This window comes from Phocoena sinus, chromosome 13, assembly GCF_008692025.1.
Source record: "Phocoena sinus isolate mPhoSin1 chromosome 13, mPhoSin1.pri, whole genome shotgun sequence".
NCBI lineage: Eukaryota > Metazoa > Chordata > Mammalia > Artiodactyla > Phocoenidae > Phocoena > Phocoena sinus.
Window position 1 is genome coordinate 88869656 of NC_045775.1, and position 71408 is coordinate 88941063.

Consider the following 71408-nt stretch of genomic DNA (forward strand, 5'->3'; position numbering starts at 1 on the left):
TGGTCTCTGTTTGCATTCCACTAAGGGCCAGATGTTAAACATCTTTTCACACGGTTCATTTGCTATCTGTACGTACCCCTGGTGAAATGTCTTTGAATGTCTTTTGCACGTTTTCCAACTTGTTTGTATATTTGGTTTTTACTATTGAATTTCTAGATTTCTTTATGTATTCTAGACGCAAGTCCCTTGTCAGATATGTGGTTTGAAAATACTTCTTTCACCTTCTTAACAGGGTCTTGACATAGCAAAAGATTTTAATTTTGGTGAAAATCAATTCAGAATTTTTAAATGGAGCATTCTTTTCGTATCGTGTCTGAGAATTCTTCACTAAGCCCTAGGTCCCAAAGCTTTTCTCCCATGTTATCTTATAGGAATTTTTTAGTTTTATAGGTTGATATTTCATATTTTAACCTATGATCCATTTTGAGTTAATTTCTATATAAAGACTAAAATGTATTGAAGTTCATTTTGGTGCTGTTGGAATTCCTCTGGCACCATTTGTTGAAAAGACTATCCTTCCTCTGTTGAACTGTGTTTTCACATCTGTCAAAACTCAGTTGACCATACTTGTGTGGGGCTATTTCTGGGTTCTCTCTTCTGTACCTTTGATCTGTGTGTCTATACCCTTCACTAATGTCACACAGTCTTGATGACTATGGCTTAGAGGAAGTCATGAAATTGAGGATACTTTCTTCTTATATCAAAATTGATTTAGTTGTTCTAGTTCCTTTGCCTTTCCATACAAATTTTAGAATAATTTCGTCTATATCTGCAGAAAGTTTTGCTGAGATTCTGATAGGAATTTCATCAAACCTATATATCATCTTGGGGAGAATTACCCTCCTTACTACATTGAATTTTCCAATCCACGAACATGGCTGGTCTTTCCAATTATTTAGATTTGGATTTCTAAATTACTAATGGATTTCTTTCATTAGTACCTTACAGCTTTCAGCATGCAAATCCTGTATGTGTTTGGGTAAGTATTTTTAAGTATTTCTGAGCAATAATAAGGTGTGTTGTATTTTAAAATTCCACATGTTCATTGCTAACATATAGAAATACAGCTGAGTTTTGCATATGCTGATCTTCTGCAAGACCTTGATGAACGCACTTACTAGTTCTATGAGTTTTTGTAGATTTCTTGGGCTTTTCTACACAGATCATGATGGCATCTGCAAATGGATATCTCTTATCTGTACACCTTTGTTTTATGTTTTCGCCATGTTTCCAGACCTATGTTGCGTGTGGAGAGCGGACACCCTTGCTTTGTCTTGTTTTGGTATCAGGGTCATACTCACTTCACAGAATGAATTGGGAAGTGTTCCCTTTTCTTCTGTTTGCTGGAATACATCATGTAAAACTGGTGTTAATTCTTCTTTAAACATTTGGTAGAATTCTTCATTGAAGCCATCTGGACCAGGAAATTTCTTTTTTAGTATCTTAAATTATGAATTCAATTTTCTTAATAAGGCTCTTCAAATTATTTCATATTGGGGAAGTCATTCTTTCCAAAAACTTGCCTCTTCCTCTGGCCTCTGTTGCTTCCAACAGGAGATTTGCTGTCATTTTAATAGCTTTTCTTCTATAGGTCAGGGGTCCTTTCTCTCTCACTGTTTTCTTTATCTTTAGTTTTCAGAAGTTTGACTATGATGTGTCTTGTGTGGATTTCCCTTAGTTTATCTTGCTTGGTAATTGCTAGTCTCCTTGAATCTATAGGATTTTGGCTTTTATTACATTTGAAAAAATTTCAGCAATTATTTTTTAAATGCTTTTCAGCCCCAACCTATTTCTCCTCTTCTTCTGGGACGTCAATGGCATGAATATGAGACTTCTGTTACCAATCTGCAGGTCTCTGAGGCTTTGTTCAGTTTTTTCAGTCTACTTACTCTGTGTTCTTCGGATTAGGTCATTCTTAGGTCTGAACAGACAGCAAGGGTCACCAGACATAGGCGGAGGTCTGCAAAATGAGAGAAAAGCGAACAGAAAGAGAAAAGCAGAAAACTAGTAAGAACTTAAGGAAATGAGTAATGAGTGAGGGAAATTCCAAAAGATGTTACGTCCATTCAGTAAGCACTGGGCGCTATAGAAAGAAAGGACAAGAGAAAACTCAGAGAACTTAAAAATATAATGGTCAGATAACCAAATTCAGTAAGAGCCTGGAAGGTGGATTTAAGGAACTCTCTCAGACCAGAAGATGAGAAGGTACAAAATCAGAGAAAGAAGATAAGACATCAACACCAAAGATCAAAAGTGTGATAGGATTTCTGGAAAGAGAACAGCAAAAAGGAGGAAAATATATTTTTTCCAAAAAAAAAATACAAACATTTTTATACAGTTGAAAGTAGCCCAGTTTCTCAACTGGAAGGAACCTACCATGTTTCAAATAGAACAAAAAAGCCACAGGCTTAGGCGCCTCAGAATTTGACTATCAGGATAAAGGCTTTTTCAGGAAAGAAGGTCACCTGAGAATCATTTCTGACAAGAGTTCTCATCAGGACATTAGGTGCTAAAAAAGGGAGGGCGCTTCCTTTTTGTTTATTTCAAGATTTTGCTGGTGTTGTTCACTGTTTTGTCTGTTGTTTCTGAACTCTGAGGAGGGTCCATGAGTACTTGCACGTCCTTTTAACAAACAAATGAATGCAGGAGTTGAGTGAGGGTGGGAGAAGTGTACACCTTCCAATCAGGAATGAGCTTCTTTGTCAAGCCAGCGTTCTTTAAGACATGTTGCTCCCATGGTTCCCCCTCCTGTAACAGGGTGTGGGTCTGGCTGGAGTTCGCTGCTGGGTGGCTTGATGGGACAGTGGTGCCGGTGTCCGTCCTGCTCTGAGTATAAAGTGAAGAACCTTTGTATCCTGTTACCAGTTAATCACTAAAGGGATGCTGCCTATAAGCTTAAATTCTCCATAACGGCCCATCTCTGGGACCCCTGCCTCCCAGGTAATGAGCATTCAGCGAAAATACCTGTGTTGAGCTCCCAGGAAACCTCCTGAGCAGGCCCACCTGTGAATGACAGCACGAGGGAGAAATTAACACCTCCCCTCCGGAGGCTGACGGGAACCAGGAAGTGCTTGGCTTTAGTCCCGCCCCTTTCAGTATAAAAGGAGCCTGAATGCTGACTCAGCAAGGCGGTTCTTTGGGCGTTCGGCCCCCCGTCTTGCTCTGCTGGCTTCCCAGGTAAAGTCACTCTTCTTTGCCCCAGCAGCTCGGCTCTCAATTTATCAGCCTGTCGTGTGGCGAGCAGGACAATCTTGGACTTGGGAACAAATTTTGATGAGGCCACCCAGGAGCCTTGCTGCTCGTGGCCTGCCAGCCCTGGTTGGGGAATTCTGGGATAAGACCCTAGCAGCTGCCGGGACCCCTTGTCCTGGGGATCTGCCTTCAAAGTTCTCTGAAGCAGCACCGGCCGCCCCAGCGCTTGGCAGTGGAAGGAAGGAATCGTCTGGGAGCCAACGGTCTCTGTACGGTAGGGTAAGTGGCTCCGGTGTGTACAGCCGGGAACTTTATTCCTCTCTGCTTGGGGCTTTTTGTTTTGTTTTGTTTTTGCGGCGTTTGGGGCTTTTTCTCTGAAATAAGCCAGTTTGTTTCGTATTGGAGTGGGGTGTACCCTGTTGGAGAGAGGAAAGAGTTGTTGGACTTTGACCCGATTTGTGATCTGGTTCGTTTGCTTCTCTGAAGGCTAGCACTTGTATGTGCTGTTTGTGTTTTATCTTGAATTTCTGTCTCCAAAAATGGGGAATGTTTACTACCAACTAAAGATTCTAAAGAATAGCCATCGCCCCCGTTCAGTAGGAAATAGCCCGGGCAGCCTTTGTGCCTCTTCCCACAAGACTGTGGACTGGACGTTGACAGTGGGTAACGGTAATCGGGAAGAACCTCTGTATCCTGTTACCAGTTAATCACTAAGGCGAGGCTGCGGATAAGCTTAAATTCTCCATAACGGCCCATCTCTGGGACCCCTGCCGCCCAGGTAATGAGCATTCAGCTAAAATACCTGTGTTGAGCTCCCAGGAAACCTCCTGAGCAGGCCCACCTGTGAATGACAGCAGGAGGGAGAAATTAACACCTCCCCTCCGGAGGCTGACGGGAACCAGGAAGTGCTTGGCTTTAGTCCCGCCCCTTTTAGTATAAAAGGAGCCTGAATGCTGACTCAGCAAGGCGGTTCTTTGGGGGTACGAGTCCGCCATCTTCTTGGTCTGCTGACTTTCTGGATAAAGTCAGTACTCCTTTCCCCAATAACTTGTCTCTCGATTTATTGGCCTGTCGTCCGGCGAGCAGTATGAGCTTGGACTCGGGAACATGAGGTCTGAGAAGAGCGTCTCACGGCAAAGGTGAGAACCGAGCTGAAAGGGGGCTCAGCAGAGAGGCACACCTTGGCCCCTGGTGCGGTTCCCACAGCTGGGCCAGTGAGCGGGAGCTGGCTCCAGGGAGAAGGCAGAAAGGACCCCAGGGGTTCTCCTTGGTGCGGGGAGGTGCTTGCGGGGCGCTTCCTTTCACGAGGCCCTTTGCATGTGAAGGGGATTGGAAGGCGGTTTTAGGGGGTCGTGTTTGTTCCACGTGTCCACCCGTCACACAAAGGGAAACGCTTCAGGAGAAGAGCGGGGATGCTCGGCTGAGGCTGCTGGAGAGGAGGAGCTGAATCCAGTGTCTCCCCGTCCAAGAGCCGTAACATCCAACCAACGAATGACAGGCACGGGGCTCTGATGCCCACGTCTAAGTCTTTCCAGTGAAGACCTAGTGAGGCCTCAGGAGATAGTGGTTCCTCTTCTACTTTGGTGCAGATTTCTTTTGTTACTGCGTAGTCTGGGTTTTGTTTTGTTTGTTTGTTTGTTTGCGGTACGCGGGCCTCTCACTGCTGTGGCCTCTCCCTTTGTGGAGCATAGGCTCCGGACGTGCAGGCTCAGCGGCCATGGCTCACGGGCCCAGCCGCTCCGCGGCATGTGGGATCTTCCCGGACCGGGGCGCGAACCCGCGTCCCCTGCATCGGCAGGCGGACTCTCAACCACTGCGCCACCAGGGAAGCCCCAACTTTGCATTTTTATGTAGGTCTGTGACCCACTTTGCACTAAATTTCGTGGAAGGTGTGAGGGCAGTGTCTAGATTCTTTTTAATAGTTGTTTGGTCCGTGGATATCCGGTTGTTCTGGTACATTTGTCGAGAAGACACCCCACCCCCCCTTCTCGTTCTGCTGCCTTTGCTTCTTCTCCAGGGTCAGTTCACTACTGCTTGTCACTGGGTCTGTGTCCGGGCTCTCTATCCTGTCCTGTCCATCTGTTCCGTTCACGAACACCTAACTGCTTTGATTAGGTGTAGCTTTACAGTACACCTTGAGGTCAGGTCCCACTGGTCCTCGTTAGAAGCTTTGGTTCCTTGTGTATAACTCTTATTTCATTCTTTAAAAACTCTGAGATGACCACAGGGTGCTTGGTGCAGCTTCTTTTTTCTTAGCTTATTTCCCACTTTTTATTCCATAGTTAAGTTCCTTGTAGATGTGTTGTTGAAATTTTAATTGTGGTGTCCACCGCTGCCTTTACTGCATGGTTATTTCTTCATGGTCAGTTAGGAAGGTAGGTGCATTTTCGGAGTGGACATGTCTGAGCATGGCTGTCGTGAATGATCTTGGACAACCTCAAACAATTTCCTGTGTTTGCAGAGGGCCAGCTTGAACGTGGCGCTTTAGCATAACCAAGTGTAAATCGGCAAACTTCTGCGGATGAGCTACAATATATCCTATTTCCTCTTTGATTTCATAATATATAATACTATTATTATTTAAATGACATCGTACATGTTCATCAAGTACTGTTGCATGCCTGATGTTAATATAGACAAAAATCAACGATGTATTCGAATTTGAAAGGGATGGAATATGAATGTAATTTCTGGGGCGGTGACAAGGTGGGTCAATAAAAAGTTCCAAAGATGGCATCACTTCATCGATATACTCCGTGTTACTCGAAATAGGTCCCGCAGTTTCTGAGACGCAGATGCTAGCAAAGCCTGCTGAGATTTGCATTTTAGTATTTCCTGAAGGTTCAAGTACATCCAGCTAGAATTTGCAGGAAGAGACTTTCATTCGAGCTGTGCTTTATCCGATGGTCCCTAGGCCTTCAGTGTTAGTAATTGCTTTGAACATCGCTGCTCTCCCCAGTTGCCTTTTTAATCACGGTCTGTACAGCTGCATCATCATAGCTATTTGTCTGTTGCTCTTTCAAGCTGGGACGTTTCAGGCCGTCTCTCTCTCTTTATTTTGTTTTTCAGAGTCAGCTTTGTGTTTGCAGTGTCAAGATTTACATTTGAAAGAGACAGGCAGGGAAAGGAGAGAAGATAAAAACCCTCTTTCCAGAGACCCCTCTTTTTTTTAATTGAAGTGTAGTTGATTTCCGACGTCGTGTGAATTTCTGTCGTACAGCAGAATGATTCAGTTATATATATATGTACGAATATTCTTTTTTGTCTTCTTTTCCACTATGGTTTATTTCAGGCTACGGAATATAGTTCCCTGTGCTCTACAGTAGGACCTTGTTGCCAAGGGGGAGGGCAGGTGGGGGAGGGACGGACTGGGATGGTTAGGGGTTAGCAGATGCAAACTATTGCGTAGAGAATGGATAAACGACCTCATTTTCTTTGCGACGAATTTCACAGTGACAAGGATGTTGGGCACTGCTCCTTTTCACTTCTGGAAGCTTTCAAGAGTGTGATTTTAACAAGGTCTCGTTTTTCTTATTGTCTTTTCCTCTTTTTATAAACATGAACGTAGCCGGGTTAACTATTTCATTCTGTCAAGTGAACATGCAGGACCAACGCCTGGCTAACATGCCGCGGAGCATTTTCACAGGGATGTCACCTGTCTTTCAGTCCGTCAGGTGACCAGGTGTGCTTTAGTGAGTGATGGTGCTGCTTCTAAAGGAGGCCGTTTATACCGCTGACAGCGTGGATTTTCCTATTTTTATAACAAGAGTTTTCCAGCCGGTGGAGGTAGTGTTTTATCCTAATAAAATTAATATATCATGGGAAGTTTCCAATTGTGGGAGTAAAGTGTCTCATGCAAGGGGCACCTCTTTTTAAATCTGTGCAACTAAGGGGATGATTCTGGTCATCAAGGTGAGGCTCACTGGAGGCAGAACAATTTTGGAAAAAAAGAAAGTTCTTGGGTTCAATTTTTTAAAAATAAATTTTATTTATTTTATTTTTGGCTGTATTGGGTCTTCGTCGCTGCACGCGGGTTTTCTCTAGTTGCGGCGAGCGAGGGCTACTCTTCGTTGCGGTGCGCAGACTTCTCATTGCGGTGGCTTCTCTTGTTGTGGAGCACGGACTCCAGGCACGCGGGCTTCAGTAGTTGTGGAGCGCAGACTCAGTAGTTGTGGCTCGTGGGCTCTAGAGCGCAGGCTCAGTAGTTGTGGCGCACGGGCTTAGTTGCAACGCGGCATGTGGGATCTTCCCGGACCAGGGCTCGAACCCGTGTCCCCTGCATTGGCAGGCAGATTCATAACCACTGCGCCACCAGGGAAGCCCGGGTTCAATTTTGATCTGTTAAAATTGTGCAGTGGCAAAGGCAAGAGGACAGTTGAATATATTCAACTCAAATTCGGTTAGAGATGAAGATACAGGAAGAAATAGCACCTAGACAGCGACGCTGATGTGGTAGTGGATGAAACCACCCAGGGGCAGAGTGTAGAGTCACAGGAGAGGTCCAGCATTGGAGGAAATCCAGAGTTTCATATGGGCCAGAGGAGAATCAGCCAGAAGACTGGCGGGTGGGGGGGGGGGGGGGGGCGGCGACCAGAGTCAGGAAGAAGGGTGCAGGTGTGTGATTTCAGGAAAGTCAGGGAAGAGCGAGCTTCCAGTGGGAAAGAGGCCTCCTAAGTGTGAAGGCTGCTGAGGGTCCAGGCTGAGAATGGCAAAGGGTCCCTGGCATTCAGGAGCCGCCGTGAAAGCCAAGATGCAATGTCCTGGGAAGTGCCTGAATGGTGGACAAGGGGAAACTCTCAGAGACAGTCACCTGGGGGGGAAGGAGAGTGAGGGGTGGTGACTGAGGGGGGAAGGGGGTCGGGGCGTGGGTTTTCTAAGCGATGAGAAAGATTGAAGTAGCTGTTGGGAGACAGCTCTTTACGGCTCTCTCAGATGTCTCTGTCTGCAGGCAGAGGCGTTGGCTGCCTTTGCTCTGAACTGAGAAGTGAGGAGCTTTGCAAGGTGCAGCATTTTCCTGGACAGATCTGTCCAGTGTTCACTGCAGAAGGTAATGTCTCCCTCTGGGGCAAAGCTCAGGCAGGCGTCATGCCCGTCATAAAATACCTGGGCTCCTGAAATGCACCCTGTGATGAATGCAGGTATTACTTGAGCCTCTTCCCCTGGCCCTGTGAGAATCGGGCTTCGGGGAACAAAGGCGAGTAGGCCAATGTTTATGTTGCCTGCTGTGCTCTCAGTGATAAAATCGTTTGTCTTGGACCCAGGCGTTTGTGTCTTCTTGCATCGTCTGTAAAACTGTGGTAAGCTCCTCGTTTGTTTGTAAGACGGTCCTAGTTATAGAAAGGGTTTGGCATTTACTACTTCAAAGAAATAATTTTCCCTCAAAGTCTTAGGTCAGTATGTGTGTGTGTGTGTGAAGTATGTATGTGTCCGGATTACTCTGGAGGAGGCTCTTTCATGTGTTGCACATCCGGCTCTTGAATTGACTCTTCAGCCGCTGTAGAAAACAGTATGGAGGTTCCTCGAAAAATTAAAAATAGAATTAACCACGTGATCAAGCATTTCCACTTCTGGGTTTGCATCTGAAATAAACAAAAGCACTAGCTCAAAAAGGTCTCTGCGCCCCCATGTTCATTGCAGCGTGATTCATAATAGTCAAAATGCAGAAACAATCTAAGTGTCTACCAGTGGCTGAAAACACACACACATATGTATAGATAGATATGTAACATTTTCTTTATATATATGAATATTATTCAACTATGAAAAGGAAAAAAACTTGCCATTTGTGACAACATGAATGGAACTTGAGGGAATTAGGCTAAGTGAAGTAAGTCAGAGAGAGAAAGGCAAATACTGTATGATCTCACTTATATGTGGAATAAAAAAGAAAGAAAGAGTTCATAGACACTGAGATTGGTGGTCGCCAGAGGCAGGGGCTGGGGGAAGGGAGTCAAAAGGTACAAAATTCCGGGGGCTTCCCTGGTGGTGCAGTGGTTGAGAGTCCGCCTGTCGATGCAGGGGACGCGGGTTCGTGCCCTGGTCCAGGAAGATCCCACATGCCGCGGAGCGGCTGGGCCCGTGAGCCATGGCCGCTGAGCCTGCGCGTCCGGAGCCTGTGCTCCGCAACGGGAGAGGCCGCAACAGTGAGAGGCCCGCGTACCACAAAAAAAAAAAGGTACAAAATTCCATTTACAAAATAAATGAGTCATGGGGATTTCATGTACATAGTGACTATAGTTAATACCATCTTACATATTTGATATGCTAAGAGAATAAGTTTTTGAAAGTTCCCATCACAGGAACAAAATGTCTAACTATTTATAGTGACAGCTGTTAACTGGGTCTGTTGTCGTGACCATTCTGTAATATATACAAATATCAAATCATTATGCTATGCATCTGAAACTAGGAATCCGGATCCTGCAAATCCATCCCCCACAAAATTCACCGTTTGCCTTGAACTGAGAAGTACTGTCGTAATTTTCAGAAAAATAAACTTTTTTGTTCATTTTCAGTCAGAAAAATAAACCATTAAAAAATTTTTTTGCTTTCAATTTGGAATTTATTTATTTAGTTATTTAGTTATCTTTTGCGGTACGCGGGCCTCTCACTGCTGTGGCCTCTCCCGCTGCGGGGCACAGGCTCCGGACGCGCAGGCTCAGCGGCCATGGCTCACGGGCCCAGCCGCTCCGCGGCATGTGGGATCTTACCGGACCGGGGCACGAACCCGTGTCCCCTGCATCGGCAGGTGGACTCTCAACCACTGCGCCACCAGGGAAGCCCATAAGTTGATTTTTCTTACTTGTGAAAAGTATATTCAGTCACTCAGTAATACTGATTTCTGTTCAAGAACCCTATAGTCGATTTGGAGAGAAAAGATGAACACACCGGAGGAGAGGCAAAGAATTTTCCTCTGAAAACTGCTTGGTATAGCGTGCTTTAGGATCTCAGAGGGAAAAGAATCAACAGAGGGTAGTCCTGGAGGGCTTTACGGAGGAGGTGGGAATTGAGCTTGTTCTTAACGGATGGTTAGTATTGGAGCAGCTGGAGAGAACAGAGGGAAGGGGTTGTAGATGTGGAACAAGACGGATAAAGTGTGGAGGTGAGTAGAGGGCTGCGTGCTTGTCCCAGCCAATCCTGACGAACTCAAGTGATAAGTTCAGAACCGCTCCCATGGGGGTGTCATCTCCGTCCTCAAGGACCCCAGGAGTGGAGGCATAGGACAGGTGGTGAGGAACGAGCGCAGCCCTGTGTCACGGGAAAGGTTCACCCACTGCACCCGGATGCCGAGGGGGAGGGGCTCCGTGGAGGGAGGGATGCTCAGGCGGGGACAGCGCTGCACAGGTGCAGGGAATGGGGGGCGGGGCTGGTGTGAAAGCTATTAGAGCTCAGCCCCGCGCGTGCCCGCACAGAGAGAGGCGGCCCCACCTGGGTCCCTGCGCAGGACGGGCAGGTGGAGAGGGCCAAGCCAGAGACGCACACCCAGTACTAGGGCGCGCCCCTGTATTTCATTAATCCTTTAGCACTTCCCTTAAACAGGTCAAATCCCTCTCCCCCAGTCTGCGGGGTTTACCGATTTTTGTGGTACAGAATTCTGCTGAGTTACTAAAAATCCACTTCCAATTTATAGGAGCGAGATACGAAACAGCTGTCACTCAGCGTTTCTTTATTGACCGAGGAAGTGGAAAAAAGGCTTCAGAAAACAGAGGAGAAGAGGAAGAAATTGCATGAATTCTTCAAACCGTGGCCCTACAGACTAAGCCTTTTTCCTGCTCCACTTTCCAAGTGTTTGGTGGAGGGTCAGGAGATGAGGTTTTGTCTGCTTCCATTTCGTTTTCCCTGAGTCTGTTTGACTCGGGTGCTAGAGGTGGGCTGAGCTGGTAATTTATGCTTTGGGAAGAACATCAAACATCAAGTAGCTCGTTCTCTTCCGTCTCTGAAAGGACCAGGCAGTTCATTAGGATGTGTGAAGCAGGGAAATCTTAAGGAACTCAGGACTTTTCAATACAGAGAATTTTCCAGAAGGAGATCTAGTTCAGTTGTGCTGTGAGTGATTCTAAATAGCAAAGACAGCTGGACCATCAAGGCCACTGGGTCTGAGAAGCGCAGCTTTAGATGTGGATGGCGGCCTGAGTGCTCATCCCTAAGGCTCCCTCCACCGCCAGACCCCTCCCTGTGCGAGCCTATGGTACTTTGTTATGTCGGTGTATCGGGCTGGTCGGGGCTGGTACTTATATCACAGGAGAACTGGACACCGAGACGCTTCCTTGGAGGCCCACAACTTGGGGAAACCGCTTGCCTATGGGCCGGCTTGTCCACTGCGGCCCGTACAGTGGAAATCGCCTAGCCTCCCAACACTGGCTGGTTTCTTGAGAGACGGTAACAGCCGAGACTATTAATTCAGGGCTACATCCAGCTGTGAGTAACAGAAATCTGATCTAGGGCGGCTTAAACCAATTAGGGGTTACATTTCCCCTGTAACGAGACGACCAGAGGCAGCATCCCAAAGCTAGTCCAGAGATTCACAATGTCATCAGAGACTCAGGCTCTTTCCGTTGCTCTGGTGACCTGCGCAGAGCAGGTGACGGGCTTTTTCCCTGTGCCTAGAATGTGGCTTCTCTGCCTGCAGCATCGGGTACCATTCCTGCTGGTAGAAAGAGTAGGGAGCCAGCACTCCCACTCTCACCCACCGGCCAGGACCGCGCCTTCCCTCCTGAGGCAGGCTGGGAAACTTGGTGCCTTGGGGGCACACACCAGTGCCCCCAACAAAACGAGGCGGACACAGGGAAGGCAACTAGCAGTGTCTAACCAAAAAAAAAAAAAAAAAAAAAAGAACTCACAGAGCCAAACGCAGGCAAGAGGGAAACAAAAAGCAAAAGCACAAAACCCTCACCAGCAGATGTGGCCATCAGAGGGGGGAGGCTGAGGGAAGCGCTTGGGCGGGGAGAGGGCTGCCACTGAAATTTAGCCGGTAAAGAAGTTACAGCTTTCGGGCAACAAGAAGGACCAGGAGCAATTCAGGGGGTTTGATTAGGTCAGAACAGAGGTTTCTCGAGCTAAGACACATGATTTTTAAAGGATTTATTTCATAAAATGCAGGAGAGGATGTTCACGTTACTCAAAAGAACTGGCTAGAATTTGAGTGTTGCAGAAGAGAAAAGAAGGACTTGGGGCGGCGTGTGGAAAGGGCTTATCAGCTCCCAGTAGGATAAACTTCTTTGGAAAATCCTGAATCACAAAGAAAATCTTATAAAAACCAAGATCTGGGCAGAAAAAGTTACTCACCAGGACAATGGCCTTGGGGAAGCATCTGCAGGACCGGAAGCCAAAAGGTAGTGGGTTCACACCTGCAGGCCTCACCCCCCTATCCTGGCGGGAGTGAAAAGGGCTTTTGCAGATGTGAAAGGATTCCAGGAGGAGGTCATGGAATATATTTAGGGAAGTACACTAATCAGATCAACTGCTTGTTTCATAATTAGGAGAAACTAAAAATTATGAAGATTGTGAGTTTAAACTAGCAATTACAGTAAAAGTAAATCGTTGAGGGACTTCCCTGGAGGTCCAGCAGTTAGGATTCCAATGCAGGGGGCACGGGTTTGAACTAAAATCCCACAAGCTGCCCAGAGTGGCAAAAAAAAAAGAAACAATAGAGAAAAGAAAATAGAAACTTCCGTTGATCATTAAAGGGGAAATAAAGTGAAAATTTCAGTATTGCTCTGAGATGTTTTTACAACCAATTCAGTCGAAGCTTCCCACCTAAATTAATGGGACCGTTTCTTCATGTGCTCAGATAAGAATTCTAGGGCTTCGCTGTGACAAACATTCAAACAGAGAAAAAGCCCTCAAAGTCAGCGTGAATGAAGAGCACTAGATTGCAGAGGTTCGTGGGAGAAAATGCAAATGCAGAATTTAAAGTAGGTAAAAGACGTAAGCGAGAAACATAAGGGGAAACAGTTTCATATTCATCTGCTGGTCTTTCCCGAAGACCTGGTCCATGTGAGGCAGGGAACGGGGGCAGGAAAGGAGAGGTTGAGGATCAGGGGAATTCAGGGGCTTGCTGATGGCTAGTCACCCTTGACGCGGGGTTCTGGAGATCCCAACTGGGGGGTTGCATCTGGGGAGCTGAGAATAGGAGCAGTGATGGCAGAAGATGCAGGAAGTGTAGGCTTGAACGCACAGACGATGAATGGCAAGTGTAGGGTACACCCGCCACCACAGCCCACACCAAGTCCAAACGGCGCTAAGAGATCACGGAGCTCTTTCCGCTGAGCACAGTCTTAGCCTCAAAGTCCTTTGAAACGTGTCTCCAGGCAGCCCCTACTAATTGGTCAGAATTGGCACAGAAGATGAAAGATTGACCACAGTTGCTATAAATAATGGGCAGCCACTGAAGATGAAAAGTGACACAAACATATCTTTGTCTTCACTACGTTGGTCCAAACTCATGGCATCCAACTTTCCCATCAAATGCAGAGGTGCTGGCCCTCTGCCTGCTCGCCCTGGGACTGGGCCTCCCCCTGCTTTGCTCTGCATCCCAGGGAATCATGTTCCCCAGGTGTCCCTGCCTCTGGCATTTATGCTGGTTCTGCCAGCGGGAGGCACCTACCCGAGACTGGAGGGCAGGTGGGGGGTTGGGCGTGATGCCGGGGTGTTTTCCCTCCTCCCCTCGGCTTTGTGGCGTTCCTGGCAGGACCAAGTCCCCTCGATGGGCCTGGGCGCCCCGGGAAGGCCCCAGCTCTGTGGGCTCAGCTCTCATCTGCTGGCCGGCTGCAGTTCTGGTCTCTGGATCCTGGACCCCATCCGTCATCCCTCTGGCCCAAGGAGGGACAAACCGCCTGGTTTGCCTGACCACCCACGCTTTGGGTCCTCAGCTCTTTTACTGCCCGCGTAACTGATTCACAAAGTTCAGTGCCTCTGTTTGAAACGTCTTCTCGATGACCCCTGGCTGATTCACCTGTGTCATTCCTCCCCTGTCTGGATCCACTTTCCTCTCTGCTCACCGGCAGGTGACCTCCCATCACGCGTCAATACTGAGTCTGTCAGTGTGTGCAGTTGTGGGCCCAGGAGAAGAGGGATGGATTAGGGACAAGAACAAGATGGAGGCTGGACTTGAGAGAAAAAGACTTTCCCATCCCCGTTGACATTCCAGGCAGTGGCTCTGGACAGCGTCCCTCAGTGGAAGTTTCCTTCTGAAGACACAACGCTGTCACCTTCCCCCCACTGGCCCAGGCAGGCTGGAACTGTGATTAGTGCTCTACGTGAGCAGAGAGAGCTAATGAAAATCTAGAATGTTCTGGGGAAAGGACTTTCCATTCCTCTACTTGATGCCCATTTCACAACTTCTTGGAGAAAGACAGAGTAGTGGGGACCATGGTGTCAGCTCAAAACTGAAAACTGTCTTTCTGTCCCTCTCCCTCCACCTCCACCCGCTTATTCCATCACAGCTGGAAAGGGTCCGAGGAAAAGGTAACAAAGACAACGGCCTAGACGTTCTTCAAGTCCACCTGGAAATTTTCCTTCTGGTTAAAAAAGCCCACAGGAAGGACGATGACCTTCTTCTGGTATCGCGTTTCCTTCTGCGTCTCTACGCGGCTCTGATTGTGTGAAGATAACTTTTTAGTGGGTTTTGAGGCACCTCGGATTTTATTCGGTAACATACAGAAATGTGGTTTCTGAAAATTCATTACCTCTAAAGGATGAAGTTGACAATGTCAGCTGACTTTGATTTTAGACAACAGTGAGTAATTCTGCCTCAGCTTCTGGAATGATCCTTCGTATCTGCAAATTCTCTTCGAAATCAGTTATTCTCCATACAAGAATACGTTTTTCTTTATTTTTCATTTTAGGAATAGCATTTCTCACTTAATAGAGCTTTCCTTTCCACACGCATTCTTCTCCCGCCCCCCCCCCCCCCAAATCAGAGAGAATAGGACCCTTGAAAGAAGAAAATCCCATTTGTCTGACTTGTCTCCTGAGGGCACTTCTAGCCAGTGTGGCTCAAGGACAAGGGAGCTCCTGCAAAAGGTCTTATTGGGCTGAGGAATCAAAGGTCAGAACTTGAATATTGGAAAAAATTCAGTTTATGTTTGCAAAATTGAATTTGAGATACTTAAAGCTATTAAATAACATGAATAGAAGTAACTTTGTATATGTTATGGTTAAAAAGGTCCCGAATTGTGTGTGTGTGTGTGTTTTGTTTCGTCATTGGGCTTTTTTTTTTTTAGTCAGACTGATCTGGTTTTGAACCCCAGTCATTCTGCCAACATCTCAAACATCACATATGTGCTCTTCACACTCATTCTGCTAAATTCTTCTGGGATATACAGCCAGGTGTCTGTGGGAATTTGAATCCAGGGGGAGGGGGGAGCAGCTTGTAGGAGCCCTTGTAACTTTATTAGTAAAGGTCTTTCTCCCTTCTGTTCTTTTATCCACTTACGGGACATTAAAATATTGACATATATCATCAGTTTCAAAACAGCTGATAGTTTCAAAACAGCCTTTCTAATGAATAATGTGACCCCAGGTGCTTGCCACAGGGCTTGATGGCGGCTGGTGGTGACATTGCAGGGTGCTGGGTGATGAGCCAGCCTGTACTGCTGCGAATATCTGGGGGGCTCTGATCCCCTGTCATACCTGGATCACATAAATGAATAAACACAAAGCAGGACATGCATTTCTTCTCTGCCCAGCCACTCTGTCAAAGCCCATCTCTTCCCACTAGAGCACAAGACCTCCTAAATATTTTTAAAATTTGCTTTTTGCAATTATATTCAATAGATCTTTTAAAAATGTGTAAAATTAAGTACAATTAAGATAAGTAAGGTAAGATCATAAGATATAAACCACCCATTTTCCCACCATGCAGAGATAGTCGCTTGTTCTAATTATTTTGGCATATTAAAATATTTTTAAGTCATCTGTGTATTTACGTATGGCTCATATATGTGCATATGTATATAAATGTGTAAGTAATATATGCGTATGTGTGTGTACATACATAAGAAAGAGATTTTAATTATACAGTTTGTATCCTGTTTGTTGACCTTAACGTTATACCATGAACTTTCTCCAATCTTATTACTTGTCTTTTTAGCCATGGTTTTCATAGCTGTGTGGAATTCCCTGAGGCTTTGTACTCGGTGGTGTGTCAGCAAAGTTGGGTTGTAGAAGAGTGAAGGACATTTCCTTGGAAATACTATGAATTCATGGTGGATGTCCCCATGTCTTCTGCATAGGGCAAGCCCCAGTGTTTTTCCTTGCAATTCATTTTGTTCCTCAGACAGAAAGGTTAGGTGAAACAGTTACAGATTTTGGGTTGAGAGGACCTGAACTCGAACCCTGCTCTGTCGCGACGAGCTTCGTCCAGTCAGAGTCCCCTGGGGCCTCAGTTTCCTTGTGTATCAAGTCGGGGTGAGGATCCCTCCCAAGGGTGTTGTTGAGGATCCATGGGATCACACTGGCCCAGAATCTGCTACACAACGGGTGCTCAGCGCCAGCTTCAGTGCTGATTCCTTTTTCCAGATTTCTTTTTCCTTGGGGAAGGGTGAGGGTGGCTGGTTTTCAGAGTCTGATTATTTGTCTCATGACGACCGTTAAGTATGGAGGTCCAGTGGGCCCGGCAGCTCAGTGGTGTCCTAGGGCCTCCTTCAAGCGGCCAGCGACACGGAAGCATCGCAGCAACACGAGTAAGGGCTGTGGAACCAGCTGCTTGGATTAGATCGCGCTCCCGTCATGGACCAGCTTTCTAATTCTTATTAAGTTATCCTGTCTTCCAGTCTCTCGGAACCACGAATACCCCTTCTATCTCAAATTTCATTTCAACGTATCAATATAACAAAATTATTGAGATATTTTACATTCATCTTTTCACGCTAAGTCTTAGAAATCCAGGGTGTATGTTACACTCCACGTCTCAGTTCTGATGAGACTCAGCTGTTCGGTATCCTCCTGAGGCTTGTGGCTGCTGTGTTCACAGCACACACCGAAGGGTCCACTAGTTTAATGACAGCATTTTTTTTTTTTTTTTTTTTTTTTTTTGCTGTATGCGGGCCTCTCACTGCTGTGGCCTCTCCCGTTGCGGAGCACAGGCTCCGGACGCGCAGGCTCAGCGGCCATGGCTCACGGGCCCAGCCGCTCCGCAGCATGTGGGATCTTCCCGGACGGGGACACGAACCCGCGTCCCCTGCCTCGGCAGGCGGACTCAACCGCTGCGCCACCAGGGAAGCCCTGATGAAAGCATTTTTGTTTGTAGTGGTTCACAAAAGACAGGGGCATCTCATGCTGAATGATGTCTTAGATTAGATGAAAAATGGTAGTTTTCACCTTGTGTTGAGAAGGGGATTCAAGACGGAAATTAGTTACGGAGAAAATAAAGTTACCTTTCTTTTTTTTGTAACCATTTTTAAATGGGAAGAATAGTTAGTTTGCAATGTTGTGTTAGTTCCAGGTGTAGAGCAAAGTGATTCAGTTATATGTATATATTCTTTTTCAGATGCTTTTCCATTATAGGTTATTACAAGATATTGAATATAGTTCCCTGTGCTCTCCAGTAGGTCCTTGTTGGTTATCTGTTTTACATGTAGTAGTATCTGTTAATCCCAAACTCCTAGCTGATCTCTCCCCTCCCCTCCCGAGTCGCATTTCTTCTACCTACCTGGGGTGTAGTTAGATGACAGCTGTCCAGATCCCCCTGCCTGCTCGTTATTCCGGATGAGCTCCGAGTCAGCCTCTCTGGTCCCTACAGAGAGGCAGCGGCTGTACCATCTCTGCTGGCTTTTCTTCTCCTGGGGTCCAGCGCGGCCGCCAAGGCTTCCGAATGTTTCCTCCGGGTTTGCCAGTGCCCTGCTGGGCTCCTTCAAACAGGCTTCGTAGATGAGAACAATCCCCCACCCCTTCGTGTCAGCATCACATTAAAGCAGACGAGGGCCACGCTGCTCTTCTAATCCTTTTTCCTCCACCCTCCTGTGTGCCAGCAAGGCAGCCGGGACAGAAGAGGATGTATTTTCAAAGCCATTGATTTTTCCGTCCCTTTGACTTTTGTGATCATTTCATACCTAGTGTCTCATTTTCCAAGTCTGCTTCTCCAGCATGACACTGTGTAGTTAGGACAGGAGCTGGGAGCGGAGTTTATGGATGCCAGTCCCCTGTGCTGGCTTTTTCTCTGTGCACAGCAGACCTCCTCCTTCCACCGGGCTGTGACAGACACAGAGACTGGCTTCTGACCACAAGATAGAAATTGCCCTTGACATGTGCTGCCCAGATACCTGTTAGTGTTCTGGGGATTTAGAGAACTGTTTGCTCCATAAATTTCAAAGCACAGTTTCTCAAAATATTCAAAGTATAATGAGCCTCCCAGAGCTGAGCCCTTGGAGTCTGTGGGGTATCTGAGAAGCAGAGCAGTACCTCGGGGAGAGGCTGCTTTAGGGAGCCTGCCCACAAGGACCTACTGGAGAGCGCAGGGAGTGCTAATCAAAACTCTGTAGTGACCTATACGGGAAAAGAATCCGGATGAGAATGGATAGACGTACATTTATAACCGAGTCTCTTTGCTGTACACCTGAGACTAACACAGCATTGTAAATCCACTATACTCTAGCATAAAATAAAAATAAAATAATTTTAAAAAGCCTGACATAAGGGTTCCAAGCAGGGGCCTTGAGTCAGACGGGGACTGCAAGCCGGGCTCTGTCATTTCCTGGCTGTGGGATTGCAGGCTGATGAATTAACCTCGCTGACCCCAGCTTTCCTGAAGCTAACATTATACCTACCTTAGAAGGTGGTTTGTGAGGACCACCTACCGGCCATCTACCACAAGCCTTGCCTAACTAGCCTCATACACTGTATTTACAATCGGAGCTCCGCAGATCCTTTCTGTAAAGGACCAGATAATAAATATTTTAGGCTTTGCTGCTACACGGTCTCTGTTGCAACTGCCCGACTCTTTGTATGGCACAGCCGTGGCCAGGATGTCAACACATGAGCATGGCTGCAGCCCAATAAAACTTTATTGACAGGAGGCTGTGGCCACAGTTTGCCAACCCCCGCTCGGATGAGGGGTCAGCGGAGGTTTGCTGCCGGAGGGCCTTCCTGCTGGGTTCTGTGCACCTGGGGTTTCGTGAGCACAGCACGGAGCGCCCAGGGCCATCACCCCGATGCGTCGCCAGCCTGAGGCAGAGGTACTCAGCCCCCCTGCTCCTCTGTTTGCTGCTACATCTCCTGTACACACACCTCAGTCCTGGGCTGCCGCATCCCGGCATCCTTCCAGGGCCCCATCTTCGGTCCTTGTGAATCCGGCCTGCATCTTAATTACCTGGAAGCAGGCATCTTGCGTCTTGCGGGGAAAGAAAAATGATGGAAAGCCAAGGTGTGGGTGTCCCCTCTGAGCCAGCACGTCCTGCAGAGGGGGTTTGGGGCCCCCGGCTCCCCAGCTGCTCACATCCTTCCTCACACAGAACCCTGGATGCTCCCCTTCAAGGATTCTTCACATTCTAACCGGAAACAACAAGCCTCTGGGATCTCCCTTCTAGGAGCCTAATTAACTGATTTCCCTTCACGTGGCAAGTGTGAAAATACCAGGGCTAATGTGACATGGTAGTGGGTGAGTCTTCCCTCTAATAACTTACTTATATTCTCTAAGACTAAGAGCTCTGCCTCGCTGGCAGCATCCCTCAAGGCGATAAGTTACTCAGAATGCTGGCCTACTAAGTCAACATCAGGACCTGTTAGCCTAACTTTGCCTTTTCTGCTGGATTTCGCTGTGGCCTTTCTCCTGGTCTGGCAGTGAACCCTTGGGTGAGGAACACTGACCCAACCTCTGTTTCAGGAAGGGCTGTGTCCACACTCAGTGTTTGAAGGCCTGCTGGTGTTTTTTATTTTTTTTGCGGTACGTGGGCCTCTCACTGTTGTGGCCTCTCCCGTTGTGGAGCACAGGCACCGGACGCGCAGGCTCAGCGGCCATGGCTCACGGGCCCAGCCGCTCCGCGGCATGTGGGATCCTCCCGGACCGGGGCACGAACCCGCATCCCCTGCATCGGCAGGCGGACTCCCAACCACTGTGCCACCAGGGAAGCCCTGGTGTTACTCCTTTTTACAGTCTTCCAATTAGGTCTCAACTTTGTGCCATTTTTTTTCTAGGGGTGGCTCATTATTTTGTGCAACTTCTACAAATTAAAACAGAAACTTCTAGACAAATGAAAACGTTTTATTTACAAGAAAGAAGTCTGTACACGTAAAAATATACAAAACCAAACTAGAAAATATCAAAGTGTTAAAATGTGTACAAACACTTTTAAAAGGTGACTCCTGGAAAACCTCAAGCCTTAATTCGTTTGAAGAGTACACATCTCAATTTTAAAAATGATACAAAAAAATTCCCTAAGCTGTTAAAAAAGTTCACTGGTTTCCACCGGAAAAGCCTCATAAGGGTTTTATCTAGAGTAAAACAGGCTGTGTGGTATCATAAATGTTAGGTTTTAACAGTTCCGATGCAGTTAATTTGCGTGAAACCTACCAAGTAAGAAGACTATTTTCCATAGAACCAAATAAGTGTTTCTTCCCCTAATCTTGCAAAAGCCATGAACTCTACATCAATTACTCATCAAAGGTCAGAGTTCAACTAGACTTCTGGCAATGATACAACCTTCAGGTCCTAGTTCTCCCCTCAGCACCTTTTAAATATTTCTGCCAGACCTTTAAATGTAGCTGGAATGTGTGAAATACGAGTGCGTGGGAAGACTGGATTTCTGTTTGACAGAAGGACGTGTAACATTTGCTTACTTCTCTTAAAAAATTGGTGTTTGCATAATTAAAACAAAATTTATTGTAAACGTTTCAGAAATAAAGTTTGATGAAAAAAGATAATATAAAAGCAACCATGTGTGTAGATATGTATATATACAATTATATAACTATATCTACATGCACGCTTTTTATAACAAGAGCAGGAACTATATCCGTGTCTTTAATTCTTTAAATTCCATTAGCCCGAAGCCTGTAGAGAAATTTGTTGGATTTCCTCTTACTAAAAAGGCTTCATTCACTTAATAAAGCAAGAATCAGAACTTAGTTTATTTCCTTGAAAGATAAATACCTTTCATTTACCAATTGTGTAAAATAATTTACCAATTGTGCAAAATAATGCCCGAGAGATAGAAACATGCAGAATAATTTCACAAAGGAAATACCTGGAGTACAAAGCACGAGCCTGAACTCAGGTACACTTTCCCTAAGCACTGAGTTTCTACATTCAGCTGCCCTCATCAGCTGTGGAACCACTTGGGCAAGAGTCCTAAAGGATCAGAAAGTGAGAAGTCGACACAGACAACCTGAGTGAATGTGTTCAGACCCTATCTGGCCCGTGCGTTCAGTCACGTGCTCCTCGATAGTCACCCCACCTCCCGGCTCCGTTTCTTCCCACAGCTAAGCAGCAATGAGACCAGGGCGCTTTGGCTACCAGTCTCAGCCACGCACGGTGCCTTGATCTCTAAGAGAAAGGCTGGAGAGAGAGAGCTTTCATTATGTCATTTGTGCACACGAAATCCCTCCATCATCTACCATTACTCACGTGAGCCCGATCCCTCTTCCGCAGCCAGATGGGACCTAATTAATTCAGTGATTGTAAGTGGTCCTGCCCGGATGGGTCAGCCCACAACATCAGGTATTAATCTGTTCCACCAGAATGAACCGGCTCACGATCATGTAACAGAGTGCCCCGGGGCGGCTTTAAACCCTTGACTTCATTTCCCAATTTGGAAAAGGCTAACGCTCTTTTCAGCATTGCCTTGTGTAGATGCTACGGCTACCATGACAGAGGGGAGCCCAGGGGGGATTAAAGGTCGGGCTGCCGGCCGAGGGCGAGGGACGCGTGGGGAGGAGGGGGCCGAGGTTCCTTGAGCCCTGCGTCCCGCAGACGAGGGTAGACCCTGGGACCGAAAGATGAGCCTAAGCCCCGCGCGGGCCCTGAGGGGAGAGGATGCTTCCTTGCAACTCCTACCTGCCAACCCGCGGGCCCTGTGCCCTGTAAGGTGACACACAGGACCAGCACTGGTGTCTCCGGGGACAGTGAGGGTGCCACATCTGTTAGACCTTCCGCTTGTACCTGGGGAAGGACCTGGATGCAGGCGAGTTATTCTTGGTCCATGTTTGTTTCATTGTGACAATAGCAGCAACAAAAGATCAAGTGAAGTTGCCTCGAGATGTGAAGCAACGTGACCTCCTTCAGTCCTGAGAGTGAAGGGCCACCTAACGGCTTCGGCTTATCAAACATCCCTCCTCAGCAGAGGGTGAAGGGTCTTGGAAGAGGCGAAGCCTGGAAGAAACGCAGCCGGGCGCCGTTCCCTGTAACTGGTCCGCGGAAGGCCGGGCGTTTATTGCCGTCCGTGGCATTTGAGGGCTTCATCAATGTCTGGGAAAACACTGCCTCTTAGGGCCGATTTCATTCATACTAGAAGCAGCCGGCACATCAACTAAAACCTCCTAATACTTTTAAGGAGTTAAACAATTTAAACTTTTAAATAGAAGAATGCCCAGCCCGCGTTGTATTAATACGTGTACCCCATTTTCTCAATGTTTAGCAGATCTTGGTTCCCAAGGGTCTTTAAGGCCGTAATACATCCAAAACTTTTAATAAAATTTTCTTTACTCTCTTCAACCTTGTAACCTTGGTGACACTGAAAGTACGTTTTAAAAGTACATGTGTCACAATAAAGGGTATCAGTACTTAAAGATCTTTGCAGTGTTTTCTGGGGCCTTTGAACTTGAATATTTACATTGACCCCCAGTAAATTTTCTTCTACCCATGATCTCACACCACCAGAGGGGGCTGCCCTGGACATAAGGAGGCCGGTAGGGAAATCCAGTAGGAAGATTATTACAGAAACTTCAGCGTCATGGGCCTCTGAAGGCAGAACCTGGAGGGTCTGGGGGGGGAACAAGGGTGGCTGGACTGCTCACCCCGCATCAGCCACTTCCCAGTGCCCAGAGTCACTGAAATGTTACTCACCGGACATTGGACAGGAGAACGCTCTTTCAGGAAACCAGGAAGAAAAGTGGCCTGGCCACATCTCAGACGTAAGCCAATGCGCTGAACAGAATCACCATCCCTCCTCACAGATCCAGAAGCAAAGCTCGCAAAGTGGGCTTTTAGTGGATATAGTCATGGTTGAAGTTTTTCAGTGATGCCCTCCTTCACTGTAACAGTGAGCTGTAGGAGATGCTTGGGACCCAACCCGATTTCTGCTGAGTCCGCCAACCAAACACAGCGTCTGGTTTCTGTCAGCCACTGTTGCTCAGGAAAAAAACCGATCCTGGAACAAAAAACCCTGCGCAGTAAACTCTCCTGACGTTCACACAACTGCGAAAGACAACAGATTTAATTAAGCTGCTCTTGTCATGGCCGAGAAGTCTTAACCGTACCACTGAGATAGGTTTTAGTTGTAGATTGAAATCGCATGTTTAACTAAAAGGTATTCCAAAGTGTTTCTGTTTCACTACATTTACAGCCAAAAAAAAAATTTTTTTTTTTGATGTATCAGTGACAAAAGTTGAGATCACAACAAAAGCAACTGATCCAGCTAACACACTGGGACGACACTCTTCCCTCTCCCTGCCTCTCCCTCTGAAGCGTGTATTAATACTTATTTTCCTATTTGTTAAAGAGCGATGCTTTCACACAACTGTATTTAATTACATGGCTTTGTTATGTTGCTGACATAAAACAGGTGAAAACAAGGGTGGGATTCCTAAACATCTGTCTGTAGGAAGAATTAGTGAAAAATCGGTGTATCACCGTCAGGATCCCAATAGCTGATATTAACCTGCAAGAAAAAAGCATGAGAGAGACAGGTGTGCATCCCCAGAAGCACAGGGTGAAGCTAGAGGCTGGAAGCCACCCCCCACATCCCCCGGGGGTGTCCTAACCGTCAGCGCCTGTGGTTAGAAGGCTATGGGGAGGGCTGGCAGGTGAGGTGGCCAGAAAAGCGGCGGCCCGGGGGCCGTCCTGCCCTGGGCTACCTGCAGCCCCCGATTTTGCATTTACCTGCCAGGGATGTTCCTGTCCGCCTGGGGGCGTTCCTAGTCAAGTAAGGAAATACTGCAGGAAAACAAAGTGCTTCCCCTGTGCTGCTCTTCCGGGTTGGCTTTTTCTTGGACTGCTCAGGAGGAAGGCTTTATGGTTTTAGAAGTGTGTCTGATACACAAAGAGCAAAGCCTTCGGTGGCAGCTGGGAGCAGAGATGGGGATGCCGAGGGCTAGAAACCCCTCAAAGGATATACCGCGGATTCTGCTGTTAGTGCATGCCTGGGCGCTAATCCAGACGTTCGTCATCAGCTCTAGGCTCTTTCATGACAAGTGCACGTGCAAGTGGCACAGCTGATGGGACATGTACTGTCCCTCAGCATGGGTGCTTCCAGGTACAAACTGTGTCATCTGTCAGGTGTATCCCTGACACCTGCTGCTGAAACCAGCCCTAGTAAAGAGAAGACTAACATTTTGGAGCTATTTACCCATTTGTTATACATTTGCTTTTTTCCTAGCTATTCTTTACAAAAGTTTTTTGCAACTTTCTTGAGTTTATTTCTTTGAGTTCCATTTCTATATTCAAAGCAGTCGTAAATGCTCAATGGCTTAGAAAGGGAAGGACCCCCATGGCCACCACGAAGTCACAGCTGGCGACCGAAGGCCGCGCCCCCTCCAGGGCACCTTCCAGCATCTCCAGGACTCGGAGCCCGGCCAGCCCCTCAGGCTCCCGGCGGGCAGCGCACGGCCCGCAGCCCGGGCAGCACGACCTTGCCCTTGCGGTGCAGGTCGCCCTGGGCGCCCGTGTTGAGCCGCTGCATCAGCAGCTTCTCGTAGAGCAGCGGGTGGTAGGCGCCCAGCGTGCAGGCCGCGTCGTAGTAGGGCTCGTGGTAGTGGCACAGGTCCGTCTGCCTCACGGACGGGATGTACTCGTACACGTGCACCTCGCTGCACAGGCTCATCATAAGCAGGATGCCTGCAGGAGAGACCGGAGCCGTGAGCAACGCGGGATCCGGATTCCGCGCCGTGTCTTCCCTGTCTGTCTATGCGTCGCTCTGTCCTTCTGACCGTGACACTGGAATTGTCTGTTTACAGTCTGTCTTTCCCACCAGACAGCAGAGGATCTGAGGGTTAGGGCTGGGCCTCATCCGTCTTTCTGTCACTAGTGGCGAGCACAGTGATCTGGTGGAGAGTTGGGGGCCCGTGCTTGTTGAATGACTGTATGACCTGCTTTCTTGCTTTTTTAAAGGTAACGAGGTGGGGGACGTCTTTGAAGGGGCGGGGGCGGAGGGGCACGGCTGGGGCAGGAGATTCCTGCTCTGTGCCCCCTTCCTTGTCAGCTTCACTCTGTGCCTCTAACTTCCAGTGAGGGGCGTGCGTACGGTTTGGGGGCTGGGGGCGTGTTAAGATGTGATGCTATGGAACATTCACTCATCCACTTGACCGCTGGGGGCCCAGGAATGTGAGAAGAAAAGACAAAGTGACCAAACTTAAGGAAAGGCCAGTCAGCGCCAGATCTGCATCCCCAAGTCAGAATACCATGTACCACCTTCGACATGCAGGTCCAGCTAATGTGCGGCAGGACTGTGATATAACAAAGAAACACGTTATAAAGAAACAGATGCTAAAATAGTTGCTTCAGCGGAAAGAGATGGAGATACAGAGTTCAAAATTAATATTAAAATTATTTTTTTTACTGGAACTGTCAATATTAAAGTTGCTTTCTTTTCTTTTTTTTTTAATGTTCAAGATAGCTATAAAACCATATGACCATTGAGCAGATCTCGTTCTGGATCTATACTAAAGAGCTTTCTTTTCCTAGCTCCACCATCATCTTTGTTAACATTCTTTAAACTTAAAAAACATATGGACTTCCCCGGAGATCCAGTGGTTAAGACTCCACGCCTCCAATGAAAGGGGTGTGGGTTCGATCCCTGGGTGGGGAACTAAGATCCCACATGCCACGTGGTGCAGCCAAAGGAAAAAAAAAAACACCCCAAGAGGAAAAGAAAAGAAGAAAAGAATGCTTAGCCCTTTTATGAAAGGATATCCCTTGTTATGAAAAACACATGAAGTCACACAGTTAGCTCCTGTTACAGACAAGGTCTCTCTGCAGAGGACGACTGTATTTCTAATTAATCAACTGTGCGTGCAGCATGAAAATCCCCACAACTGGAGAAAGTACGGCACGAGGGGCCCAGGGGAGCAGTGGGAAGGGCCTGGTTTTGCCTGGGGACCCAGAAAGGTCCCCAGGGAGGTGAAGCCTGAAGCCGCAGGTACCATGTTGGGCGGGGCGGGGTGGGGGGAAGAAGAGGATGGGAAGCAGAAAGGACGACAGAGGGGACCCTAGGGTCCTGCTGAGAAGACGTTAGGATGCGCCTTGCGCGGGCCACGAAGCTGCTGTGGCTGAGAGTAAACCACGCTCCTAACGAGAGACAGATTCTTCAGGTCAAGGTCTAGGAAGTGACGCTGTTCCCAACAGCTGCGTCGAAACTTCAAGTCCCTGCTCAGTCCCCCTCTTCCTCCCAGCTCTGCGGGCTCCCTTCCCCCCTGCCGCGTCCGTGGGCCCCGCCCACCGTGAAGGTGATCCAGGTGAAGCCAAGAGAGAACCGAGGACCAGCGCCTGCTTCAAGTCACCGAGGGGGTGGGCACCAGCCCAGCCTGGCACAGGCGATAAGATCTCTGCCTCTTTTGTGTTTTTAAATTCTTTTTCAAATTCTTTTCCCACTTAGGTTATTACAGGATACTGAGTAGAGTTCCCTGTGCTCTACAGTCAGTCCTTACTGGTTATCTCTTTTAAACATAGCAGTGTGTACCCGTCAATCCCAAACTCCCGAACTATCCTGCCCCCTCCCCCCCCCCCCCGCCCCCGGTATCCCTGCTCTGTGTACGTTTCTCTTCATCATCACAAAATCACCCATGAGGAATTGACACAGTGGGTGAGAAAGCCTCGTGCCCGGAGAATTACATTCGTTTATTCCTGTGACTTTAAACCTTTGATGAGCAAGGCCGCCTCTGCCGTGTGTGTCTCTGGGTGAGAGTCACAGGCCTGTGTCTGTGGAGCTGAGGACGCTTCCGTGTTTGCCCATCAGGGCTCGCGCTGGCCGCCCGCCCTCCCTTCCCTTGGCGTGGTGTGTGGCCAGCTGTGCCCAAGGAACCACATCAAAGCATCCCAGAGTCCTTCATGAAGGATTCATCCCTGAACATCCTCCCTCCGTATGTTTATTACAACGGTTTTCCTGCAGCACAGTGAAGAGGCTTCAAGGGTATCTTTTTTTTTTCTTTTTTTAATAAATTTATTTATTTATTTATTTTTGGCTGCGTTGGGTCTTCATTGCTGTGCACAGGCTTTCTCTAGTTGCGAAGAGCGGGGGCTACCCTTCGTTGCAGTGCACAGGCTCTAGGTGCGCCGGCTTCAGTAGTTGTGGCACGTGGGCTCAGTAGCTGTGGTTCGCGGGCTTAGTTGCTCCGCGGCGTGTGGGATCTTCCCGGATCAGGGCTCGAACCCGTGTCCCCTGCATTGGCAGGCGGATTCTTAACCGCTGCGCCACCAGGGAAGCCTCCTTCAAGGGTGTCTCTTGCACAAAAGCTTCTGAGAAGTGAGCGTGGAACTGTGTCTGCAAACCACAGTCCCATTACTGTCAGCCCAGAACACAGCCTCATCCACGGGGGCTGCGACCTGCGTGCACTAGCCGTCGCCTTTGCAACTCTGGTCTCCAAGTGGGAGAAGCCACTGTCATTCCTGAGAGACGCTGTTGTCCTCCCTCGAAAGCAGTTCTCAGCCTTCAGCCTGAAAGGACGACCTGGCGGCTTGTTAAAATGCAGATTCCCGGGCTTGTCCCCGTCCCTAGAGACCTGGGTTCCCTGGTGTATGTTGGGGTCCAGGAAATGGATTTTTGTTTTTGGGCCATGCCACGTGGCATGTGGGATCTTAGTTCCCCCGACCAGACCAGGGATCGAACCCATGCCCCCTGCATTGCAAGGGCGGAGTCTTAACCACTGGACCACCAGGGAACTCCCAAGGAAACGGCATTTTTTTTTGTGGTACGCAGGCCTCTCACTGCTGTGGCCTCTCCCGTTGCGGGGCACAGGCTCTGGACGCGCAGGCTCAGCGGCCATGGCTCACGGGCCCAGCCGCTCCGCGGCACGTCGGATCTTCCCGGACCGGGGCACGAACTGTGTCACCAGGGAAGCCCCGGAAACGGAATTTTTAACAAGCATTCCTAAACAACACAACCTGTGGTGAAGGGCCATTAAAAAAATTCCTATCCATCACAGACCAATACTTCTGTAAAATACACGAACAATGAACTACTAGAAAGATGATCACATATTAGGTTGCCATGCTATGTCAAATTGCTATAAAACCTTCCAAATACTTTCAGTTTCTACACTGATCTAGTCGTAGACTAATAACAAACGTTCCTGGACCAGTGCTGGTCTGCTTACCATGCTTGGAGGACCGGGATGGTGTCACACACGTATTCTTTGAAAAACTCTGCTGTAAGGATCCCGGAAGTGTCTCCTTAGTAGCTAACCATTCTGCATGTTAGACAACTAACCTGGAGTTGAACCGCTACTCCCACCCAAGTAAGAAGAAGTCTGAGTAATTTCTCTAGGTGTCCTTGCCAACTACTTGGCCTCAAAGGTCTACTAAGTGCTCGAATCTGGTTACTGTTTTCTGGAAAGTTTTCCAGAGACGACGTTTCCTCTTACTGCTAGTGAACTACTATCAATACATTTTAAATCACGTATTTATTAAATAGACAACATAGATTTCGTCATATGACTGGGCAAAAAGTTATGGTTTCACTAAGTAAATAGGTATATTTTTGCATTTTCATATACACTTTATATTTTAAAGTGACTTCTAGAGCTTCAGAAATACTGACATTTGCTAGGTAGTTCACGGCCGTCCAAACTGAAGGCCGACAGAGGTTCAGAAGTGTCTTATTTTGAGTCATCTGTGTGCATCCTCCTGGCTTTTGCATCTCATTTTGTGCTTCCATATGAACTTGTGGGCTCCTATAACCATTAGCCTTGGTCCAGGGCATCCTAAAATTGAAGTTAGAGCCGAATCTGCTCTAAGTGATCAAGTGACAGCCAGCTGTAGTACTGATACCAGAATCGGTATGGCAGCACCTTCAAAGGGAGGGGAAATCAGTTTATAACTCATTGGTACAGGTGAAAGGTGGACAAGGTTTATGGACGCAAAGGTGGAGGATATTTTCTCTTATTTACATTTTTTTAGACGGCGTGGTCATTGCATTTGGCATACGCATACTCTGCTTATTAATTTATTAAGGCCGACGTCACACATAAACTTGAGTTTAGATTCAGACTCTGCCATATAATAAATACTGAAAATCATAATTAAATGTGGTTATATCTGCACATCACTTTTCCTAGGAGTTAAGAGTACTTAGTCACACACAAAACCCTGAAGATGAAACTTCTTCATGTATTGCAAAGGGGACCTAGGCGGACCTCAATGTCAGGAGGGGTGTAACAGTCCTGGCACAGCTTGGGGCATGTGTGTGGGGAGGAGAGACCGCGGGACCTATAGGGTTGGAACCAGACCGGGGGAGACCAGAGCTGTCAAGCACGGTTAGAAGCCTCTTCAGTTAAACTCACACGTGTATTCAACTGGGCACAGTGCTGAAAACTGGGAATTTGGAGAAAGTTTCTTTAAGAAAAAAAATAAGTAAATCCAACTAAAGAATGAAACTTTAAATTTCACAATAGGTGGCAAGCTCGTAGCCTACAGTTCTTAGGACAACTTGAAGAAAGCGTCTTTACTGTGCTGAGAACAATGTCTGACGTGCTGTGATGCTGGGCCCTGTCCTCCACAAGTGACGTCAACACCAACACGGGGTCCTCAGATGCTCTCTGAGGTACACTGACAAGGTACCGTGCTGGGAGGCCCCAGCTCGCTTCTGGGTTTGATGATTCGCTAGGAGGACCCACCAGACGCAGCACATAGCCAATGATTTATTACAGGCCTGCTGTGCCTAGCACACACCAGCATTCCAGACTCTGGAAGGAAGCAGGTGCTGGGCGTGGACCCGCTACCGCATAAGCGTCTGGGCACAGTGACCCACCCTGGCACTCAAGGGGGCCTCCCCAAACCCAGGCTCCCAGATGCCAGCCAAGGGCCAACCCTGCAAGCAGGGCTCCCAGCCATCAGCTGTCAGGCCTGCCATGGTGGTTCTTTGCACAGATGCCGTATGTACCTGGAAATTCACAGTATCATGTTAGCTCCTAATCATTTCCCCATGCCAAGCCGACACGGGGAATTCACAGCTGGTTATGCTAAAAATGTTTTTCTTGTGTGTGTTTTTCATTTCCTTTCTTAGGACTGCTCAGGATTACCCAAAAAGCGAAACAAATACAAACCATCTAAGGCTGTGCTATTCAGTAAAGAATTTTTTTAAACCGTCACTTAAGGAACTTTTATGTTACATAATTTTGTTTATGGACTACCAGAAAGTAACTGCTTTCATCACTAATAAGATTTTACTGCTTTCAATGTGGAGCCAGACTTTTTGATGGGCGGATCAATACTCAGACACTTTTTAATATATTTTTCGAAGCCAATCAAAATGGGTGTGCAGCCAGTTGTTAAAAATCTTTGAACGTAATTCATAACTCAATTAATGTTAAGTTTTTACAAACGAGGAGGGATTCATTTGAAGGAAAAAAAGTGCAAATTTTCCTGGGCAATTATGACCCGAGAGGCATTCATTTGCCAAATTATGGGTTTTAAAATGTTGTGTAATTCAATATAATTATCAAACCAATTAAAAAGCATTTCCACTGGTCTTAATAAAATGTCACATGATATGACTCAGCGTAACAAGCAGTATGTACACTCATTTATTTGTCCAAAACCTGGATAAAAAGCAAACTTCCACCCATGTTCAGATGATCACAGATCCTGAATGAATGAGGTTCCCCTATAAAACTCTACTTTGCATATACATAGATGCCTTTGATACGTGTCAGAGTCCAGCAGAGTTTAATCATTGAGCCTTTACCTTAATTGTGCTCAAACGAAAATTGTCTTACTTTGCACCTGGCAAAATATTTAAAGTAATAGCACCCCAAATCGTTCACAGTAATAGGATTTTTTCCCTTGATGAACGGATCCTTTTAACGTGGAGCAAAATAAGCTATGGATATAAACAGAACCTAATGCAAGTGACGGGAAAAATACTGGCTTTCATCCATTCCAGGTAACACTTGAACGTAATCACATGTGAGGTAAACCAGAAATTTCTGAGAATGTCCATAAAACTCTGCAAAATATGCTTCTGAACGAGGGCTGAGGGTGAAAGTTTAAGTGTATTGAATATGCTGATCTAATGGCAATCTAGCAGGTATTCTGTGGTTTCCCCATAAATTCATCATAAGATGGAAAATCAAGAGAACTATATTTAAGGTTATTGAAGGAGCACAAATGACATTTGAAGTGATACTTCCAGCAAATAGCTGTAATTAAAAGATGGTTTGGAAATTTGCATTTCATGAAATAAAATAAGCATCTACTATATTAAGTAAAATCATATAATGCATAAATAATACTTGAAAGCCAAGTTTTTAGCTCATTTGTATTGTATTATTTGATCAGGATTCACTATTTAATGTGAATAGTGAATTTAAATGTAAAAACTGTAAATGTAATAAACTGTCCCTGATCAACATAGTGTGATCTATTTTATACACTCATAAATATGGATGTTAAGTGGCTTATTAGTTTGGGTTAATGTGTTACTATTTTGTGTTAACATCTGAGTTTGGATGATATATTGGAAAATTAGAACCCGAAACTCAAAATAAAACGGAAAGGAAGGGAGTTATGACTGGCTTTTAAGCATATCATTCTCGTGCAGGTATTAACTAGGCTGAAATTATGGCGTTTGCATCCGTGAATTCTAGAAACATCACTTACGATATAATCAGTAGAGGCAGGACGAGGCGTTGGTGGTTTGTACAATAAAGGCCTTGTCACCTGTAGGCTAGAGGAGTCCCTTCTCTATGCTGCTGGTCCGGCCGGTGCACCAGGCCCGTCTGCCTGACGATGCTCAGCCCCGAGCCCCGGGGGGTGAAGCTGGGCCTCCTGCTTGGCTGGAGGCCCCACCACCTCAGGTGGCAAAACCATCCGGCCAGGCTGCAGGACCCCAGACGAGATTACGGACCTTCTAGGACAACATCCGTCTGTATGAGAGCTACACCGCAACAATGGGATTCCAAGGAAACGATTCCCTGTCCTCAGCCAGGCCACGGTGCGGTCGAAACCCACCTCCTAGTACCAAAGAACGAGAGAAAACCTCCAGTATCCAACTGGGGATGAAAGAGAAATGTCCCTCAGGTGTGAACAAGCAGCTCCCGGCGGGCTGAGGGGAAGGGTCCTAACAAAGTGAAGGAGTTGCTCCAGAGAAACCGGTCCCCGGAGCATCTAAATCGCCTGGATCCGCGCTACTTCCTTCTAATTTAAAAAATACATGTGCAGTGCCAGAGGGGTAAGAATCCCTTCACTGCTGCTCCGGAGAAGCGGATGGCTCACGGCATACGTCTCTGATGAACTTACTATTGTAAGGCTGTCCTTCTGTGACCCAGAAGGACAAATACGGCCTCTGGTCAGAATTCAAAGAAACAGCGGTAAGTCGGCGCTTCCCAACAGTGATCGACACGCCACACCCTTTGGTCAGCACTCATACTCCTGGGAATTTATCTTCCGGAAATCTGATTGATAATAGCAAACATCTTCTATCACGTGTGTCCCCACCCACAGGGCACAGTGTCCAGTGGGACCCTGATACCTTCTCCATGAGCTCCCTTTCATCCTTTTGTGGTCAGCAGGATGTAGCGGTGCTGTCCTTTACAACCTTCCCTGTGGTGGAGACGGTCTCTGTCTACACTGCCTAGGACTGAGCCACCGGGAGCACGTAGCTTTGAGAGTTTGAAATGGGGCTCGTGCACCGAGGAAGAGAAGTTTTCCTTTGATTTAATCCTAATTAACTTAAATCTGAGCAGCCACCTGTGGCTAGTAGCCGCTATACTGGACAGGACGGTGCTAGAAAATAATAACGATTGCGAATGGCCTGATAGAAAGGTGTTGTTATGACTCCCTTTTCTCCCAGGAGCACAGGGACTTTCACACAAGTAAGTGACCCGCCCGTGGCTGGAAACCCAGTGACAGCAGAGAAGGACTGTCGCTCAGCCCAGCCACCACCCCTGCAGTGACATCCGACCGCAGTCCCCTTCATCCCGGAAAAGATGCCACCCAGGCAAGCAGCAGCCCCTGAAAACTCCAAACAAACGTTCAGCAAATAGCTGTGAAAGGAAGCTGTCCACAGGTGGCAGGATTTCTTTCAACACATGAGGAGATAGTGTTCTCCAGCTACGACTATGTCAGTGGAAACTTGCAAACTGCGCGTCGACAGTAAGGGTACCTGACAGCCCTCACTGGTCTCCCAAGCTCTTGCTGTAATCAAATATCGGCCACAGGAATTCACGGGGAGGCACGGATGGGAAAAAGGCTTGATCAGGTGGCCGTGTCCTGTTATGCTGTCTCAGCCTCATTCCACCCCGTTACACACTCTTCCCTGAGTCCGCAGGAGTCCGTGAAACCGCACAAAAGATACAGCACTTGGGCTTCCCTGGTGGCGCAGTGGTTGAGAGTCCGCCTGCCGATGCAGGGGACACGGGTCCGAGCCCCGATCTGGAAAGATCCCACATGCCGCGGAGCGGCTGGGCCCGTGAGCCATGGCCGCACTTAGGATTTCGCAAAGTGACTTGGAAACAAAGCATCCTGATGGCACGACATAAAATGGGTGGGAGGAGCTATGCTTGAGGAAGACAGCACGCAGCGTCGTTAATCTGTCTTGAATTCTGCGTAAAATATTTCACATTATTATAGTACCTCGAACCCGCTTCAAAACCCGCAAGCCTCGCTTCGGATACTCCGGCGCCTTGCACCCCTCACCACCCCGTGTCACCTCCACAAACGCTCCTTTAGTCATGGGGACTGACCGCGCACCCGAGTTAAGGTGCAGGGTGTAAATTCGTCGAAGTTAGGGTGGAGAACATTAGCAGTGGTTTATGGACAAAGTTACTATCCTCGGTTCCACTGTAGCTTTCTTATGGCCAAGGGGATCTAAGACCTCCCTTAATATTACCCTATTCAGGTAAAACCAAGGAAATGTTGGGGCAAGAGGCTGAAACACAGGAAAAGAAGTGGGTTAAGACCACAAACTTGTGGATCGGAGCCTGGCTACAGAAAAATACACAAGAACCAACTGTGATGCCCTCGTTACAGGAAGTCCATCCTCAGACTGCAGCTGGCGGGTCTGCTGGAGACAGTGGGACATGGCTCTAGAATCCGGCTACTCAAAGCCCAGACCTACCAGGAAACTTGCAACGTCTCGGGTGTGGTCCTCTGGCCACAAACTCCCATCCTTCATCCGGGCCCACATCACCAATGTGCACGCGAGCGGGTGGTAGGTCCCAGGTGGCCCTGGGGTCTCCGGCCCTTGAGTCTCTCGGTGACCCACAGAGAGTCCCCAGGCCTCCAGCCCTGAGAAACCGCAGCTTCGATTTCCTGTCGTTGGAACACTTGATAGGAGCCCTGAGCTCCCGTCAAGGGTCCAATTCCCTCGAGGCCACCGCCTGCAGGCACACGGTCACCAGTCCAGCTGAGCCGGCCTCCCAGCTGTCCCCGCCAAGGGGCCAGGCAGGGGAGTGAGGCCACCCCATGACACAGCTGAATACCTGCAAGTGACCCCACGAGGCCTGTGGAACAAAGGGGTCACCCAGCCGGGCCCATCCTGACCCACCCGTCACGAGGGAAGGTAAAGCAGTCCTCGTTTCACCCTTGGAAATGTTGGGCTGTGGGGCGTGTTACATGCCCACTGGGAACTGGGACAGTGTCTTTGCGCTGTTTTCAGTTCATCTATTTTCCCTGTAAAGCCACCTTCTAGGTGCTCTTATCATCTAACGTGAGTGTGTACTTGTTAAACCCTAAGCCTCACCCCGCTGCCCAGCCATCCCACCTTCCGGCATCCACCTACCAAGGAAGCCCGAGGACGGCGGGTTCGGCTGGATCTTCTCCTTCGTGTTCTCCTGGATGATGTCCCAAAGCTGCCAGATAAACTTGGGGTGGAGAATGTAAAACGGTTGGTTTGGGTTTCTTTGACGGTGCTGAACATACGGAGTGAACAGGTTGTAATCCGGCTTCTTGTACCACTAAGACGAAAAAATAACACAGTCAGAGGACCACGCCATGGGAAGCCGGGCGGCGCCCGCGTTGCAGGGTATTTAGACGCTGAGGGGCCGGGCTGGGAGGGGATGCGGAACCCCTCTTCTGCAGGCATTTCCACACTGGATGAGGGGGTGAGTACAGAGCTGAGGTCTAGCCTGGGGGACTGGTGCCTTATTCTTTAGTAAAATGAGGGAGAAGGGCTAGGGCGGGGTCACTGGACTTTTCTGGAAAGGGCCAGATAGTAAACACATCAGGGTTTTAGGGCCATAGAGTCTCTGCTGCTACTCCTGGGCTCTGCTGCGTATTTACTTGGAAAGCAGCCACCGAGGGTACAAGATGAATGGGCGAGGCTGTGTTCCAATAAAACTTTATTTACAAAAACAGGGGCATACACCCCCCCAAAAAAGAAGAAAACAAAAAGAAAAAGAAGAAAAAAAAGAAACAAAAACAAAGAAACATGGCCGGATGGCCCATGGCCGTAGTTTCAATCACTGTATTTCAGAAATATGTTTTCCCAATCTAATCTCTAGCGCAGAAAGATGTCAGTAATTGCCTGGGTCTCGGGTCGGGTCTGGGAGACAGATGGGTGGGCACAGGGGACTCTGCAGCAGCGGAAAGATTCTGTTCCTTAATTGTGGTGCTGGATACAGGACTGTATACACTTGCTACTACCCATCAAAATGTGCACTTAGGTCGGTTACACAAAAATTACTGTAAGGAAAAAATAAACAATAAGGTTGATTTAAAAAAACAAGGCTTCAGAAGTGTCTCAGGTGCCACCGAGAAATGGGATTTGGAGGTGTGTGGGGAGAGGCTCAGCTCATAGGGTTCTGACAGTCCTTTCAAACAGACACCTCGGGCAAAGATGGGCTCGGATGAAGATCCCAAGGCGTAGTCCCTGGTTGAGTGGGGTCTGAGGCTTTAAAAATTTTGACAAGGACGGGCCAGATCATCTTTAGTGAACTGTGCCCCCAAACCCTGGGGCAGGGAGAGGGAAAGCAGGGGCCGACAGCCACAGCCTCTCATGGGTCCACCAACAGCAAGAAAGCTGTCAGAACTTAAAACCACAGAACCCCAGGCTGGAAGGAAGCTGACAAGTGCAAACACCCACTTGATGCCGGTTCTCAGTAGACGGTGTGTAGGAGAATCAACCAGAGAGCATTCTTGGAAACACACGTGGGGGCCTTCCCTGGTGGTGCGGTGGTGAAGACTCCGTGCTCCCAATGCAGAGGCCCCGGGTTCGATCCCTGGTCGGGGAACTAGAGCCCACATGCATGCCGCAACTAAGAGTTCGCATCCCACAACTAAGGAGCCCACCTGCCACAACAAAGACCCAGTGCAACCAAATGAATAAATATTTAAAAAAAACAAAAAATCCCACACGTGGAGGCTGGATACACCCGGATTCCTGGGAAATGGTCTCTGACGGATACTCTGAACAGTGGTGCTGCAGATGACGCCGATGTGAACCCCTGGTTGAGAACAGTTATAATCACGCCAGGTATGTGTCCAGCCTCTGTCTTAGGAGGCATGGTGACAGAATGCTCCTTCCAGAGGGACCACCGACTGTGGGAAGCTCTCCTGGATAGTTACCCCCTGGTGGGGTGAGCTCTGTTCCCACATTTGTCTTAGGAAGCTGGCATCCTCTCGGGTCACGGCAGAATGAGTCCACAGACACTGGCACAGCTGACAGCCTCGCTCACGGGGCTAAACTGTAACCGATCTTCCCAGCCCCCTTTCAGAACAAGTGCGCTGGCTCTCCATCCCAGGTTTCACCAAAAGTAGAGAGGCTGTGAATGTATCGATAACTTGCTTATATTTTGATGGCTAGTAATAACCTTGTTTACACTGTATCGTATAAGATTAAAAAGATTTGGAGGCAGAAGCCGAGAGTGGCACACTCAGGAAAAGCCTGTGACACGTTCCATTTCAATAATAAGGATTCACAAAGGTTAGCCTTTCTTGCCAAGAACTTCCCATGTATTTCAAAAGGTCTTGTAACTACTTGAAAGGTGATGTAACCATCTCACAATGGAAAAATTCGGAGTTTAAGCAGCCCAAGCTCTGGTGTCGCTAGGACTTTCTGAACATCTAGACATTGTCCATTTGTTTTTGTTTTTTAAATCCTCCAGAAAAAACACTTTAGCATCAGAGGGACTTCGCTCAGCAAGGGTGCTACTGCAACCGGGACTCAAACCGTGTGAACATATGTGAATTTAACTCGCACCCACGATTGGTTTCATTCTGCCCGTCAAAGTTTAATCCCTGACTTACTCCCATTACGTATCGGTCAAAGGCGCTGTCTGACCCTCAAGGGTGGGGGCACCAAGGAAATACTCACCAGGTGAAGGTTTGCAGAATACGGAGCTGGGTCCCAGGCCACCAAGATGACATCTTTATACAACGAACTGTCAGTGAAGTGATGCCTGGGGTTGGTCAGAATCTGCAAATACGTAGCAGAATCATTTCAAAACAAGGCTCTGGGCCTTCACAATTACATTTTAAAAAGAGGCAAAAATTTTAAAAAGGAGTTTTGGAGCAAGAAAAAACAAATGTTCCTCAGACTTTCTGGGGGAGGGAGAGAGGCAGGCTTTACACGCTAAGGCACTCAGGAAATATTTAGACAAAGGAGGGCTTTCTTTTTTAAGAAAAGAACCAGGGATTTCCCTGGCGGTCCAGTGGTTAGGATTCTGGGCCTTCACTGCCGAGGGCCTGGGTTCAATCCCTGGTCGGGGAACTAAGATCTCGCAAGCCATGCGGCGCCATCAAAAAAAAAAGCAGCCCTGGAGTTATCTAGAGGCACCAGCTCCTCATGCAACTCCTGGCCGAGTAAGCCCCCGCCAACAACAGCTGCAGGCCTAGAAGGCCCACCGAGCGCCAAACTCAGGACAAACTGGGCCCAGAGGCCAGGAGACGTGAATCCACCCGGTATGACTGTCCCCGCTCTGGGGCCCTCTCTGGTCCTGAGTGAGTCCTTCAGTCTCACCTGCCAATCAGCTTTTGTCAACTATAGTCTGGGGGAAAAAGGATGCATTTGACTTGCTTCATTTTTAAGATGGAATTTTCCCACAGGTTTTAAGATGCCCTCTTCTGCTTCACATTTTAATATCTCTGAAGTTAGGGAGTATCTCACAAGGGACCTGTAATTTGCTGGGGCTTATCTCCTCCTCTCTTAAAAGCTGTCATCAGACAGATGAGGAATCTTCAATCAGTGGCGTCTCTGAATTCAGGAAACCGGGGCCTGTTTCTTACCTCTGTAGGCTGTGAGCCCAGAGCCAGACGAAGAAAGCTGATCTTTGGTTCTGCAACAAACTCACCATAAATCGCTCATCACCCCGTTTTTTTTATACCGTTTGAAACTCTAGAAATTGTTGTGGTCTGTTCTGAGGCTAATTTTGCTATGAATTTTGGAAAACGTTGAGAACATACAAAAAAGAGATATTTTCCTTTTAAAATGTTCAATAACAAAGTAAAGTTTCTGAGCTGTTCTTCTGACCCTTGAATTCTGTTCCTTTGCTTTTCTCCCCTCCATCCCCATGATTTACTCCGTTTACCTTTCTTTTCCTCAGTTCACGAAATGCAATATGCTACATATATATATTTGTACCTCTACTCTGATTTTTCCTTTTGATCTTATTTACTCTTTTTTCCTACTCGCAGCACACACGAATTCCCATTTCTCTGCACTTTTCCTCACTAATTCTTTATAATTACAAGACTTTTAGAAATAAGCAAGGTCGTGGTCATGGATAACTGGGTGATTTCCCTTCATTCACCCAGTTAAGCTATTTACCTATAAAACAGTCCACCCATCTTACCTGGGAGTTAATGATGCGGACGGTGGTTTTATTTCCAACATCCTTCTCGTAGCCACGTGTAGGAGCAGAGTTAAATCTCAAAACTGCATCGTGGGAATCTGAGGGCACATAAATGACAAACTTACTTCTTTTTTTCCCTCTGCATGAAAATCAGCATAATTTAGGAAAATATCTTAAAGCAAACCTTTCAATACCTGAAGCTAACTAGACCCCAATAAAATTCAGATACCCACACACGCACTGTTTGTAATCCTATTTACTTAGGATGAGATCCTGGCTGGGGGCAAATAAACATAAAAACACATCAATCCATTACAAGTGGCCCTCTATCCTCTAAGTTATAGTTAGATACTTGGTATGTGTTCACGGTCTTTAAAGACATGCTTTACACAGGAAATTTCGAGACATATGTGTGTATCTAGACTGCTTTGTGGAGTCTAGTGTGTTTCCCAGAAAAAGGGCTGAAAGCAGAGTTAATCAGCGATGGGGAATTTCTATGCGATTTCTTCAGCTTCAAAAACCCCATGCACGTTCCTAATTTAACTTGGAGCAAACAACAAAGCCCATCTGTGAGAGAGTGAGAAGTGAGATCACGTATCTCTGATTCATCAAACACCCAAAGCAGCGGTTCTCACTTTTTGGTCTCCGGATGCCTTTACACTCTTGAAAATTACTGACAACCCAGAGACCTTTTGTTTATCTGGATTACAGATTTCAGAATATATCACATTAGTGAGTAAAATAGAAAACTTGTAAATGTTTATTAATTTATCTGTAAAATACATTTTTATGAGAAATAACTACATTTCGAAAAATAGTGAGAAGGGCACTGTTTACATGTCTGCAAATCTCTTTAACGCCTGGCTTTTTAGAAGGCAGTTGGTTCCATATACCTGTTTCTCTATTCAATCTGCTGCAGTATATTGCTTTAGTTGAAGTATATGAAGACTCAAGACATATCGTTGATATGGGGAGGGGGAAGGGTGAGCTTTGACAGGGCGAGAGAGAGGCATGGACATACACACACTGACAAACGTAGTAAGGTAGATAGCTAGTGGGAAGCAGCCGCATGGCACAGGGATATCAGCTCGGTGCTTTGTGACAGCCTGGAGGGGTGGGATAGGGAGGGTGGGAGGGAGGGAGACGCAAGAGGGAAGACATATGGGAACATATGTATATGTATAACCGATTCACTTTGTTATAAAGCAGAAACTAACACAGCATCGTAAAGCAATTATACCCCAATAAAGATGTTTAAAAAAAAAAAAAAGATATATGGTTGAAAATGGTGGGAGTATTTCAAGAGTCTTTCCAGATGACTAGGAATGTTCTCCTCTGACACTTCATCGTAACTCCACAAGAGCTAGTTTCTGAAAGGTTAGTGGCAGTGTGGAATGTGAAGCAGTATCAAGTTTTGTGCTGTTTCATTAAAATCCATTAGTTAATCTTGCTCTTAAAATGGATGATTCATCAAAAAAACAAACAAACAAAAACGACCCAGTCAAAATATGGGCAGAAGATCTAAACAGACATTTCTCTAAAGAAGACATACAGATGGCCAACAGGCACATGAAAAGATGCTCAACAGTCGCTAATGGAGAAATGCAAATCAAAACTACAATGAGGTACCATTCATACTGGCCAGAATGGCCATTATGCAAACGTCTACAAATAGGAACTTCCCTGGTGGTCCAGTGGTTAAGACTCTGTGCTTCCACTGCAGGGCGTGCGGGTTCGATCCCTGGTCAGGGAGCTAAGATCCCGCGTGCTGCACGGTGCGGCACGGCCAAAAGTTAAAAAAAGAAAAGTTTACAAGTAATAAATGCTGAGAGGGTGTGGAGAAAAGGGAACCCTCCTACACTGTTTGGTGGGAATGTTAAGTCGGTGCAGCCACTGTGGAGAACAGTATGCAGGTTCCTTAAAAAACTAAAACTAGAGTTGCCGTATAATCCAGCAATCCCACTCCTGGCCATTTATTTGGAAAAGGCAGAACTCTAATTCAAAAAGACACACGCACCCCGATGTTCACAGCAGCGCTATTCACAACAGCCAAGACGTGGAAGTAACCTAACTGTCCATCGACAGATGAATGGATAAAGAAGATGTGGCACATATATACAGTGGAATACCACTCAGCCATAAAAAGAGTGAAATGATGCCATTTGCTGCAACATGGATGGACCTAGAGATTATCACACTCAGTAAGTCAGAGAAAGACAAATATGTGATATCACTTCTATGTGGAATCTTTAAAAATGATACAAATTAACTTACAAAACAGAAATACACCCACAGACAGAAAACAAATTTATGGTTACCAAAGGGGGAACGGGTGGGGGAGGGATAAATTAGGAGTTGGGGATGAACATATACACACTACTATATATAAAATAGGTAACCAACAAGGACCTACTGCGTAGCACAGGGAACTATATTCAATATCTTGTAATAACCTATAATGGAAAAGAATCTGAAAAAGAATATATATATATATGTATGTATAACTGAATCACTTTGCTGTACAGCAGAAACGAACACAACACTGTAAATCAGCTATTGCGTTGGCCAAAAAATTCCGTGAGATGGTATGGAAAAACCCGAACGAACTTTTTGGCCAACCCAATATATTTCAATTAAAAACATAAAGGATGATTCATCCACGTGTATTTTGTAACACGGTGCAGCGGTCATTTGGAAGCTATCAGTTCAATAAGTAATGCAGATCTTTCAAATATTGAAGCATTTCATTATAAAGTATCAAATATCATTAATGTCACCACGGATCTCATCACTTTTTAAGTTTGGGAAGCCTCCAAGCTCAGGGTTGAAAGCTTTAATTTTATCACTGGCAACAAACACTGTCAGTTATTTTCCTAAAAGTCAAGGCTTACTTACTTCCTTTTCTGAGAAAATACCTGCCAAATGTCCAAGTCTAAGTTAAGTACGTCCATCAGTCATCTGTTTCAAGTATAGTTGTGTTTTGTGACAAAAGCGGCTAGTGCCACTCACAGCTCAATCACATCGGTGCCCTTCCGTCGGGGGTTGGTTGGCAGAAATGCTTTCGTGTTATTTCCCATTTGGTCTTAAAAACACATGTACTTCAAAGACTGAACTCTAATCAAACTAACCATTTTTACTGCTTCATTAAGGACATCCATACGTGGAGCTGGCATGCTTTGCTTTCACTGCTAAGCTTGGCAGGAAAACATCCCGTGAGGACTAGTACAGTGGGTACCACTGCCTCGATCTGTGCTAAGAAGCAGTTTTATCCACTATTGCTCCTGCATCATCCGTTCCGATGTCAACAGTTAAAAAGACCTCCGAGTACTGTGATGAAAATTGTCGTCACCTTCTGAGCCCCTGAAAGGATCATGGGGGCTCCAAGTGCAAGGCCAGACACTATGTGACCTGCTCACCTGGGGCAACTCTCCCATAGGCAGGGAGTGAGGGGGGGCCCAGACAGTGGGGTGGCTTCCAGGCACTCAGAGGTAACCAGGATGGCACCAGGGCAGGAAGCAGGATGCTGGCACTCCTGGACCAGTGCTCCCACCGAACCACGCCACCCTTAGATACAGCCTTCGTCTAGAGGTAAGGTGAACAAACTGAGGTTGCCAAGTAGTGGGTGCATTTCTAATTGATTACGTAGAAATTCCTAATGAATCGTATCACCCCGGACAATGTCCCAGCTTTTAAAAGCTGGTGTTCTACACTGAGGTGTGTTTTAAGCCTTAGAACAACTTGACAAAGGACAGGGCGCAGAAAGGTAATCTAGGTTCACTCCTTTGGAAGTCATATGAGGCTGAAGAGTTAAAAGGTCAGTTTCATGGAGGACACAGAGAGGCAGGTAGGGACGGGGCTGCCCTGGATGAGACTGAACTTCCCCCAGCTGGCCGGGAGAAGGATGGACCAGGATGGGAGGGGGCGTGTGGGGACGATGAGCTGAGAGAGCCCGTCACATGGACACATTCGTAAATGCGCACCTGGGTGTGCTTCTCCCAGATAACCACCTGCAACACTAAGCTGTCCGTTCACATTTAGAGAGGGAGGAATGATCAGACAGCCAGCACAGGGGAAGAAAGCAAAGCGTCATTTTTGGAGACGGCATCTCCAGGCTAGAGCCATTTCACGTTGACCTTGAGAGCAGAGCCAGGCTAAGAGCATCATTGAGGAAAGATGAAAACCCTGCAAGGAGCAGCCAGCCAAAAGGCATAGCAGCACGAACTCCCTGCCCAGCCCTGGGCACTGCATCCCCACCGCTCCCTTCCCTTCCCTTCCCGAGCTCAGGAATCTGCAAGGGCAGCCAGCGCCTTGCCTTTGGGGAACGGGGAATGGCCTGCCCAAGAGATGATTCTCCTCTCCCCCAAACCCACCGCCCTGGTCTGTCTCACCTCACTGGGGCTCCTGCAAAGTGCTTACTCCAATCTAGGCTCTGGAGCAATCTTTCCAAAATGAAACACTGACCCATCACTCCTCTGCTTCAAAGATTTCAGTACCTCTGCACCGCGAGGCCAAGGGGCCAGAGCTGGAGTTTCGGGGACCCAGACTGGAGTTCAAATCCGGCTCTACCCTCTGTGTCTCTGGGTACCTTGGTTTCCTTACCCATAGAACAGGAATAATCGTGTCTGTCACTTGGCATCACAAGGCTTGTTCACAGATAAAAGCACTGAGGATGAGAACTTCCCTGCAGTAAACACCCTCTAAGTGCTATCTATTATCATTATGAGAAGTCTAATTTCTGGGGAATGACATCCAAGAGGATGAAGTGGCTGACCTCCTGCCCACCCGTCCAACTTACCTGTCTGCTCTCTACCCCCAGCCCAGAGTGGTCCCCAGCCCTTATCACCCCCACACTGTGCTGTTTCTCATCCAACTGCTCTGCTGGCCTTTGGCCTGGATTCCCCTCCTCAGACGTCTGCCCTCGCGGTCATGTCTTCCCTGTCTGTCTGTGCATCTTTCTGTCCTTCTAACCGTGATATTGGAATTGTCTGTTTACAGTCTGTCTTTCCCACTAGCAAGCAGAGGATCTGAGGGTTAGGGATGGGCCTCATCCATCTTTCTGTCACTAGTGGCGAGCACAGTATCTGGTGGAGAGTTGGGGACCCGTGCTTGTTGAATGACTATATGACCTGCTTTCTTGCTTTTTTAAGGTAACAGGATGCCAAATCCCAAGCTCGCTACGGGAAGATGCCCCCTCCCTACACAGCCTCCTCCCTACCCTCCCATTTCCCACACACTTCCCAGAATCCTAGTTTCAAGTAACAGATCCTGACCTCCCATTCAAGGTGACAGCTGTAAGTTCAGAGTACTTTTCTCATCTGCAGTGTGTTTCCACGGGATTGCTGCTACTGATCTCACTACCAAATTATTATTATTTACAGGAATGGCTGAAAAAAGATCATCTCACCACTCTAGAAAAGAACGTTCCATGTTTCCAAAACAGTTCAGTCTGCTTTTCAATAACATATGCAAAGTGGAGGTGTTTAAACAATTACAAGGTATGACTCAGTCTAACAGAACTGGGAAACAGGACGGCACTGCCCAGGCAGCAGCCAGCAGAGCCACTTGCAACCCTGGCGCCTCCCTGGTTCCCTGGGGGGGGGGGGGGGGGGGGAGGGGCGCAGGGGCTGAGCCCTCAGGCAGGGAGGGTAGGGGGGCCAGACAGGGGGCCACCCGCAGGAACTTTTCTAGCTCTGCCCTCAGTTTTTCATAAAACCACGACCTCGTGCAAGACTTCTAATCTTCACTTAGCCGATTCACAAGTAGATGCTTAGGGACGAAGACAGATTTAGCTAAACAGTACAGCATGCCCGCTTCCAAGTTTCCTGAAGGACTCTGCTGTGTGAATTTGTTCTCACTAGGAGAGGTGTTAACTACTGTGTGTTGATAAGCCTCTGTATGTTCAGGAGAGTCGGAAGGAGAAATGTCAGCACATGGCAGGCACAAGGGCTGATGCTGAGAGATGCCAGCTTATAAAAAAGCGAGACTTCTTGTCTTTACGAGCTGAACTGGGTTACGTTACATACTCTTAAAAAGGTAGCGATGGCTATAAAATTGGACTCAAAGGAACTGAGGCAAAACAATAGAGAATTTAAAACATTTCTGAGTGTGTTTGTTCGTCAGTTACCTTTCTACGATTCTAATCATGAACCTTTGTATAAGTGCAGACGCTATCAATTAAATGCCGATACTAGAAACTAACAGAGATATAACTGACGTGTCATGTTCCCCAGAAATGGGGAACTCCCAGTCTCTTTCACTCTCTTCCAAATTCTGAATGGAGGAGAGTTTACAAGACTCCGGTCAGGGATATTTACACCAGAATAAAGAGCAAGGGAATTCTCCCAGGCAGGTGAGCGCAAGGCAAATGTGCAGCTATGATGCAGTGGGGCTTCAAACAAAGCAAAAAAAAAAAATCCAAAAGCAAGTCACCACCTGCTTTAAAGCTGCTTAAATTCCTTCTGCCATGATTAATCATGGTCTTCGAAAACCAGGGAGAAGTGTGGCTTTACTTGGCCCTGGGGGCCTCTGAACCAATGCTCCTTCCTAATTGGTAGCAGCCGCTCGACTCGGCTTGGCTGCAAGCTTATGTGACACACAGCGTGAATACGAGTCTACTTAATGTCAGCTCGGGGACACTGACACCCCAGGCTGCAAGTCCAGACCTGGGCCTTGTTTTTTCAACTTCTTAAAAATTTCACATTCAGCCTCATTCCCAGGAGCCAGTGGGAGGAGGTCTGGGCTGTGCAAGCTGATGATAAGGGTGTCGCCCTATCTCAAGATGGCTCTGGAGTATCAGCTACTCCTCGAGGACACGGAACAATGAGTGGGCCCCAGAAACAACGATTCCTTTCTATCAAGTGGGCAGTGCCCCCTGAAGGTCACGTCCAGGTCAGCTACGAGCTAACACCATCCACCTGTGAGGATGTATGAGGGCGTTGTTTTACATTTGGACTCAAGGCAGATGCAGTGTCTGATCCGCACTTGTTTTCTTGGTACCTAGTACGGTAGCCAGCACAGGGTAGAGGCTACGTGCGTGTTTGCTAAATGAGCCTGAGGGCTCACGGGGGCAGCACCAGCGTGGGCTGGGCACTGAGGGGACTCAGGGGCATTAGACTAGACTGCAGGTTCCTGGGGAAGCAGGGCTTCTGCCTCCGGATGCAGGGGCCTTCCCGAGCTGCCAGCCCCGCAGATGTGGGGCTTCAGGCAGCAACATCAACTCATCTGCATCTCCAGCCAGCCTACCTTGCTGCCCTGCAGACTTCAGATCCGCCAGCCGCTAGGATGGCGGGGGCAAGGCCTTAAAATAAATCTTTCTCTCTACATGTATCCCACCGGTCTGTTTCCCTGGAGAGGCCAGACTAACAGGGGTGTTCTCCAGGGCTCAGGAATGGATTTGAAGACGGTACAGAAGGGAAGATGGAAGCCCAGGCTGCAGCTGGGGCCCAGAGGCTGGGTGTGTGCCAACCTTGGAGGTGACGGTGCCCACCGGATCAATGCTCTCACCAGCTGTCGGGCTCTCCGCAGAGCCCAGGGACAGGGATTTAGTCCTTGAACGAGTGACAGTTATCATCCTGCAAACTCCTGTTTGGAGCTGCCCCCTAAGGCTCGTCGCCCGGTGGGGTTTCCCCTGCTGTCCTTCCTGCTCCTGCCACATTAAGCGGTCATCAGGGGTGGAGGCTCGGCTGGGAGCTGTCAGTGCACAACGTGGGCTCTGCAGGAGGTGGGTCCTGAGACCGGGCCGGTGAGAGGGCCGCGGGCTTCCCTTTCCCGGGCCCCCAGCTCCTCGGAGGACGCCTGTCTCTGCTCTGAGTCTCCGCAAAAGGAGACCTCTGCTGGGATTCCACCCGCCGGGGGTCATTCAGTCCCAGGGAAGGAAGAAGACCTAAGACTTTCCGGAAACACAGTGCAGGAGCGGCCACCCTGGGGGCGGGGGGGGCCGCGGGGACCCACCTATCTCTTCGCCCAGGGACGAGTTGAGGATGGCACCGGCCGACGTGACCACGGCGCAGGTCCGGAGCCCGTGCGGGAGCAGCCGGCCGAGCGGCACGGCGGGGACCAGCGCGCGCCAGCCGAGCGCCGAGAAGGGCGGCTCGCTGCCGTCCAGGGTGCGCACCCGCACGCGGCCCCGCAGGGCGCACAGCAGCTCCGCGCGGCTCCGCCCGGCCGCCCGGCGCCCCCGGAAGTTCACGCCGTGCTTGTTGGCGCGCAGGTAGGCGCCCATGGCCTTCTGCAGGCGCGGGTGCAGCATCCGCGCCGACGCATCGCCCTTCCAGAGCCGGCGCAGGAGCGCCCGGGACGTGGACGAGTACAGTCGCTGCCCGTCCTCGCCCACCCCGGGCGCCGCGCTCCGGCTCTGCCTCCGGGCCCCTCGCTTCGCCCACCGCCCCCGGGCGCGGCGCGCAGACAGAGCCCCCTCCGGGCCCCCCGACGTGCCCGGAGCGGCGTCCTCTGGCGGCAAAGCGCTCTGCGATGTTCTCCCCGTCTGGGGCGAAAGGAAGTCATCTTCATTTTCAAAGCCGTCTGGGGCCCACGCCCGCAGGTCGCCCGGCCCCACACGCAGGGGGCCATACGGGTGTCTGCGGGGCAGCCCCCTGCGAGCGTCCGCGCCCTCGGGCAGGCCCTCCGAGGCGCCCATGATGGCCCGCTGCCTTCCCTGCGCGGGCAGCAGCCTCCTGGTCTCCAGGAAGGAGAAGGAGCTGGGCGCGGGCTGGGCAGGGTTGTTGTCGGTGAAGTACAGGAAGATCGCCAGAAAGAGGAGACCCCAAGCGAATATCCCGCAGAGCATTCCTTGTCTCCATTGCTTCAAGTGTGGTTTCATGGCAGGTCTGCGGGGTCAGCACCTGGCGTCCCGAGGCGGCGGGAGGCGGGATGGACCTGAAAAACAGCCGGGTGTCACGGTGAGGCGCGCGGGACAGCGCTGGGGACAGTCTCTTTAGAGGGTCTCGGGAGGGTTAGAAGGGGCGTCAGAATCCAGGGTCATCCGGAGCTTCGGCCTCATTCGGGGGTCACACGCCCCCCACCCTCACATCTGTAAGACAAGGGGTCCCACTGAGGCAGGACGTAATGCCCCCCCCCCCCCCCCACCAAGGTAAGCAAGTGGAGATTTGTCCCCTGGGGCCCGATACTCCCTGACGAGAATAGCAGGACAATCAAGACAGGAGGCTGGGCCCTGCCCAGAGAGAAGGGAAGAGACCACAGATTCCTCATTCTCGAAGTCAGGAGACCTCCCCGATTAGAAAGCTCCTTGGAGGTCAAAAAGGGAGTGATGTCAAGTCTACCCATAGGCCTCTCCACTAGAATCCATCTCGGCTGAGAGATGCACACACACACGGGGAGGACCCTGAGATAAACCAAATACGGACTCAGAACCAGGCAAAGCAAGATGACCGGCCAAAGGAAACCCGGAAGAAATGCCCCATGTAAGTGATTCAAACAGCCACGAGGGCACGACTGTCTCTCTGAGTCCGCCCGTGTGTCTATCCACGCGTACTTTACCCTTTTCCTCCTAATAAACACTCTACTTGTTTCACTACTTTCTGTCTTTGTGGGAGTTCTTTTCTGCAAAGCCGAAGGGCCAGGGCCTTGTCACTGACCACGGGTCTTGTGGCTTGGATTCCGTGCTCTCACTGCCGCGGCCCGACCTCGATCTCTGGCTGGGAACTGAAACCCTGCTTCAAGCCGCTGCCGGCCGAGGCCAGCCGAGATCACCGCCACCTCAGCTGAGGGTCTTGGGAGAGGGGAGATGCGGTGGGTGTACCTTGGAAAACCTCCGGAGGCACCTCAGTGATGTGTCTACCTCCCCACCGAGGGCTGCTTGACCCGGGCCCATCCCAACAAGGTTCTGTCCTGCAGCTGGGTTACAGATTCCAGTTTGGTGAAGCAGGCAGGAGGGCTCAGCAGAGTCCGCCCTCTCGCACCTCTCATCAGACCACCACAGGCTCACAGCTCAGATACTGTACAGCAGCACGGCGGGCTCTGCGTTTCACGGAAACTTCCGGAAGGGCCCCAGTAAGCGATGACCCAGGGACTGAGGCTGCAGGGTGAGGTGATGTCGAGGTGTCTGTGGACCTCAAAGCAGCCCCCGGATAATCGCCCTCACCGTGAGCCTCTGATGGAATAAAAGGGACAGATGTCAAAATTCTAAACGAGGGAGGAGATGAGAGAGCTAGGCGAGCCTCCAGCTGGGAAAGGGTGAGGAAGGAGGCTGAGATGAAAGGACAAGATACAGAGTCAGAGAGAAGGACCCTCTTCTCCACTCAGTGGCGCAGCCCACGATGATCGCCTTTCTGTTACTCAGGTAGCAAGCACAGTGCCTGGCGCTAAAGGAAACGACAAAATGTCAATAAGAAACGCACCTAATGCGGCTGATAGCGGATCACGGAGTCGTCATAGTTGCACTTGCTCTTTCCCCCGTCCCTATATGAGCCAGTCTTCACAGGGGGCCTCTCCTACCAGTATGGAGGGTCCTCAAGAAACTAAAACTAGAGTTGCCATATGATTCCACAATTCCACTCCTGGGCGTGTATCAGGAAAAACTCTAATTTGAAAAGATACACACACCCTTATGTTCACTGCAGCACTATTCCCAATAGCCAGGGTCATGGAAGCAACCTAAATGTCCATCGACAGATGAATGGTTAAAGAAGATGTGGTACATATATATAGTGGAATATTACTCAGCCATGAAAAGAACGAAATAATGCCATTTGCAGCAACATGGATGGACCTAGAGATTGTCATACTAAGTGAAGAAGTCAGACAGAGAAAGACAAATACCATATGATATCACTTATATGTGGGATCTAAAATATGACACAAATGAACTTATCTATGAAACAGAAACAGACTTGCAGGCATAGAGAATAGATTTGTGGTTGTCAAGGCGGTACGGGGAGGGAAGGATTAGGAGTCTGGGGTTATTAGATGCAAACTATTATATATTGATCTACATATATAGTAATGCAAGCAAAGCCTTGGAAAAGGACAAACATAAGGAATACTAAGTGAGCTGTGGGAGCTTTAAGCTGGACAGCCCAGAGCCCAGCACAGGCCGGCCCTGAGTAAGTACTGGTTGAAAGAATGATGTGTGTGTGTGTGTGTGTGTGTGTGTGTGTGTGTGTGCGTTGAGGGTGGGAGCTGTGTGTCTGCAGGTGTGCACAGCTGTGTGCTGGTGATGGTGTTGGAAGAAGTGGGGAGACCATTTGGGGGGAAGCCAGGCTGGGAAGCTGCCCCTTCCAGCCTTGGGGGTGGGGATGGGGGCCTACTGGCAAGTTGGGGCCACGTGCTGTGTGAGGTGCTGGGGCAGGGGCTTTCAGGGAAGTGGGGGGCAGGGAGGAAGGAGGGAGGAAGTGGGGTAAGGGGGGCCTCAGCAGCAAGCAGACACTCCGGAAGCCCATCTGATGGGAGGGGCTCGCAGAGGGGACTCCTCCCCTACCTCCAGGCCTCCAGGAAAACCAGGAGGCAGGTGAGGACAAGACCGTAATGCAAGGGCAGGGGTTTTACTCACATAAGAACTGAAATCAAAGTGGGTGATCCCTAGGTCAGTGTAGTCACCTGGGGACGCTATACACCGTCTCTGGTGGAGAAGAAGATGTGCGAAAGTGAGAAGCCCACGTGCCTGTTACAGACGGACACGGGTCCTCTGCCCTCTTCCCATGGAGAGGTGAGTCTGTGTCTCCCCACCTTGAGCAGGGGAGGGGCTCTGACCAGGTACCAGGCCCAGGTCCAGCAGCTTCCACGTCCTGCCTTTAAAACGCTCACGATGGGGGAGGTAGCCACCAGCAAAGACAGACGTCTCTCTCACCCGAGTCCACCATGCAGTGAGGAAGCCCGAGCTAGCTGCGTGGGAAAGGCCACGTGGACCGAGAGATGCCCAGCCAAGCCCGGGCTGCCCAGCTGCCCCAGCCTCTCACTGCCTTGGAGTCCAGCCCAGTGGAGCGTTCAGCTGACTTCAGCCCTGGCCAGCCTCTGGCTGCAGCCACACGGCAGACCCCAAGTGAGAACCCAGCAGAGCCCAGTTAACCCACAGGACCAGGAGTGATCGTGACAGGTCGCTGTTCTGAGCCACTAAGTCTGAGCTGATTTGCTGCATCAGAAACGATGACTGGAGCAATGCCAGATGAGAGGAACCCAGAATGCATCCAACAGTCCAGCCTCTCCGAGGGGTTATGTGAAAGCAACATTCAGTGACCTGTTCCAGTTGTGGCTACTTAACAAGTGTTTGCTTTACCCCGTAGTCACGTAAAAGCAAGCCTGTAGATTTCCCTCGCAGTCATACATCAAACCCATATACAGAACGTGGTCTCACGAAGCCAGAAACAACGATGCCAAAAAAAGAACATACAAGGAATAATGCCAGGGACTTCCCTGGTGGCGCAGTGGTTAAGAGTCCACCTGCCAATGCAGGGGACACGGGTTCGAGCCCTGGTCTGGGAAGATCCCACATGCCGCGGAGCAACTAAGCCCGTGTGCCACAACTACTGAGCCTGCGCTCTAGGGCCCGCGAGTCACAACTACTGAAGCCCGCGCGCCACAACTACTGAAGCCAGCATGCCTGGAGCCCGTGCTCCGCAACAAGAGAAGCCACCGCAATGAGAAGCCCACGCACCGCAATGAAGAGTAGCCCCTGCTTGCTGCAACTAGAGAAAAGTCCACATGCATCAACAAAGACCCAATGCAGCCAAAAATAAAATAAATAAATAGATAGATAGATAGATAAATAAATAAAAAAGAAAGAAAGAATGCCAGCAGTTTACTTGCTCCGTGCCAGACCCTGTGCTCACTTAATACTTTTTCTGGATTATCTCATTTGGTCTTCCCAGCACCTAGTAAGGTAGGAAATACTGCGATGTCCATTTTATAGATGAGGAGGTTGAAGCCCAGAGAGGTTAAGTAACTTGCCCAAAGCCACAGAGATAACAAGCAGCAGATAGCACATAAAAACCCATCTGCTCACACTTTTTTTTTTTTTTTTTTTTGCGGTACGCGGGGCCCTCACTGTTGTGGCCTCTCCCGTTGCGGAGCACAGACTCTGGACACGCAGGCTCAGCGGCCATGGCTCATGGGCCCAGCCGCTCCGCGGCGTGTGGGATCCTCCCGGACCGGGGCACAGACCTGCATCCCCTGCATCGGCAGGCGGACTCTCAACCACTGCGCCACCAGGGAAGCCCCATCTGCTCACACTTTTAACACTAAGTTCTGATTCCATCTGACAGTACCAGATGAGGCCATCTATTCTAAATACGCCTTCTTAAACTGTCTGTGGGGAAGGATCATTCTCGCCCTAAATTGTCGCAATCTGAATACTTTCACATTTCCATTCCTGACCGTCTCGGCAATGTCCCCATGCTGGAAAAGCTTCTCAGGGCTCACCAAGTTCTGTCCATAGCTCATCAATGAGCAGTATGCAGGCGGGCACTGCCTGGGGACCACACTTTGAGCAGAATCCGCTAAATGGTCTTCCTAAACCTGTCCATTGAGGAGCCAGTGCTTCAAACTGTGATGCTCCATCCTGACGATCTAAAAGCTGTTTCCAGGATTTCAACATTTGTATTAGAAATCACAAAATTACACTTACTAGCAGTTATCCTGCTTCCCCTGCAGCTGAGCGCCGGGCAATGCAGCTCTGACACCAACCACTGCAGCTAGCGGGCACCCCACGGGGAGAGGGCTCAGTCCCAAGAGACTGCCCCCCCACTTCCGACACCAGCCTGAAGCAGGATCCCCAGACCATCTGCGCTTCTTGCAACAGGGAAGAGTCAAATCTGACTCCATGTTGGCTCTGTTTCTTTTACTTTCACCTTCGCTTTCTGCTGCCTTTGTTCACTGAAAGGAGACTGTACACAGTGGCCTGCCTCGGGGAGCCCCGCCCCTCCGCCTGAAGGTTAAACCAAAGTGCCGTTGTTCAGGGAAGCATCCGGACCCTGTCCACCTGCGGATGGCGGCAAGGAACAAGAAATGAACACAGATGAACACAGCCTCCCCGAGGCTGGCCATTCCAGGGGATATTTGCAAGTCTTATGGCCTTTTTACTTTACTCCCTCATCTCCTCCCCCTCTCTGTGCTATTGAAGAAACTGGCATCCAAACCCCGATAAGATGGTTATTTCGAGACGCTAGTCTGCTGTCTTCTCGCTCTGCCCCGTTTTCTGAATCAAGTCGTATTCCTTGCCTCGGCACCTCGTCTCCCATTCACGGGCCTGTCATGCGGTAAGCAGAGTGAGCTCGGACCTGGTAACATTCTGTGTGACTACCAATTTGGGGGCTTCCCCATGACACCCTCAGGTTTGAAAACTTGCTAAAAAGACTCGCAGAACTCAGGAAAGCGCTAAACCAATAATCACAGTCTTTTGGGAAGGGATACACAGAGTCCAAGGCCTGGGTGGGGGTCATCCCAAGGGCAGAGATGCCATGTCCTCTACCCTTGGTGTTAAGGAGTGTCACCCTCTTGGGACATGAATGTGTTCACCAACCACAAAGCTCTCCTGAGCAGTGGACCCCCGAGTTATGCTGGGGTTTCATTAGGTGCCCATCACTGAGTTCATCGTTGGCCATGTGGCTGAATTCACACTCCAGTCCCCCTCCCATCCCCAGGGGTCAGGCTGGCCCAAAGCCCCTCATCACAGGGTTTGTCTTTCCGGTGATCGGCCCCCATCCTGGGGGTCACCAAGAGTCACCTCATTAGCATAACAAAGACACTCTTGTAAGCCAGGAAATTCAAGGGTTTTAGAAGCTCCATTCCTAGAACTGGGACAAAGACCAAATCATTACACCACAGCAAGGTTGTAGTAGCTAATTTAAAAGGCAGTCTTTTCTGGCTGGAATCCTTCTTACCCGGCTGCGTGCACTGAGAACAGCTCTGAGGCTCATCCTGGCGGATCACTAAAGAATAGGAAACAGAGGTTTCTTATTCCAGCATTCGCTTGAGAGACTATTTTTAAAATCTCAAAGTGAGGCGTGTACCCAGGGCTGCGGTGGGGGAAGCCTTGACCTGCCAGGAGGAGCTGGGGGCCAGCGCACCCTAGGCCAGCCGACCCCCAGCTGCCTCCATTCAGTGGGGTCAGGAGGCCACAGGAACTGGGCTGGGAGGGGACCCGCCACATCTCAGGGCAGGACTCAGAGCATCACACACAGAGCCTGCTTTATAAGGAAACGCCTGGCTCCCAGCCGAAGGCTCGAGAAGCTGTTTCCTTCGTGGGGGGATGAGAGACATGAAAGGGAGCGAAGTAATGAGAGGAGGTACGGGGACTCAGAGGGAGGAAAGGAAAAGCCCTGCAGGACGGGTGGGGTTGTGAGGGGCCAGGACTCGGGGCGAGACGGGGTCCCCTCCACCTGGTGCCCTGAGAGATGGAAAGGGCAGGGTCTGTGAGGCCTTGAACGCTGAGGAAAGAACAGCATACCAAGGCACAGGGTGCCTTCTCGTCAGGTGAGACCTGCCTGATGCTCGGTAATAACAGGAAGGCGTGCGCTCGCAGCCCCGCTCCGGGCGAGGCGTCAACTGCTAATAATCCACAGCCTTCCCTGCACCCTCTGTCACTGCAAACCTCTCCTGTCAATTAAGGGAACAGCCTCCGAAATGATGAAATCTCAAGGCAGCGCAAATCCTCTGCTGGCAAAATGCTGTAGGAATCATGACATGTATCATGGCCCCAGTCACCAGCATTTTTGCAAAAATCCAGGACACAGAGAGGTGGAGGATGCCGTCAAAGTCCACGCCGTGGACCAGTCTTTTCCTTAAAATAACCGAACAGCCTAAGAGGAAGACACGTTGGATAAACAACAGAAAAGACACACCTCTCCCCACTAGCTTAGTACATCTGAAATACTGTAACGATACAGCTCAAACAGGTAGCATCTGTTACACCTGCCACTCCATCCCGTCATCCGCAGGGGGACACACAAATAGAGGCCCCCAGGCGACGATGAAAATGGGCCCCCGATCACGGGTTCACGCAGCCTCGTCGGGGATGAAGACAGTGACTGAGGCTTCCGAGGTCCTGCCAGGTTCCCGGGAAGAGGACTGGCAAGGTTAGATGCATCGTCTGTGCTGTGTGGCTTTCTCTTCTCTCCCGTAGCAATTCCAACATTACCACCCGGCCGTGCCAGGGCACAGATTTCAAGTGGATGGTCTCTGCCTATTTGAACCAATTTTCTCTGATCCCCCCTTTCTCCCACTTTCTGTCGCCTTTCTAGCCAAGCCTCTAGGAAGCCTGTACGATAACACAGAGACAATGATTAGAGACAAAACAAAAAAGTGACCCACTGTGAGAAATCATTTTGATGGTTCTACCTGCTCCGGAATTCCGCTGCCCAAATCTTAGCTACTGACTCTCAAAGAAACGCGTCCCACTGCTGCATGGATGTTAGAGGAGCATGAGAGTATTTAAGGTTTCTTCAAGTCATTCAGAAAGAAATCACATTCCCCAAAAGTCACAATTTATGACAAGCTGTCCAATGAAATTATGAAGTGTGAGCACCACCACAGACAGACGTTACGTACGATGCAGCTGTGGATTAATACCTTCTTATTTCGTTAAAGGTTAGAAGTTACTTCTGGGCTGCCCCGTTTGAATGACGTCCTTCCTACACCCTGAGGTTGACAAGCTTGGTCACTGGTTTTCTTGAATGTAGAGTTTTTTTTTTTTAACACACATTGATCGATGCGTCTGCTACAACTGCCATCTGGCCAGCTTTTCTCTTGGTTGGAGAAACACTCGTGCCTTTTTTTGTGTATAGAAGTTGTCTCAGTTAAATCTAAGTATTTGTTTTAACTCTGAAATAATAATAAAGATTTAGTGTGTGAGCTATAGTGAGGCACTCGTGAATCTTAATAGCCTTCAGGAGTCATTTTCTTTCAAGAATCACTTTTCTAAAATTAGCTCTCATCACATGTCCAAGAACACACTCGGCCTACAGAGCACGGGGAGGGTGCCGTCCCAGCCTCTTTACCGCCTCAGGGGGGTCCTTTCACAAAGGGCCCAGTTTCTTTTCTTTTTTCATTTTCTATAAATGCAAGGAGTCCTCAAGGCCACTAAGGGTCCACTCCCTAGTGCATTCCCTCTCCATCCCAGCCCATTCTTAAGCTAATGTCTACAAGAACAGAAAGAAAAGTCTGCAGGGTGGAGCAGAGCTCAGTGGTGGTGGGAGGGTAGCCCCTTCTCTGCACCTCCCGCCTCGGCAGGACTGCGATTCATCCTCGGGGAGGAAAGGGCAGCCACAATGCTGGTAGCTTCTGGCCAGTCTCCTCGTGACCCCAGGCCCCAGCAAGAACGGAGCAGTCCCGGATGGGGGGAAGGACGCCGCGAGGGCTGGACCACTTGAGGGAGGTCGCTTGGCAAAGGTATAAGTTACAAAAAGTAGTGCCAGGCTTTCCCTTAGTTCAAGATTTGGATGCTGGGGCAATGCCAGTGCAGATGAGTGCGAGCTGCTTGAAGCCGTGTGAGCGGCTCCCAGCAAGAGTAACTGGTGTTGTGCGCTCGGGTCAGGTCGGACTGCGTTGGTATCATGAACGGTAGCTGTCAGGGTGGTGGACCTGCCGTCACCAGGTGCCCCCACGGGCCAGACACTGCACCCAGGGCCATCTACACCGTCTCATTTTAATTCTTCATTTTTAGCTTAATCTTTATAACAAACTCCTTTACACACATTATTATTCTCATTCGACTGAGTGGTTCCTTCCCTGTACATTGTTCCAAAACCCTGTCTTTTTGCACTATATCTTGAAGCCAGGGAAGGTGCACCACGCTTCAAATTTTAACGCGATTTTTTCCTTCTGCCACAAAGTACCACGTGCTGCATTTCAGCCTAGCTCCGCGCGTCGGTAATAAAATCCCGTTTTCCCTAACATCCCTCTTTACGTTCAGTGGATACACGATCCTCCCAGGCGGGCCTCAGAACCACACAGCTCCGTGCTGGCGGTCACTGCAGAGAGCTTCGCCTGGCTCATCAACCACGCGGCTTTTGCCCAGTCAGAAGGGGAGGCCGGCTGCCTGGCATTGCCAGAGAGGCTCCAGGTGTGAAGGCTCGTGATGGCAGGGGATTTGCTCTCTTGGTAGGAAGACAAATGATGACTCTGACTGCCTCCTCTGTCCCAAGGTGGGTGAGTGTACAGAGGAGCGACCAGGACTGAAGTCATCCTGGGCTGCGTCAAAGAGGAGGGGACCACAGGCGGGCACTGAGGGACAGCGCGCTGTGGGAGGGGGTAGCCACCTCCAGCCAGGGCACTGCCTGAGCCAGGGCTGCCTGGTGAGCAGACGGGTGACCAGCAGCGACGGGATCTCCAGCCGGACAAGGATGTGTGTGCCCTCTCGTTGAGGCCCTGGGGCCGTCTTTCTGGGTCAATTGGTCAGCAGTCCAAGGTCTGTCCTCGGGTGGCAGGGCAGATGGGAAAGGGTTTAGGAGGCAAAGGCTCACACAGGCGAGCGGCTCTGGGCAGCTTTTAGCTTCCGGGGCTTTCTGTAGGGAGGCGGCAGGGGTTAGCAGGGCAGGGGGAGGCGTTCCTGATGCCTGTCTCTGGCTGTGCAGAGGTGCGCAAGCTGCCCGACAGCTGGGGTCTCTGGCTGCCTCAATCACAGCCGTCTGTTGCAGACACAGTGGTCTGTTTGTTTTGCAATCATTATCACTGGAATATTTACGCTTTGTGCCAACCACGTGCCAAGAAGGCTCACGGCTGCAGCAGTAAACTAGCTTCACACTCACGCTGAAGAGTTAGGATGGGAGACTGCACACCTGCCACTGAGATGTAAAATTTCCCCCCGATCCCTCAAATGTGAGTGGGCTTCGCAGTGGGGGTGCAGGTGTCCGGCAGGCGGTTCTTACAAGGAGGCCTCTGTACCAGCAGAAGCCCCCTTCCTTCGGAAGAGCGGGCCTCCCCTTCTCGTCCGAGAGGCGTCCAGAGCATCACCGCGGGCCGGCAGGGAGTGCGACGCAGTGGGGAGGGGTGCTGGCACCACCCAGGAGGCAGCTCAGGGCCACCGTCCCTGGCCACACTCTGCGCGTTGGACAGTGAGACGGATGCCTCTACAGCGTGTGGCTGACCACGAGGCCCCGGGATGGGACAGGCTGTTCACATCCTCCTTGTCACCTTGGATAATCCTTTAAGCCTCAGTTTCTGCATTCAGCGAGTGTCATATACAGCCTGGTCCTCATTGGTCTACGAGACTTAGCACAGTGACTGGCTCACGGTGAGAGCTCAGGAAATAGTATTTTTCAGTCCAGGTTTTGGATCTCTGTAAAAGTAATCCAAGCCTGGATTTCACTGTGTGACTATTGGTCCCACGTATATACCCTCGAGGGTTCACTGGTGGGCATCCCTTAAATGACCCCAAATGGATGTGCCCCGGTTTAGATACACACCTGGCCCCGATCAAGCGGATAAGCACTAAGGGAGCCCCCCAGTAAACCCCCTGCCTGACGTTTCGGTCGTAAAAAGTAGGCCCATCGTGGACTGAATACCTGATAAGCATATCTTCTAATGGCTTTGTCCTGCTCAGAAGCTTTTTCTAATTTATGCAGCTGTAACTCAACACATATGTATTAAACCTAATGTCAGATTGAACAGATATCACCTGATTCTTTGCCCTTGAGGAAATAAAGTACATTCTTGGGGGAGCATTAGATTGAAATTCTTGAGCGGCAGACCAGGGAACGAAAAGTATACTGAAGATTCAAAATCCAAAATCTCTCTGCAGTCGGGAATTGGGGCATCTCACAAGAGCCCAGAGACGAGAGGCTGCTTCGGAGACCCCCTCTCGGGAGACTTCAAACACCCCACGTGGCACTTGAATCCCGTCAGAAGGAAAGTGTCTTATGTGGGCAAAAGCCGCCTCTTAGAAAACCAAGCTCACTGCTCTAGCTTCATCTCCAAAGACCAGTGCAGATAAATCTCAGAGAAATGTTGACGGGAAAACAGGAGCTGCAAAAACAAACACAGCACATCCTACTGTTTATGTAAAATCTGACAACCCGATACAAGCTACAGCTAGAAGCTCCTCTGGGGAGGGAGGGAAATAGCTTGGGTGACAGGAGGGGCAGATCCTGAGTTATCACTCAAATATGTTCTGTCTCATCGAGACAAGATCTGGAGGAAAATGGCAAAATATTCACATCTATTCAATCTGGGTACCAGAAACTCTCTTACCAGCTTCTCTATTTTACGCAGGCTTGAAGTCCTTACGATTTTAAACATAACAAAAGTTGTCAACATAAAACTTGTCCTGAAAGTGGTAAAAACAAGAAAGAGAACTCATTAATTGTGTTTACATTTATGTCTCTATTTCCTAATCCCTTTAGGTCATGATTCCTGCTAATACATCCACACAAAATAGAAATCAAACATTGTACGCGGATGCCAGCTTGGGTTAAAACTTTCACGTGACAGTGTTATCAGTCTGGAAAAGAAAAACTTACAAGCTAAAGTGATTTACGAAGGCATAAAAGAGCTCGGAGCTCACAGTGGGCTGGGAGAAACACATTAATTTTTGTGTTTTAAAACACCTATACACACATATCACGGAGTCAAATAGAAAACCAACCGGAAGATTTAATATAAAACATGAGACTTCAAAGACAGTTCTCAGTGTGGAGCTTTCAACTCTGCCCTGTGAGCTTCAAAGCCAAGTTCTCCATCCGCAGAGCGCCCTGTTCAAAGGTGTGAGGGGCTAGGGTGGACTCAGCGGACATCAGGACAGCCCAGACATGGTTCAGATGTTTTCTCTCTAGCTTGCTTCTCCAGTTTTCATCTTCAAGACCAGTAAAAAGTTTCCAGGTTATGAAATCATTTCTGAAGTTTCTAACTCTGAGGACTGGCCACTCGTTACAACATCCCCTAATTGTCTCCCACCCCGGGTCACGGCCAGTCACCGGGTCACTGTGCCCATGTCGAGAGCCAGACAATTGTTTTTGTATCTGGTGCGTGTGTGCCCACGAGCACAGCGCTGATCTTCCATTACTTCCTTCATTCATAAATTCCACAGATATCTGGACACCTGCTACGTGCTGGATTCCAGGTATACGATGCTGAGCAAATCAAAGAATAAACCCCCCCTCACTGAGCCTAAAGTGATTTGGGAAAGACAGACACCAAGTCCGTAAGTTAAGTCTGGCAGGACGCTATGCATCCTAACTGATAGTTTCCACTTTCCCTTTTGCCCCTGACTTTCCTCCCTTCACAGGGACAAACAGAAGACCTCCCATGCCCAAGGATGACTGTCACAGAGGAACCAGGAGCCCAGAACGTAAATTCTTGGAGTTTAAGTTCAAAAGCTGTATTTCAAGGGGTGGGGAAGGGGAGGACAAAAATTTGGAAGGATACTCGCTGAACCGGTTTTCTCTTGCCCAAGGGGAGATGAAAACTCTCTCTGGGCTGATGGAAAAGGAATTGAAACAGAAGAGTGAGACACATGTGCTATGTGTCCGTTTATTGAAGTCTAGTTGATTTCACTATTGTGTTAGTTTCAGGTTACTGCACAGTGATCCATATATACATCCCTATCCCTATATGAATTGAATCGAGTTCCCTGTCTATACAGTAGGTCCCTGTTGTTTATCTATTTTATATGTGGTAGTGTGTATCTGTTAGTCCCAAACTCCTAATTTATCCCTCCCCACCTTCCCGCTTTGGTAACCGTAAGTTTGTTTTCTATGTCTGCATCCCATTTTGGTAACCGTAAGTTTGTTTTCTATGTCTGCATCCCGTTTTGGTAACCGTAAGTTTGTTTTCTATGTCTGCATCCCGCTTTGGTAACCGTAAGTTTGTTTTCTATGTCTGCATCCCGCTTTGGTAACCGTAAGTTTGTTTTCTATGTCTGCATCCCGTTTTGGTAACCGTAAGTTTGTTTTCTATGTCTGCATCCCGCTTTGGTAACCGTAAGTTTGTTTTCTATGTCTGCATCCCGCTTTGGTAACCGTAAGTTTGTTTTCTATGTCTGCATCCCGTTTTGGTAACCGTAAGTTTGTTTTCTATGTCTGCATCCCGCTTTGGTAACCGTAAGTTTGTTTTCTATGTCTGCATCCCGCTTTGGTAACCGTAAGTTTGTTTTCTATGTCTGCATCCCGTTTTGGTAACCGTAAGTTTGTTTTCTATGTCTGCATCCCGTTTTGGTAACCGTAAGTTTGTTTTCTATGTCTGCATCCCGCTTTGGTAACCGTAAGTTTGTTTTCTATGTCTGCATCCCGCTTTGGTAACCGTAAGTTTGTTTTCTATGTCTGCATCCCGCTTTGGTAACCGTAAGTTTGTTTTCTATGTCTGCAGGTCTATTTCTGTTTTGTAAATAAGTTCATTCGTATCCGTTTTTTAGATTCCACACATAAGCCATATCATATGATATTTGTCTTTCTCTGTCTGACTTACTTCTCTCGGTATGACAATCTCTAGGTCCATCCATGTTGCTGCAAATGGCATTATCTCCTTTTTTATGGCTGAGTAAGATTCCATTGTATATATGTACCACATCTTCATCCATTCATCTGTCGATGGACATTTAGGTTACTTCCATGTCTTGGCTATTGTGAATACTGCTGCTGTGAACATTGGGGGGGCGGGGGTGCATGTATCTCTTCGAATTAGAGTTTCATCTTTTCCTGATATATGCCTAGGAGTGAGACTGCTGGATCACACGGTAGTTTTATTTGTAGTGTTTTCAGGAACCTCCCTACTGTTCTCCACAGCGGCTGCACCAACTTACATTCCCACCAACAGTGTTAGGAGGGTTCCCTTTTCTCCACACCCTCTCCAGCATTTAACGTTTGCAAATGTTTTGATGATGGCCATTCTGACCGATGTGGGATGATACCTCATTGGAGTTTTGAGTTGAAATTCTCTATTAATTAGCGATGTTGAGCATCTTTTCATGTGCCTGTTGGCCATCTGGATGTCTTCTTTGGAGACAGAGTGGAACTTTTTAATGGAGATTTCATGTAGCTGGTTGCTTGCTCTCAACCCTCTTTGCTTCTTCCCCCTGTAAGACACGTGCGGTCTTGACCTCCACGAGGTACACGGCGTGCGTGTCCTGCTTGTCTCTCTGACCTCACTTCCCACACTCGGCCCCATGCTCCCAGGGGGCCCTGAGCACCAGGAGGCAGACCTGTCTTTTCTAAATGCTTAACCACTCGGGGAACGTAAAGAATGAAGGACTGGGAGACCAGGGCTTCAGGGCACGGCTCAGATGGGGGGCCTGGGGAGGTCCTGTGCAGGCAGTGAGGTGTTAGCCCAGGATAAACTGATGACGGGGAGTCAGGTACCCAGCCGCCAGGTGCATCACACACGGAACAAGAGCTGTGGAGGCAGGGCAGGGAGGAGTTAGCACGCTGAGGACTGAAATCTGGGTAGCCTCTGGGTAGATCACAGACCTCCCATAAAGTTCAAACCACCTGTTCCTTAATCTACACACAGACCGGCCTCTGTGAAATATGCTGACAAGAACTTATGAGAAACACTACAATTTTAGTGTCTTCATCACATCTAATGACAGCAGTAAAATGCAGTGGGTTCCAACCTCCCCGTCCGAGCTCAGTGAAAACCTTCCCTCGCAGATAGTTTCAGCTAAAACCGAACGACACACAACTGAGATTTGGGAACTCAGACGTACGACTTCTGGAAGCTTACTTTGTGACATACGGAACCAGGAAGGAGAGAAAAGTGAACGTAATAATGTATCTACACGCCCCAGCCTTGACTGACGCCTCAAAAGTTTTGCAGGGCTTCAGCGGGACGGGGTGGTGGCACTGAGGGTGCACCCACGCCGAACGCCGGAACCCAGACCCGCCCCGGGGAGAGGCCTGCCCAGCTCAGGAAAGGTCAGGCGCAGAAGTTCAAGGAAGACCAGAAGGGTGAGACCGCAGCTGTGGCAAGTCATCAGAATCTGAACCGAAAGCCAGCTAGGATGACAGGGGAACAGTCCAGCAAAGGAGAGGGAGGATGCTGTCTGAAAACTGCGAGTTTCTGAGGTGATGGATGGGGTCACATCATCTGAATCCTGGTTCAATATCTGTGCCAAACAAGTCATCTGGGAATCTCCCCAGCCCAGCCCAGCCCAGCCCCTCCCTCCTGCTACTGTAATTTCTCTCTGGCCTGGAAAAGCTTTCTTCTAATTCTTATTTAAGTCGTGGCATATAAGCTGCCCATCCACGCCTGATGGGAATTCACACACACACACACACACACACACACACACACACAATGTACGAGCAATTATTATATGTCCAGGCACTGTGCTAGACGGTGGGGATTAAAAGGACAATACGACACAGTCTTATCCTCCGTGATTCTATAATTTAGAGAGAATAACCGCTAACACTGTCTTCATGGTGCCTGTGTCAGCCAAGAGTATTTCATTATTAAGTGGAAATGATGTTCATTTCTTCTTCTTTCTTACTCTATGTAAATACACAAATACTATTATAATTAGGGTCTCTGTATCTACTTTCCATACTAAGTGAAAGTTCTGTAGCAGAGAAAAAAAATCACTGCTCCAACGTTTATTCACTCATCAAACGTCTCTTGTAAGAAGCACTCTGACCTAAGATTATTAGCAGTCATACCATATTAGTACATGCAGCTTAACCAAGACGCCAGCACCACGGTGATCAAACAGCTCCAATCTTTCCTTTGCCTCTCCCGCCAGTATGCATTTGTTCATTTTATTTCTGTTCTTGGCAAGATTTAAATAAAGGCTTTTTTCTTTGTTCTACAAATGTTTGCAGCAGCTATGTTACAATGACTTAACACAGCATTAACTCCAGTATAAATATACACTCCCAGATTGCTTTTTGAAAAAGGAAAATGTTTACAATCTTTATCACAGAAACACTGAATTCATCGGCCTAAAATTTATTTAAAATGTCAGATGAGTTTGATAAAAATCTGTATCTGGAATTCATTTCTGAACAGGGTACAGTTATTACCTTGAATTCAAAGGAAAAGAATACACTATGTTCTGGTTTTCTCAGAATGTCAAGTTCAAGTTCAGCCATGTATGGCTCCTGTGGGTCTACTCTGCATTACATGCTAAAAAAGCACTTCTCACTTGGTTGCCCTTCTCATTTTAGTATACATTTTTAGTCCCACTTCTACAGTAAAACAAAGTATCAGTTCTAAGTGAAGACAACTGAGAAGCGTGGACTGAGATGAATGCAATTTTATTATCTTTTACATTTAGTGCCTTTACGCGGGTACTAAACAGGTGTGTCACATAAGAAGAACGAGTTTCTAGAGGGATGCAGAGCAGGGCAGGAGAGAAAAGTGACTCAACACTTGAGAAAATACATCACTGAACTACTTTAAATCTAATTAATTTGATGAATAAAATATATTTCTATTTTACCCACCCCCAAATAGAAGAACGCAATGATAGAAAGATGAGTTCATTGTTCACAATGTAAATGTGTTGTTTGTCTTAGAAAAGCCACAGAACATGAAATGCGTGCTGATAATTTTTTCCCCTCCATCCGGGAGACTTGGGAGCTTTCACAAAAGCTGGGGGAGACCTTACAAAAACTCCCACTTCCTCTCTTTTGCATTGAGGTACCCACGGTCTGGGGACACGCAGTGCGTCATCTGTGGCTACAGAGCTGGCTGGTGGTGGACAGAATGAGAACACAGGTCCCCGGGCTCAAGCTCACACCCTCATTCTGTCTTGTTCTCTGTCATTAAGAGATGGAAATAGATGGAAATACCTAAAACCCACAGAAATCTCTTCTACTAGCATTACACTCACTCCTTGTCATCTAATGATACTAAATAGATCGGATCATGGATTTTACTTCCACAATTTTATAAAGTTCAGTAGCTGAACAGAATGCTGCGGGAGCTGAAGAGGAGGAACATTGAGAATCAAATTACTACGCTGTAAAGTCTGTAGAATCATCCCAGTGGAGCTCAGGACATCTTGGGGAGCCCAGGTGGCCCCCCGTTCAAGGCACAGTGGTTCTGAGGTTGGCCTCGGAGCAGACTGCCACGAGGTGGCATCCAGGGCACACAGGCAGGACTCCTGGGGCCTGTGTCCCCGAGGAAAACACACTGGCAAATGGGGAGAAGTGTGGGTCCCCCAGGTGCTATGGCAGGACCTGCGCTCCTTAATTAACCTCTGCTGTCTCTGCTCTCTCAACTGTAAGATAAGGAGTAGCGAGGGCCCTGAACATCTCACAAGGTGATCGTGGGGACAGATGGAGGCTGGGTGTCAGAGGGCTGGGAAGCTGGGAAGAGCCTTATTATTACTGTGTGTGTCCTCTCTTCCTGGTGGTGAGGACACTGAAGTAGAACGATACTTCTGTGTGTGCTGCTGCACGTATGTTAAAAATGAAACCTCCTGGGCTCTGCTCCAGACTTGCTGAACCAAAAGCCCAGGGGCAGGGACCACACACCTGCATTGCAGAAGCTTCCCTTCGGATGTCGGCCCTCCGATGGGTTGCGTGAGTGACTGAAATCCAAGGGCGGGAGACAGGACAGGCCCTGCACCCCTGCCCCACCGTGCGGTCAAGAGGTGGTTTCGCAGGAAGCCCCAAACTACCCACAGAACTACCCGCAGACGCCTGTCTGGCCACAGTCTCACAGTCCCCGTCACCTTTCCCCAAACCAGCCTCCACCTTGACACCTGCAACCCTGGACCCCACACGCAATGCCCGGCTCACATCTAAGTGCCTCTGCAAGGGCTGTTTCCTCTGCAAGAAAACTGGGGCTGTCACCTTTCAAGAACCAGCCTGGGCATCCTTTCCTGGCCACTTTCTGGGCTACCCGGCGCCACACCGGTGCCTGCTTCTCCTACAGGCAGAACCAACGGCGGAACTTTCCATGCCTGATGCACAGATAAATGAATGAAAGGAAAAAGAGAGTGTAATTATACTTAGAAAAATTTTCCCAGAGTGCTGAACACTATTACCTTTGCAAGACATATTCAGATTTCCATTCTACCGAAGAAAGATGTTCAGGAGCTGAGTCACAAACACCTAAATTCAAATACTTTTCCAACATGCATTACTGCACTGATAAGCTGTATAAATAAGGGCAAGTTATCCAACCAGAGACCAGGTTCCTCCCCTGCAAGGCTGAGGTACCATCACACAGCTCAGCCGGACTTCCGGAGGATTTTCATTAGATTCTAAACCAATCAGCGTACTGCCAGGCAAGAAGCTCCAAGAACGTTCACCCCCTTCTTCCTTTTTCCCTTTCCCGCACTTTCCAGTGGGGTCTGGAATAGTCCACAATAGACACAGCTTGTAACAACCTTCCAAAAGGAACTTCTCTGAATCTCATCCCCATTCAGTAATGTGCTGATAACAGTTTTAAAATTGGCTCTCGGGGAAGGGGGGTGGGGGGAGGAGACCTGATTTTTTTTTTTTGGTACGCGGGCCTCTCACTGCTGTGGCCTCTCCCGCTGCGGAGCACAGGCTCCGGACGCGCAGGCTCAGCGGCCATGGCTCACAGGCCCAGCCGCTCTGCGGCATGTGGGATCTTCCCGGACCGGGGCACGAACCCGTGTGCCCCGCATCGGCAGGCGGACTCCCAACCACTGCACCACCAGGGAAGCCCTTAGGCGCTCTATTTTATTTGCTGTTCATTTGTACAGACACTGACTCATTTCCAAAGGGCAATAAGATTTATCCTCCGTGACTTATAGAAGCCTCTGTGCAGCTTGCTCAGTTCTGGACGTGACACCGAGTGCCCCAGGCTGCATCTGCACCAGGCCGTCTGTGTTTGAAGCCTCGCTTGGCAGTTGAAAGGGTAAAGTCCACCGGGGCCAAGTGTGCCACTGTGTCAGCAATAAATGGAGTCATTAAACCTGAGGACAGCCTATGAGTTATAGGTACTATTAGTGCCTCAATGTTACAAAGAGGAGACAGAGGTTAAGAATCCATCAGACATCACTAGGGCCGGCTTCATGGGCACATGGCTGGTAGCCCCATGGGAACCCACGTGCAAAGGGCCAGCCTTGGTTTTCTGCTTCCCTCTCACTGTCTTGGAGTTCTTCACAGCTGTGTCTTTGAGTCTGTGTGTTCTAAGAGAAGCTGGATGGGAGAACGGGACCACGAAGCATGTGCTCCAGCAGAACAGATGTGCACAGCACACGTGTCCCACGTGTGACCACCAACCCTTGCTGCCGCATCCACATGCAGCAGCCGTGGTGCCCCAGGAGCATGGATCCCTGGGCGCCCACTGTGCCCGGCAGTTCAGCAAGACTCAGAGTGAGTGCATGGTGACATGTCACCTCTGTAACTAAGTGAGGGACCCCAGAGCCCCGGGAGGCCAAGCTTCCTGTTAGATCCAGAGCTTGCTCCAAAAGTGGAAAGAAATGCAATCGACCAAGGGCCCATATCATGTCCTTTCTTATCTCCCTTGGGGTCCCTCAGCCAGCCCACTGTCACATGGCTGGTAAGTGGCAGAGTCAGGACGTGGAGCCAGGTTGACCTCACATCCCATTGGCTTTGGCAGCATCTCCTTCAGCCTCCCTCGAAGGGCCGCGGGATTCGCGTAGTTTCAGAAAATGTTTGTCATGATTCCACCGTTAGCGATCTGGACACCTGACCCTTATGTGTTTACCCCCTTTGACTTTTTTCCTTTTTTTCTTATTTTCTCTGCATCATTGAAGCTGCATTTTCTCCATTCACTGAGCAAATCATCGCTCTGACCCAGGAACACACAACTATGTCACCCAACGGAGAATTAGCAAAGCGTCTACTTTCAGAGACAAGGATGGCTGAGGCATTTCTAAAAATCCTACTAAAAGCAGAGAACTGATGAGTTTCATGTAACTTCAAAGTCTTTCTGCTTCTTTTCCCCAACACCCATACTCTCAGCTGAGGGCCACGTGGATTTCAGATTAAATGTCCAATTCTGACCTCCCTTACACTGCAAAGAAACTTCTCACAGGTCATAAATTGTTAGCACTTGCCGTAAGAAACCAAGTATCTGTGTACAAGTCCCAAAGCAGAGATCTGTCCCTGGAACTCCCCGCCCGCGTCTCCACAGAGCTTGTGTTGATGCGGATGCAATGACGTGATGTGTCGGAGAAAGACGGAGAGAGAGGCTGAGGGGAGGCGAGGACAGAATCCAGGACGAAAAGCCTCACCCACCCACCCTCAGGGTAGAGTCTGGGGGCTTCAGAGACAATCACAAGAAGCCAACTTGCTTCTCTTCTTAAGAAGGAAATTTCTAACCTCAGAATGTATGTGTTAGTCATGGCTGAAGAGCGTGAGCCAGGCAGTGGGTGCAGTAAAAAAACAACCCTATGAAACGCAGAATTCTTGACGGAGAGCCATCTATCGCTTTCCAAGACACCTCAGCCATGGGACAAAGAGTCGGTGGGGTGGGGACTTCCCCGGTGGTCCAGGGGTAAAGAATCCACCTTCCAATGCAGCGGACGCGGGTTCCATCCCTGGCTGGGCAACTAAGATCCCACATGCCGTGGGGCAACTAAGCCCGCGCGCCACAGCTACTGAGCCTGCGCGCCACAACTACTGAGCTCTCACGCCTCAGTGAGGAAGCCCGCATGCCACAAACTACAGAGCCCGTGGGCCACAACTAGAGAGAAGCCTGCGCACCACAATGAAAGATTCCGCATGCCTCAACGAAGATCCCGCGTTCTGCAAGCAACTAAGACCCGATGCAGCCCAAAACATAAAGAAAATAAACAAACAAATAAATAAATAAATATTTTAAAAAATCATTAAAAAAAAAAAAAGAGTCGGTGGGTGGAGCTCCATGCCCGGTGGCAACAAGCCCGTGTCTGCCATGAAAGGAATGTCTTTGATTCAGTAAATATCTACAGGAGGAATTTTCCAGCCCCTGGTGACACAAAAGTAAATTAGATAAGCTCCCACATCTAGGAATGGTTGGTTGTTGGGGGGGTGTTGGAGAGGATTTGGGGAGGTGGCCAGGATACCCACAAGCACAGGACGGTCCACAGGAGATGTGAACAGCGCTGAGACAGTCCTGGGGAGGGAGGTCCCAACTGACTCCCTAGGATTCTGGATCAGGGTCTGCGTCAGGATCTGGGTCTGGAAGGGCATGGTCCCGCGGGGGCGGCCGGGGAGCAGGGGAAGACAGCCGCGTGTCCGGAGCTCCCTGCGCACAGAGCTTCGCCCCTTCCACTCAGACACTCCGGGAAATACCAAACCCAGGCAACTCTGTTCATTTCCTCCGGCAAACAGAAAACACATTCCGTCTCCTCTTTCCATCTTTTCCTCCAGAAGCCCCTAAACGACACTTGCCCTTTGTACTCTGTGATAACTGTTCTGGTCCCAGGGAGCCTGCTGAGATGGGGGCAGAGGGACCCCTCCGCCTGTTTTCTAGGTCAGGGAGGGAGAGGCTGCGTTTACACAGTGCCGCCGCCCCTGCCGCCGTCTCCCGTCCCTGGGCAACTTCAGAGCTGTCAGTCAGACCCTTCCAGAAGGCGGAAGAACCCTGGGGAGGGAAGAAAGGATCTCCTTGCTTTTTAGTGCTTCTCATTCACTCGACTGACAGCCAAGGCTTTGCTCTCAGCAGTGCAGGGATCTGAGGCTGAAGCTGAAGCCGCCCCCCCCTGCTCCGGGAGACCCCACTCCCCGACACGCAGGAGGTCTAGACACAGGGGATGCCGGGCCTCTGCGCCTGGGAGACAGATCATCCTTATTTACCTGTTTGTCAGGACTGCGCTGGGGCCACCATGCATGGAGCCAGGTCCCCTTTTGCCTGGTGTGGTCGACGGGCTTGGGGTGCCTGTCAGGGGGCCCGTCTGCAAAACGGCCAGTGGGGAGGGGTAGGGAGAGCCATCGGCACAGCCACCTGGGGGCTGGGGGTGTCACTCGGCCACCGCGTGACGAAGAATCCTCCCGACCGCCCCACAGTGAGATGCCCCACCTTTCACCCGGCCGGGAGCTGAGGCCAGCGTGCGTATCACCTCCTCCGCCAGACCCAGAACAAGGCCTTTCTTTCCAAAAACAGAACGGACGCGATTATTTTGGTGAGCGAACTGAATGCTTCACAGTAATTCACTAAGAGGGCCTCAAATGTTGAAACTTCCACCTACTTCAGATATTCCTGAAGTGGAAGCAAGGGAAAGGCTTTTGTTAGATCCGAGTTATTCAGCATCAGTTTCTCGGAGGCCACAAAATCGTCTTGACTTTGAGGCTCCCTGCCTGAGAGTAAAGTTCTCAAGGAGTCAAAATCAGTTGGAAAAAAGAAAGCCAAACAAATAAACAAGCAAAACAGCTAGCCTGGTACCGAGGTCTAGGCTGAGGTCGCACCCTCTCCTAAAAGCTTGGGATCCACTGGAAACCAGTTTCACTACCCAACGGTTCTGAGTCCCCGGAAGAGCACAACAGAAGCTGGGTTGGTTTCATCACAGGGTTAGGCCTTCCTGGCTGGCCCCGGAATTCCAGAAACCGGTAATAGAATGTTCTAACCACATCCAGTTATCAAAAACCTTGCGCAGGACAACAACATAATTAAAAAGTGCAGAGAAACCAACCGATAACACACACCTTACTAAGCTGGTACAGCGTGGCTTACAGGCAAATGAAAAGGGCTCGAGGGTGTGCAGAGAGCAAGGTCCTTAACGATGCAACACTTTTCACAGATTTTTCACATTGTAACGTATTACCATAAATGGCAATAACACCTGATGCTCTGGGACCCAACCCCAAAGCCTCCTCCACTGGGTGTGTGTCTCCAGGACACACCTCCGTCTGTGTGACTTTGTGGAGACCCTGGGCAGTGGGGAGAGGGTGTCACCAGGTGGAACCGCCGGGTGTCACAGCCAGCAGCATGGCGGCTAACAGCCAACACACAGGAAATCATTAAAATCCACTTAACTAGGTTATGAAAGCGATTGAAAAATTATTTCCTTGGGTGAGAGGAAAGCCACACCTAGGTTCCTCTCTCTTCATTTGCAAGTGATATCCTGTATCTGAAGCATACGTAAGTGGAAAAAGAGAACAGTACATTCAGATGTCCCATGTATTTTTTTTTGACACTCCATGTGTTTTCATGAAATTACTGCAGTGTTCTACTTCCCACTGAGAATCACTTGAAGTCCCTAAATTCAACCACTGGTAACGTGTTTTGTTTTGTTTTTTTAAATAAATTTATTTTATTTATTTACTTTGGCTGCATTGGGTCTCCGTTGCTGCACGTGGGTTTTCTCTAGTTGCGGC

General features: G+C 48.9%; 1 protein-coding gene across 1 annotated transcript; it reads right to left on the reverse strand.

Annotated features, from left to right (window-relative positions):
- Positions 1-24916: 24916 nt before the first annotated feature.
- Positions 24917-48144, reverse strand: ST6GAL2 (ST6 beta-galactoside alpha-2,6-sialyltransferase 2). Its single transcript, XM_032653214.1, has 5 exons — positions 47236-48144; positions 39286-39383; positions 37809-37910; positions 35277-35451; positions 24917-25180 (listed from the first exon to the last, which is right to left on the reverse strand). The coding sequence occupies exons 1-5, from the start codon at positions 48101-48103 to the stop codon at positions 24927-24929; spliced, it is 1497 nt and encodes a 498-aa protein (XP_032509105.1). The 5' UTR covers positions 48104-48144; the 3' UTR covers positions 24917-24926.
- Positions 48145-71408: the final 23264 nt, after the last annotated feature.

Coding starts and splice junctions, on each gene's coding strand:
- ST6GAL2 (XM_032653214.1), bottom strand. CDS start 48,103: ATGAAACCACACTTGAAGCAATGGAGACAAGGAATGCTCTGCGGGATA. Junction 35,452..37,808: donor ATTCTGCAAACCTTCACCTG/GTGAGTATTTCC, acceptor TTTTCGTCTTAG/TGGTACAAGAAGCCGGATTA. Junction 25,181..35,276: donor GCCGTCCTCGGGCTTCCTTG/GTAGGTGGATGC, acceptor TCTCTCCTGCAG/GCATCCTGCTTATGATGAGC.